The 64,867-nt window shown below is 38.0% G+C and overlaps 1 protein-coding gene across 2 annotated transcripts; it reads right to left on the minus strand.

The window, feature by feature from the left end:
• Window positions 1-5,484: 5,484 nt before the first annotated feature.
• FUT10 (fucosyltransferase 10) lies at window positions 5,485-60,599 on the minus strand. 2 transcript variants are annotated; one of them, XM_016131151.2, is made up of 6 exons: window positions 60,471-60,543; window positions 54,392-54,624; window positions 53,100-53,424; window positions 48,498-48,792; window positions 14,769-15,604; window positions 5,485-6,577 (listed from the first exon to the last, which is right to left on the minus strand). In XM_016131151.2, the coding sequence occupies exons 3-6, from the start codon at window positions 53,178-53,180 to the stop codon at window positions 6,353-6,355; spliced, it is 1,437 nt and encodes a 478-aa protein (XP_015986637.2). In that variant the 5' UTR covers window positions 53,181-53,424; window positions 54,392-54,624; window positions 60,471-60,543; the 3' UTR covers window positions 5,485-6,352. The 2 variants fall into 2 exon arrangements, with proteins under 2 accessions (XP_015986637.2, XP_015986636.2); XM_016131150.2 differs by lacking the exon at window positions 54,392-54,624 and having other exon boundaries at window positions 60,471-60,599.
• Window positions 60,600-64,867: the final 4,268 nt, after the last annotated feature.

Here is a 64,867-nt window from a genome sequence, read left to right on the forward strand (position 1 = left end):
CCTCTCCAGTAGATACTATCTTTTCTTTCCTTAGAATTGTAAAAACAAACTCAAAACATCCTTACATGTCATCATCTCTGTTTTCATTCAATGTCAAAAGCACCATTTCACCACCAATATCATCAAAAAAGTCTCTCTAAGTATCAGGAAGCTATCAAGCTCAATGTGGTGGAAATTTGTTACTCAAAATTTTAATTTTCACTTAAAAGCTGAAATTTTACCATTGGCAACAAATTCTATCAGTTCTCTTAACGTGGCAGGCTCACTTTGTTTTCATGAAGATGACTGACAAAAAACTCAGACTGAACCACCAGCTTGCCAGGTGTTGAGAAAAAAATGGCATTTCATGGAAAAACAGCTTTTTAGCTTACAACTTAAACAATCGCACGTGCCTTACCTTCAGATTCCCATGTGCTTTGGTTTACAACAGAAGTGCTTTATGTATACTCCCCGTTTTGTCACACAGAACATTAAAAAGGTTGCCGTGTACTCAAAGGTCATTTCAAAATTAGTCATTTTTATTGCTTCATTAAGGACATTCTTAAGTAAAACTGGCTTTATTTTTCTGTGAGTATGACTCATCATATGAGTCTTCATAGTTATGTTTACTCTGTATATATAAGAAACAACTTAGGCTCATTCTAAAGGCCCCTCGGATAATGCCCCCGCCTCAAAACCATTAATATCGCCCCCTGTCTCTACTGAAAATTTGTAAATTTCTTTAATTACCTCCTCAGTTAGATTTTTTTTTTTTTTTTAACTAAGGCATTCATGATAGTAAATTATTTATATTGGCCTATTTGGGTTGGGTGTATACTCTCCTCTGGTGAGTGATGTTGGATGATGTGGTCATGGTTTGAATAGGAAATAAAACAGGGAATAAAGTTTTGACCTAATGATCAAAATGCCCTTGGAGGCATTAATCAATGTCCAGTTCTGACTCATTTCAGAAGCTTCAGAGACAATAGTTACACTGCTCATGTCTCTGGTTCCAGGGGGATACAAGAGTAGACCTGAGGGAAGAAACCCCAGGAAGGTAAAAGGAAGTCTGTCAGTCATGACTAGTCTTACCTCCTTAGGTATACAGCCACGCCTCTGACTTACCACAGGCTTGCCTGTCAAGCCCAATCAGTTGAAAACACAAAAATCATGGAGGGTACTTCTGCTCTGCCCACACCTTTGCCTCTTGCCCATCTCCTTAATAATTCCCACCACCAGCACCAATGGAGTCACTAATTCAATGGGTTGAGTGCAGGATATTGATGGGGCCACATTTTATTAGTCAGAGAGATTACTATGACTTAAAAGTGAGCTCCTGTGCATTGTATCCAAATTCTTGCATCCATAACGTATGAAGAGCTAACAAGGCTGAAAGAAGACCTGATCAGGTTCCTCCCCTTTTTCTTCCTTTTTGGATCTTTGGTTAATGAGTAAGCAGAATCAGAACCTACAAACCTGGTCATCTTTTTCTCTTCTCTCCTGATATAGGCACACTGAACAGGCTGGTCCCAAGATTCAGGATTGGGAAATGAAAAAGCAGTAAAAGATCCTACTTAGGCTTCAAATCTAAATTATATGTTCAAATCCAGCTTTTACCAGAGGTCATTGCCCTGGGTTTATTAGGGTTTGCACAGCTTCTATAAAGAGGTTGTTTCTCATTATGCTGTTGGGAGCTTTGTATACAACTCCATCAGAAATCTCATGGATAAGCATTCCTCAGTTCCTGGTTTTAATACCAGCATAATAATATTACAATGTCTTACCCAGAATCTGTCACAACTCTCTCTCATGTCTTATTTATATCTGCTATAGAGCCTAGCACAATGCCTATCTAATAACAATAAATATGGATGAAATAACTAAATGAAGAACAAAAGGGTACCATCCCTGGTACTATCATTACTAATTCCTTTTTACTGAACAAATCTCAAACCAGGTCTTCACAAACAAGTGTTATGGCCACATATAGCTGAAACAACTACAGCTAGCATTTACTGAGTTAAGTATAAATATAAACATTAGCTTACTTAATCATCACAATAACTTCACGGGGAGTTTGGATATTATAATATCCATTTGACAGATGAGTAAACTGAAGCTTAGAAAAACCAAAACCTTGATCAAGATTGTAAAGATGGCATATTGGAGAGAGGGAACTAAAACCAGGGCTTTCTTAATGTAGAGTCATAGCTCATTATTTTATATTCCCTCTCAGTTTTCAAGCATTTATTTCTGTTATCAGAAGAAAATAAAGATATATATTGGTATTAAAGTTATGAAGTAAAGGTATTAGCGCTAATGACAACAACAAAAATGAAAACAAAGGAAAGAAACTTCCTAAAGAGGGGTGAAGAAATTTTTTATAAAATATTCAGGACTGCAAAAGTACTTGAAACATAAGCTGACTACCATTTTTCTTGGCCTGTGAACTTCTCTATTGTATACTTTTGAAGATTCCAAGAAAGATATATGTCACTTGTGCAGAGTTGTATTCATCTTGCTCTGGATAATCAACATCATTCATTGAAAATTAACTCTACACTGGATTCCCCTAATAAAATGTCATCTTTGGCAGGAATTATGTGATACTAATGATTTTTTTTCAATGTATAATATTGCACTGGTCTGTACTTAGATTCATACGGTGTTCTGTAGATACTGAGCTTGTTTTTCTATGTGGAAATACACAAGGTGTAACTCTGAAGGAACGATGCTCATTTTTGCTTATGTCTTTTATTTCTGAGTAGTACATAGAACACTGTATGCATTCGATCTGTAACTAATAATGATAATGACCTCAGCTGATATTCTAGTTATTAGAATCTGGTCCTTAGTAGCAACAAACAAGCTAGTGTTCAGGTTCTGAAATATTATATTTGCTACATGATCAATAGTCATAGTTGCCTCCATATTCAGGTGAAGAAGTAAAGACTATTAAGCAATGTTAGTAATTATTTTCTTCAACATTCCTGAAAAGGTTTCTGTCCGCCTTGTCATAATGCCTTGGAAATCAGTCTTTAAGAACAAGCTGAGTAGAAAATATCAACGATAAACAGAATGCTACATTGCACAAAGTGCTTCATAGCCATGAGTCATTCCTCACAGAGCCCTGTGAGGCAGGATACTTGCTTAGTCATATTTCAAAAATGGAGACGATAATTAAACAGAAACAGGTGGTATGATGAAATCAACAGATAAAATATACGGAGAGGCTTTACATGGATCCTCAAAAGCATAGCGCCCATTTTGTAGATACAAAACCTGCCACAGTGGGACACCTCTCACTCCATGACAGCAACTGTCAGAGTCAGTTTTAATAAAACCCCTACTGCATTGTCTCAAATCTATGGGTACTCAGAGTCCCACAGAACTCTTTGTGTATTTTCTTTTTTTGAAAAACACCTCATTTTCAAACTCATGAAATGCCCTCCCCTACAGCCTCTTCCCCCACAAAAATTTTAAGCCACATTAAATGATCCATGATTTTATTTCACTAAATTTGTTCAGGGCTACATACATTAAAAGTGTTAAAGGGAACTTTACGAATTCTTGATGAAGAACTCAGGTAGAACAAAATTACATGGAATTTTTTTTTTGTGGAGGGTCGAGGTTGGGTGAGGTTTAAGACACACACAGCAGCATATAAGCACTAGGTATATGTTTAAGACAATCATGGAGAGAACTGAAGCTACCTGATAACATCTTACCAGAGGCATAAATCATATGTCGGGCTTTCCCTTAAGAGTACAAAAACAACCCCCACCCCCCAAAAATGCCACCTTATTTAATACATTTTTAATATACAATTTAAAATCTGGTCTTAAACAAACAATCTCCCCTGCCAATCCTTTCTCCTTAGATTTTGTCAGAGAAAATGGCAGAGATCAATTCCTTTCCATCCCCAATACTACGCAATAAATATGCTTTTGCCTCCAAAGAATGCTTCCCTTGAAAAACATACAGCAGCTCTGAAATCATTTGTTGGTGACTTAATAAAAATGCTACAACTATGGGCATGCCACCCTGAACGTGCCTGATCTTGTCTGATCTTGGAAGCTAAGCAGGGTCAGGTCTTTTTAGTACTTGGACGGGAGACCACCTAGGAATACCAGGTGCTGTAGATGTTAAAAAAAAAAAAAAAAAAAAAAAAAAAGCCTATGAAATTAAATTTCTTAAATTTTGATAAATAATTAAAGAATGTTACATAGAGTAGACTTTCAAAAACCAGACCAATCACTTTTTATTAGGTACAAAAACTAAAGCCCAGGGAGGCTAAGAGATTTGGACAAAATCGTATTTAGTTAACAGCAGAGTGGGGATTGAGAAAGAGCCCAGTCTTAGAGCAAACGTAATATGATCCGTCTTGCTTCTAAATTAATATACTGGTTTTATTCCTCATTTCTCTGGCCCAGACAGAGATAGAACTACTTAAGAAAAAGATTGCCCATGGCAGGCACAGAAAGTCACTGGCCCGTGATAAAAAGGGAACTGGAACTGCAGGAGCTCACCTAAGTTTCCCCCTTATACCAATCAGGAACATGAGTATCAGGGACTCTTCCTGTCCTTTGGAGCTTACATCTTTCCATGATAAAGAACACCAAAGCCATGACACACCCGGCGGCACCGGGCTTTAGTAACATCTAGAAGCCTGCTTTCCCTTGAATGGAAAGAAAATGTGAGCCAGTATTTTCTCCTTGTCTTTCACAGAGATCCAGCAGCTGCTCCAGACAAAACAGCTAAACCTTGTCTGTGACATGATCAAAAAATACAGGGAGTGCTCGCAAACCTGTGGGGCTGCCCTCCACTGCAGGCTGTCCATCATCCTAAGAAAAGACGAATCAGCTTGAACACAATTGGAGTTCCTGGGGGCATTCACTTCCACCCTTACATTGATCAAAATATACAGGCTGTCCAGCCCAAATCATATGATTGTTATTCTGCTCAGCAGTACAAGGGACAATTGGGAACATCTCACTGATCAAAACACACAAGGAGGAGGCACTTCTTCACAAGACATTCCATTTTGGGGGTAGGAGGGGAATAATGAGGCAGTACGCAGGGCTAAATGAAAATAAGAAAGGTTAAAGAAGTGGCTAAGAGTATGGAAAAGGTAGAGTTGGGCCTATGTTCTTTTGACTTAAATAATAGCGAATGAACTTCACACAGCTTTTTTTACTCTTACATCCCTGGAAACCAACAGATGGAATCTCTCATTGCCAAGTTCTAACGCATTTCATATTCCTGCTCAGCATCAGGACACTGGGTTTGCCAAACACCAATAAATTGCAAATAGTGAGGTGAGCATCAAGAATCCACAGCTATATCCTCTGCCTCCCTTACAGAAGGGAAAGACCTCTATATTAGGTGAGTATAGGGTCCAGCAGGTACATGGGTCCAGACGTGTAAACTGAAGGTGACCAGTGTCCATGAGAAATACAATAGTCCATCGTGGTACATTCCAAAACCACCAGTGGATGCTTGAAACCACAGATAGCACTGAAATCTTTATTTATGCTTTTTCCTGTACATACACATCTATGCTAAAGTTTAATTTATAAATTAGGCACCATAAGAGATTAACAATAATTGATAAGAAAATAGGACAATTATAACACTACAACTGCAAAAAAAGTTACGTGAATGTAGTCTCTCTCTCGAAGTAGCTTATTGTACTATATACTCACTCACCTTCTTGAGATGCGATATGATGAAATGTCTCATGTCGAGAACTTTCACCTTTTCGCTTAAAGGAAGCACTTTATAGATTCTCTTTGGCATATCTGAATCGCCAGCATCACCACTCTTGCGCTTTGGGGCCATTAGTAAATAAAATAAGGGTGACTTGAGCATAAAACTGTGTTCAAAACTGCAAAACCGAGACAGTCGAACTGACAACTGAGATGGCTGCTAAGCGACTACCTTGCGGGAAGACAGCGAGCGCCTACAGCGTGGAGACGCTGGAAAAAGGGATGATTCAGTCCTGGGCGGGGCGGAGCTGGACTCGCGAGATTTCATCATGCTGCTCAGAACAGCGTGCAGTTTAAAACTTATGAATTGTTTATTTCTGGATTTTTTGTTTAATATTTTAGGACCGCGGTGGACCTCAGGTAACTTAAACCATGGAAAGTGAAACCACAGATAAGGGGGAATGACTACATTTGCTTTTTAGTATAAAAAAAATAGAGGTGACTCCTAAGGGTAATTCATATCTGTTATTTCATAGGGCTCATTATGAGTACTGCAGCAATTCTTAATCCTAATAACAAGTAGCTATTATATTCAAATATTAAGGCAACCTAGAAAATAAACCTCCGAAAGTCTCTAGTCTTTATCATTCTGATACTTTCTTAAGTTAGTCCTTGAATACTAAGGCCCAAAACTCTTGAGCTGAAAAGTTTTGATTCCTATCCACCAGCCACCTTAGTGCCTGGGCTTCTTTCTTGGATTGTTCAAAACTGGGTATCCACATCTCTCGCAAAGAGCTCCAACGTTGAGCTAGAGGTGAGAAAGCAAACGCAGTAGGCTCTGGGCAACTCAGGTGGGTAACTTCTGCCTTCCATCTTTTGGGTGGTAAGCCCTGCATTGAGAGAAGGAGAAACAAGAATTAAAAACATATGTTAAGGAAGCTCAATAATAGAACCTAGCACACGCTTTTTCCAAAGCAAGTATCTTTGCTCCATAAAGTCTCAAGAGTTATTCTGTTGAATAGTTGAAAGAGAGAAAATATCTAACATTTATTAAGAATGTTCTGTGCATTATACTTTGCTAGGCACTTACCACAGATTACCTCATTTAATTTTTACAGCAAACATATTTTACAAAGGTGGGAACTAAGGCTCCAAAGTGTTACATTAATTGCTTCAAACAATATACCTACGATCGAACCTAGTTCTCTCCAGATTCTAAAGCTTTCCTCTCCTTCTTGTTATTTGTTTGGTGATTTATTTATTTCCTTTTCCCTTATTCCCACTCTCCAAACATTTTAGTGCATTTAATATGATTCTTTGTATTTAATGTCTTTTTAGAAAATGTATTTTCATTTTCTGAAGACTTATTTTTCATTTACTTATATATTATTATATTATATATCTCATTCTGTTTGTTACTTTTTTGTCAAACATTGTTTTTACATGTATTCATTTTGCCCCATGTATAATTTAATCCCCTGTTTTTAATGCATTTCCACTGCACTCAGCTGTCCCCTGCACAAAGATGTTTGCACAAAACAATAATACCTGACATTTGCATGAGACCTTCCGGCTTTCAAATGCTTTAACATGGACCTATACCAAAATGAACTTGGTCCAAGCTCTATCTTGGTTTATTTCCATGGTCTCCTAACTAGTCTTCCTGATTCCACTCTTAATCTACTGCTGGCTACACTCATCAGCTATCTACATTGCAAGACAAAGGCAAAGTCCCTACCAGGATCTATAAGACCCATTCAGGATTTGGCCCTCTAATAATTTTCTACGAAATGGAGGAAGGAAGAGAGAAAGGAAAGAAATAAGAGAGAGAACCAAAAAAAAAAAAAAAAAAAAAAGAGGAAGACAGAAAGACAGAGAGACTAACTCTAGAATGGCAGATTGAACACATCATCTAATTTCATTCCCTCCTGAAATACCATTAAAATGAGATTCAAATAATTATTCTAAAAAGATACTAACATGTAAAAACTAAGAGAATGGAAGAGAGCAAAAGAATAACAAGATGTTCGAGCCTGGAAGGCAGATGGAAAAGTAGTAAATCACTTAACAGATTAAAAAAAAAAAAAAAGTATCACAAGGCAGCAGGGAGATGAGCTGGGCAGCAGTCTGTTTTACACTGCAGAGCCTTAAGGCTCAGGAGGCACCAGATATTCCTGGAAGTGGGAGAGAGGGCAATAAATTAAGAAGATTTCTTAGAAAGTTTGCTTATGAAGCAATCAAATACTCAGATTCCTTCCTCCTTTCCTTGTGACCAGGTATGTTCCTCTTCCTTACCTGACAAAAGACTAGAGGTCCATTCCCTGCAGAAAGAAAACACAAGATCTTTGACCTGCAGAACAAATATGAGGGCAGTGCTGTGGTACTATAAATAAAAGGATTCAGTGAGCATGTGAATATGCGATATTGAGACCCTCTTGTTCTCTTCCTATAATTCATTCCTATAATGCTGGTAGGCAGGCCTTACAGTCCAGACAGGAAAATCAACTATCCTTCTCAAGAGAATGTGATATGTCCAGAAGGATGTATGTCAGATATTCCCTAAGCAAAAACCTGGCAGATTCCCCTACAATGAAGCTCACAGACAATATGTCCCACTCGTACTCAGAACTGCCAATCAAACCACCCTAATATGAGCAGGTTATCAAGATTATAAATCATCTGAGAAAAATTACCAACATGGAAAACAGATAAGGCAAGAAAATTTTAGAAAATTTGACAGAGAATAAGAGAGAGAAAGACAGAAAAAGATTAATTAAAAAAAAAAAAATCAGATACCAGAAAAGGAAATACTAAGAGAACCAAAAGAACTGCAATCTTAGAAATTAGATATATAATAGCAGAAAAGAAACAATTAATAGAAGGGTTAAAGACAAAGTTGAGATACATTCCATAAATTAAAAGACAAAGAAATGAATAAAGCATTTGAATATTGGACCCCTTGGATTGGTTCTTTAACACTAGAGAATAAGTCTCAGAGGAACAATATACAAATATTAAGAGTTACAGAGGGAAAGAAATAAATATCCAAGGAAATAATTTTTAAAAAGTTATGAATTATCCCCAAATTGAAAGACCTCAGTTTCAGAGAGACGAGGCCCACCTGGCACAATACAAACAGCTTCTTGTCAAAGTACGTTTCTATGAAATTTCAGGACACAAGGAAAAAAGAAGAGATTTTACAACCAGAGGAAAAGTCCAGTTGTGAGGATCAGCTGTGAGGATGGTTTTGGATTTCTTGATAGTAATAGTGAAAGAGTCAAAAAGCAATGATAAGACGTATTGATGAAGGTTATAACATTAATGAGTAAGGCTTTAAGGAAAAAAAAAGATTTTGTATAACCTAAAAATATCTCCCCCTCCCCAAATTTATTAATTATTGTGGTGGTTTTAACATATATTCACAAATTATTTAGTATCCTTCCCTTTGAATGTGGGCTGGACTTAGTGACTTGCTTCATAGAAAGAAAAAATTAGTAACTTCATAGTGGAAAAAACTAGAAGATAACACTTTAACCAAGTGATCAGAGTTAAAACATCACCAGGAACATGTCATATTGATCTCATGCATCCCCAATATGATAGAAAGAGAAGGGTCCTTATGTCTCTGCATAGGGTCTTTATACCCCCAAATCCAAAACCCGAGTCATAACACGATGAAAACATCAGACAAACTGTATGGAGAGAAATTCTACAAAACACAAACCAGTACTCGTCACAAGGGTCAAAGTTATTAAAAATGAGGAAAGAATGAACATCCATCACAGACTGAAGGAGACCAAGGAGACATGATGACTAACTACAATCTGCTTTCCTGGATTTGCTCCTGGGATAGATGAAGGATATTAGTAGAAAAGTTGGTGAAATATGACTAAAGTCTGTAGTTCAGTTAATAGCAGTGTACCAATTGATTTCTTCACGTTGATAAATGTGCCGTGGTTCTGAAAATGTTAATATTAGAGGAAGCCAGGTGAAGAGGATACAGGCACTCTGTACTGTATGTGTAACTCTTCTGTCGATTTAAACTCATTTCAGAATCAAAAGCTTTTTTAAAAGGTAATGACAAAACACCTTCAAAATTCTGAGAGAAAGTGATGTCCACTTTAATATTTTACAGTCAGCTAAACTATTGCTTAAATGTTACAGTAGAATGGAGACATTTCAGATATCCCCCATACAGCCTTCTCAGAAAGTTATATGAGGGTATGATCAACTGAAACATGAAAGCAAACTAAGAAAAAGGGAGAAAAGCATACTGGAAATAAAGATGTCAAAACAAGAGGAAAAGACAAGAAAGGAAATTCCCGCGATGGTGGGGAAGGGAGATCTCAGGCAGAAGCTCTATACTAAACGTAGAGGGCAGCCAGTGCATGTACTGGAGGTCAGAATGCTCTGGGAGAGATTTCTTCAACAAGATGAATTTAATTGGATGCCTGGTATATTTGAATATGTTCAAAGGAGATTTAAACAATCAACAAGGATTGAATTAGTAACAACTACAAAAGAGAAATAAACGAAAAGACAATTACTAACTAGAGGGAAACAAAAAGCTGTAGAAGGGAAACAAATCATAGTATACTACATGATTCATGTCTAAATAAGAGTTACATAGTCATAATCACATAAACACTGAATATTTTAAAAATTAGTATAAGCATGTTATTTAGACACATTGAGTAAATACCAAAATAATTAGCTAACTGTGGAGGTAAGTGGTTGCTTCTGGGATGGGGGAAAAAGGAAAAGTAAAAGACTGTTCTCTTTTTATGTTTTTCATTATTATTTAAGTATAGTTGGTATAAAATATTATATTAGTTTCAGGAATACAATACAAAGATTAGACACATAGACACCTTACAATTTGATCACCACACTGACTCTACTAATCGCCCTGTCTTTTGAACAAAGAACAAATTTGGAAGATTGACACTACCTCATTTCAAGGCTTATTATAAAGTGACAGTACTCAAATATAGACATATTGATTAGATAATACATATATTGGTCAATTGATATTTGAAAAAGAAACCAAAGTAATTCAATCAGGAAAGAATAATCTTTCCAACAAATGGTGTGGATATAATTGGATATCCAAGTAAATAAGCCTCAACTCTTACATCATACTACACTATAAAAATTAACTCTAAGTGAATTATAGACCTAAAGGTAAAATTTTAAACTATAATATTTCTAGAAGAAAACCGAAGCAAATCTTAGGGACAAAGATTTTTAAACAGCACATGAAAAGCATGAACTATAGAAGAAAACATTGATGAATATTTCTAATCAAAATTAGAAACTTAACACTTCAAGACACTGTTAAGAAAATGAAAAGAAAACCTACAGACTAAAAGAGAACTTTTGTTAATTACACAATTGACAAGTGACTTGTATTGAAAATATATAAAGATTCTTATAACTCAAGGTTAAAAAAACCCAATTTTCAAAAAATGAGTAAAAGATTTGAAGAGACATTTCACCAAAGAAGAAATTGATGACCAATGATCCATTAATAGATACTTAAAATTATTAATTACTAGAGAAATGTACATTAAACCACTGTGAGAAAACACTGTACACCTATCACCAAATGTTAATGAATGGAACTCATGCCGTGCTGGTGGAAATGTAAGATAGAATAACTTTGGAAAACAGTTTGGTAGTTTCTCAAATAGTTAAATACACATCTATGATATGACTAAGCCATTCCACTCCTAGGTATTTACATAAAAGAAATGAAAGCATATATTTATACAGAGACGTGTACATAAATGTTTAAAGCAGCCTTATTTGTAACAGCCAAATAAGGAAACAACTCAAATGTCCATCAACAGGTGGATGGATAAGCAAATTTTGGTATGTCCAAACTTCAGCAGTAAAAAGAAATGGACTGATATGTGTATCGACCTTGTGGATGAACGTAAATATTATCACGCAGAGTAAAAGAGGACAGACACAAACGAGTACACAATATCTGATTCTCATGTATATAAAATTCTAAAAAACTGCTTAAGCTTCTTTGTCAAAAGTGACAGAAAGCAGACAGGTACCTGAGGAAAGGGGTGGAGAGGAGATGGATTACACAGATGAAGAAATTTCTGAGAGATGATAGAAATGATTGTTGTCTCAATTGTGATAATTTGACAGGTGTACGCATATGTCATAACTAATCAAATTGTATACTTTAAATATATGCAGTTTATTGTATATCAATTTTACCTCAATAAAGTTAATTTTTTAGAAAGATTGTCCCAATTCCATGAAATTATATTTCTGATGATTACGTTTTTTAGCCTCTTTGAGGTCAGGAGTATTTATCAATAAATGTGTTTTAACTGACTAAAATCTCATGTGTAGCTTCTTCAATACTGAAAGACTTTCTCCTACACAAATAAAGCAAACAACACCCAGAATAAGCCTACTCAGATTAACTAGGTGGGGAGGACAGACTCAGGGTGGCCTCCGTGATCCTATCTCCTCCCCTTGAGTGCAAGCATCACTTGTTACTTGCTTCTAGCCAACAAAATATGATAAAGATGTGAGGATGTATGTGATTATGTGCGATTATATATTTAAGATTGTAGCACTGGTCTTGCTAGAATCTCTCAGTACCTGGCTGGCTCTGAGGAAGCAGCCATGTTGGGGAAGCCCACATGACAAGAAACTGTGCATGGCCTCTAGAAGTTGAAGGCAGCCTCCAGCCTACGACTAGCCAAAAATATTAAAGCCCTGAGTCCTATAACCTCAAAAACTTGAATCTGTCAGCAAGTGTGTGAGTTGAGAAGCAGACCTGTCCCCATTTGAGCCTCCATATGAGAACCCAGCCCTGAGTGACACTTTGATTGCAGCCTTCCAGGGTACCAGACTAAGGCATGATCAGAACCCAGATCACAGAAACTGTTATATAATGAATCTATGTTGTTTTAAACCACTATGTTTGTGATAACATTGTTTACACAGCAATAGATAACACACTCGGTTTGTATGATTATAAGAGGGAGAGGAAGAGAGAGGTAGAATAGAGTAAAGGGCAATGCATTTGATATTCTAATCCTATTTTCTAAATTCGAGTGATTTAAACTATTTTCAATTGCAAGATAAAAACTAATCACAGAAGAAATCAAATGATTTCTTTCAGCTTTTTGGGAGGAAGGGGGAGCTGAAGAGAAAAAGTGAAAAAAACATACTTAAGTAGCTTACTTTAAGGCATGTCATATAAATGCTGTAACAAACCTTATAAAATAAATGCAAATGAAAATGGTCTAATACCCTTTAATTTACTTTCACGGTATATTTTGTTCTGCTTTTTCAGTGATGAGCACATTAGCATTAGAGATTTGTAATAAGTTCATTGAAATGCAAGTGAAGCCCTGTAATCATCTTCACTGACCACATTTCTGGGAAGAATGAGAGCACAGTGGAGGAAAGCCTGCTCTTTGTTTGTTTCCTCAGACTCCAAAGAGAAGGACATTCAATTATACCACCTTCAGGCATTCTGAAACACCACGATCAGTTAGCAGTTTCTGTTGGAAATGCAGGAATGTATATATTCTCCTAAATCTTTTAAATGATATACCCTGTTGCTATACCCTCTTTTCCAGTCCCCATTAATCATTCCAAAAGGGCTTCTGTGAGGTGCAGGAGCAGCTGGGGTTTATGTGGTTCTTTCAGTTTTCTGTGAATATAATGCCCAAGCTTTGAAAGGATTAGGATATACAGAGCGGGCAGACCATCACTCTTAGAAATTCTGTTGTATGCCTTCAGATATTCTGAAAATAAATAATTGGTATGGCATGGACAATTAATATGGTCTCTACTTTCTCATGTGTTTTTGCAGTTATATGTATACTTTGTTTTTTGCTGTAATGTGGCCCTATAAATTAGGTCATAAAGGAAGTCATTAGAAATCGGGAGAATTCACTGAGAAGTGATGTAATATTTAGTACTCCTGTTGCTGACCAAGACACTCAGCTTAAGATAGCTGATTCTATGAGCGAAAATTTGTTGTAGAAAACCAGATAAAAGAATTTAAATTTTCATAACAATTAAACATTAGAAAAATAGCATTTCAAATATTTTAAATTTGTCTAAATATGCATATTTAGTATATAAAAGCCTTATATAATATACATACAATACATAAAAATAATCCCACACAGTTTACATTTATTTTTGACCTGAAATTAATAAGCTAGCCAAAATATTTAACAAAAATTGTTTGCCTTGAGAGAATTTAGATAAATTATGTCCATATGGGAGTTGGGCAAAAGAATAATGAATGATAGCTGACTGATATGTAAGGGCTATCTTATTTTTAAATTTTTTCAAAGGGAGTTGAAACTAATCTTTCTTTTTCTTTTAACAAATTACCTCTTAAAAAATTCAGTTATGTATAAAGCGAGACCATTCCTGATATAAATGAATAAAGTAAACAAATAAATGTTAAAAGCATCTAGAAATTTGAAGACACTACTAAAAACTTTATTTATAACAATTTAAGAAAAAGAAGTCTTTTAAGGATTATCCCCATCATTATTTGAATATTCTCTATACATTAATAAACATGTGCGTGTGTGCCAGGAAGAGAAAGAGCAAGGATCAAAGAAAGAGAAAGGTTAATTGATAATGAATGTGAAATAAAAACAACTTTCCGAACAGCAGCCTGTGGGGTATAAGCATAAAGGGTCTGGCAGAAACCACAACATCGATGGGAAAGTTAAAGGTTTGGCCACGTGGATGAGATCGGGAGCTTTGAAATTTTTTTATTTTTCAGCCTCCTTCCTTCCCTCTGCAGACTCCTTGTATCACCACCTAGCACCTGAAGAATGGTGTCCTCCGGAAGAAACTGTAAAGGAGAATTTAAGGCCTTCCGGAAGAAGGACATGTCAGTACACTTCATGGCAGTCCTCAAAGGAGAGTAATGAAATAGTTAACCTTCCTTGCAGAGGCTAGCCTCTCAGATAGGAATGAGGAGCAGCAATGAGCTGCAACCGAAGGACCAGCAGAGACTGTCAAGATGGCCATCCTGGCACCTCTTTGCCAAACCTATATCCATCCACTTACCTGTTCCTGAAGCCTAATATTATCCCACACCTTGTTGCACACCATACACTCAAATGCATCGATGTAGTTGTCTTGGTTAATGTCTTGCACTCCCCATTTCCGTTCCCTGAGGGCCGTGAGAAGTCGCTGGTTAGAGATCTCACCCTTCAGCTTCCACTTTATGTAGGCCTCATACAGTCTGTCATCATAATCCAGTTGTTTGATGTAACTTGCCAGTTCTCTAGGGTGGGAAAATTCTGATACGATAATGGCACTTCTGTTACTTGGAAGCCAGTCTGTGATGGTAGGGGAACCATAGTATACAGGGACTACTCCCAATTTTAGAGGTCTCCAGAACTTCTCAGTGATGTAGTCGTCACAAACCGCATTCTCAAAAGCAAGGATAAACTTATACTGTGCAATGATGCTATAAAAGCCATCGGCATCCATGGAGGTCGGGTTTCTCAGCTGCTGAGGGAGGTCTTTGTTTCGTAAACACTCACCGTAGGAATCAACCTCTATGTAGGTCATCAGCTCTCGAACGTAGCTGTCCCTATCCGATGGTGGGTCGCAGTCTGACTGTACATACACCAGCGGAGCGAGTCTTTTTCGAAGGTTGTTTTTGGACTGCAAAGGGACCAGGTATCGGTGTGACCTGAGGACTTCTACGCCCTCCAAGTACTGGGTAGTTAGTGGCAGGTGGGAATGCCGGCTGAATGTGGCGGTGTAGTTGAACAAGGTGATGACTGGCTTGTGAAAGAGCTTATAATTGTTTTTTGGAGATTCTTCGTGAAAAAGGGCCCAGTCATGATGGGCTTTCCGAGGCAGAGGTAAGCTATCTATGTTAAAGTCAGTACCTGGGGGAAGAAAATAAAATATTAGTATGTCCAATATTAGTAAAATATTGGTATTTGGATTTGAGTTCACATGGTAAGATTAGAACACAGGGGATCCGGAGGCTTTCACCTTGGAAAATGCTCCCTGAGAGAATCACCAAGGAGAGGGGCCCTCTTTCTCATGTAATGGAAAGGGAAATGGGAGTAGTGTCTAGCTGGGTTCTAAAGGGAGAATTTCTTCCGCTGCCTCCTGCAACTGGCTGTTTTTCCTAGAGGTGTTGCCTAAGAGAGGACATGAGCAATAGATAGACAGTTCTTAAAAAATAAAAAAGCAAGAGAAAGGAAGCCAAAAAGGGAAAAGCAATCAGCTTGGCAGATTGATTAACTGAAAAAAGGTGAAATCATGCAAAAGTAGCCAGAACAAATATACAGGATAGATTTTTTTAATCCAAATGATCGATTTCAGCAAAGTGCAGTTAATCAATCTTAGTCAAAATGGTAGACAAGAAGCTTTTAAAGACGAAATAGCTGATAATAGCACTATGTTACAGACCACTGCAGGATAGACATGAATTAACAAGCGCATCAAGAAATAAGAAAGCATAACAGGATTACAATTATGAATGATTCTAGTTTCCACAGGATTAATTGGGAAACCTTTGAAAGATGATAATCTGCAGACAAAAGTGATGAATGTGGTAAGCAATTGTTTCCTGACCACATGGGTGGAGACCCAGTCAGGAAGAATTTATTTCTATAACTGAGAAAAAAAGAATTAGGATACTATCACAACATATAATACAGAATGTCTAAAGTGTTTCTGACACTGATGATTTTGTAGCCCCTGATTTGTGTTTTTTTAAATGTAAGAAAATGGCAAAAACAAAAATAAAAAAACAAACAAAAAAAATCTTTTAGCACCCAGTGAAGAAAAAGCACCAAATGCATGCTTCTAGCAGAATAAAATATATTCTCCAGTAGAATTCGTAAAAATAATTATTTAACGCCAATGCACACTCTCAAATAAATATATACTCTTTAGTGCCGACAGTACATCAATAAGAAATCAATTAACCAAGAAAGGCTTTTAAACAATTAAGGGCCAAATAAGATTATGTTGGAGGACATATACTAAGCACAGAGAAAATGCTGAAGAAAGTACTACTGTCTTGATAACACGCTTTTATTCTCAATGATCAGGAATAAAAGACTAACATCTAAAAATGGTTATATATTTGTTTACTTAGCATTTGCTATATTTGACCTTTACATCAAAAAGAATACACACTTGAAATTTAATGGCTTATAGAGTTGGATGGTCAGCAAAGGTTAAGAGAGAAACATGAGGACATGAAAGAAGAGAATTTTAGAAGAAAGGCAATGTATTGTATTGAAGCAGTTGTGGTTCAAAAGGCACTAGGCTGGTCAAGTGGCTAATGAAGAGAACTGGAACCCATACTTCAATTAAAACATAAAGTGTCCACTGAAGGCATAACAGAATCAAGGCCATTTGCCTAGGAGAGGAACTGCAGTCCAATCCCTAGGAGTCAGAGGCAAGGATCAGACTGTAAGATTAGAGACTAGAAGGGGATATGGTTAAAATAAAAATGGGTATAGAATAAACTGGGGGACCGGACACAGGTGCCCTGAGTGAGTGACTCGAACAAAAGTAGCTGTCTGCTAAGTGTTATGTGGCACCCCTGTGATTTATAATCTGGTTTACCCCCTGAGTGTCACAGCAAAGTTCCAATATGCAGAGGAGGGAAGCAGAAAGACACAAGGCCTGCCTCCAGTGCTTCAGGGAACAGAGAGGGCCTGAGTTTCCTCTCTGCCTGTCTATATAGAGTAAAGTACGACAGAAACTAAACATGGCTGTGTCTAGACCTTTAGCAGCCACTCTCTACAACCACTCAGGTTGCGTTGGTAATGAGAATGGGACTTGAAACAGGTACCAGTTATACTGAGCCTTACACTGATTATAACTAGGAGAAGCAGGCTTACAAGCTCTTTGTACCTTTAGTCAAGTTGCTATTAGAACTTTGATGTTGGAAGGACAAGAGAAAAACTTTGGGTCTCTCCCATATGCAATCTGCAATAGCAAAAACGCCTGCAGCACCTAAGCAAGTAACATTTACTTATATTCACGTACTAAAAAGCAACACAGCTTTTTAAAAATGAGAGCATGAAGTTCTCATACATCCATCTGAATTTTCTTTAATTTTTAGGAGTGGGCTTTATATCTTTAATAGTGGGAGAATGCCTCTTTCATAGAGCAGAAAGTTAAAGGGACCTAACTTTCCAGAAACATTTTCCATTATTTACCATCCTAAAAAGTACTTCCTTGAACTGATAGAATAAAGTAATCAAAACCATAGTTCCATCACCCTGGGATGACTATTGATAATGATTTGGGATAAATTTCTTCGGTGGTTTTCTCATCCATAACGGTGCACTGTAAACACTATGAGATTCATATTGCATGTGACTTCGATGCCTTTTATTAAGCTAAAATTTTTAGCATGGAAAAAAAAGTACTTCCTAGTTACTTTCCTAACATACACACATACAACACACAGACATACACATTAAAATAGGTTTTCTATATCTTCACAAACTAAAATTCTTTTTCTTAAAGTCATTGTTCCCAGTGAGTTCCTCCTCTGAACCTAGAGTTTCAGGTGGTAAACTCTCAAGAGTACCGAAAGTAAACCACAACAGACACAGAAGACTTCACTGAACATCTCATGGAATATGAGTATCAGTATTAAACGATTTCTAAAAGGTATGGGATGTGCCTCAGGAAACAACTGAGTTATTTAGCTCTCTCTGACTCCAGGGCAATGCCCGTTATAACAAGAATTAGAACCAGGGTTTTTAAAGAAATAAATGCCAATTGACCTACGGTAAATGAAAAAAAAAAAAAAAAGTGACGAACTTGCATGTGATTGGTTCGCTAGGCATCTTAACAACTTCAGATTTAAACTTTCATTTCTCTGGGTTATTTTGTGTTTACTGAATACTGACAGATTTATTTGTTCCTTTAAATAACAGCTGACGAATAGATCTTAAGCACTAAAGTTCATGGTAAAGGAAATTGCGACTTGGAATACAAATAGAATAAAATTAATGCTGGCAAATGAATTGTGGAGACTGGGTTTGAAATGGCTGACAGGCAGAAAACCGTCAATGCTTTACAACACTCCTTTTCTTCTCCAGGGGCAATTCCTACACAAACTTGTGAAAACAGAGGCAACACAAGTCATTAACCCTGCTTGACTAACAAACTTTGAGCCATTATCTGGAGCTAACAACCCCTGGTGGGCACCGGAATTGTCAGACTGGCCAATGAATGGTAAAGGACAAGAGAGATCCCTGGCCCTGCTACCACATTGATTCTGTTGAATAACTAACTTACTCTTGGCACCCCGAAGTGCATCCGCAAAAATATTACTCAGCTTAAACCCAGTCCACTTGGGAAGATGGCATGCCTTAATTTGGAAAAAAAAAAAATTAAAAAAAGTGCTCCCACGAAATGTCCTCCAAAGGTAATTTCTGTTTTTAGAAAGAACCTCTACCATAAAACTGTCTCATAAAACATGGTCCCGCAAAAAACACCCCATTAGAGGAAATTAAAACTTTTGAGGGAGTACACTTTAAGCCATCTAGCATTTGCATAGTTCATTGCTAATTTTAAAGACATTTCACATGAATTTTCTCAATTTACCCACATAACCCAATCAGGTCATTTATTTTCTCTAAGGTTTGACGGTTAACAAAACGTGAAAGAAAGGCTCCTATTACCTCAGGCTAAATTCTAACCAAAGGTACTAGAATTTTGTGCCACACGTGTGCCCCTGAGGCTGGCCTGCCTCTAGCCAATTCAGAGAGACTTTGGGAGGCCGCTTGACTCAAAATGCCTTCATACCAATTTCTAGACCCATGTTCTTCTTCCCTTTTTTCCCATCATCTCTCTTTATGAGTGTTTTTACCTGCCCTTTAATCAATTCTGTGCCACAGAGCTTTCTCTCAATTATGCATGCTATGGCCTTCCCTCAATTATACATGTTCAATTAGGCATTTGTCCATTCTATCCCAGGGCCTAGAAATTTCTCCTCTCCTTACTGAATCTGTGCAGTAGGCCAGCCAATAACTTTGCAGTCCCCATCCTAACAGGACAGGGCCTGAGGCAAGAGTACGAATAGAGTCCCATGTACCATATGCCTAAACATTTAAAAGCTATAAATCAATTTAATAAGCTGTTAAATGTTTTATCCTCCTACCTTAACATATACACATTCATGATTTGTTTAAAATGTGCAAAGCCACAGTTCACACTAAATAAGGATAGCATATATTAAAAATGAACATCATTTTCTGTCATGGTTCATAATTCTTTGGGGGGCTTGGCATGGGGTGAAAAGAGATGGGGGATAATTCCTCCTCGCTTGCTGACTCACCCTCACTTAACCCTTCAAACTTCCCCTTTTATTTACTCAGGATGACCACACATGAAACATGCATTTTCTCTTCCTCTTCAGGGTGAGGGTGAAGTTCACTCATGGTCCGCCTGCCCCCACTGTGCAGGTGCCTCATGAGGCACCTGAGTGTGTTGTCTCTCGGACTCCTCCTCAGCTGAAAGGGTCCTCACCAGACAATCTCTGCCCCCATCCCTGCCGGCACCAGCCCTTCATGTCCCTGAGAGGAACCTGTGGCTAGAAGGCCATGTTCAAATTTAAAACTCTGATTCCTCAAAGCTCCAAGCTAGAATGAAGTGGTGCCTGGCCCCCTTTTCCTTCCACCGTTAGCTCTGTCTCACACTGTGAGGGACCCTGTGTTTATGGTCCCTCAATCTTCAAAGCCAAGTTCCATCCTGAAAGACTCCCTCTTCGACCAAACTTTAGTCAGGCTTTTCTGATCTCTCTTCTTACTATACCTCAACCTTGGCGTGACGCTCTGGGCTTGGCCTGCAGAACCCAGTTTCAGCAAATAATTCTGCTATGCTGGTTGAGCAAGAGTTCCCCCACCCTTGATATCTGATCAAGTACCTCATCCTTGATGTTTAAGTCCTTGGCCTGCCTTTCGCAAGAATTCTCCTACCCTTGATATTCTCAGTAATTTTCTATCACTCTACTTGTCGGCTATAAATCCCCAGCTGTCTTTGCTGTATTCAGGGTTGAGGTCAGCGCTATATACTGGTCTCTCTCCTCTATTACAGTAGCTCATATAAAACCTATCTTGCCATTTTTAACAAGTTTCCAGTGCAACATTTTTTTTACAGTTCATACCTTTGCAGTCACCTGTCACCAAACTTCAAGTCCAGTTTGCCCTTGGGAAGATAAAACAGGGAAGCAGCCAGTGCAGGCTCTGGAAGTGGGTTCTACTTTGACCTTCATAGCCAGGAATTCTGGGGTCCTAGAACTTGGAGTGTGGGATGTTAGTTGGGAGTGGGGGGTGAGCATGGGCTTCATGGCCACAGGTGGGCATGTGACTGTGGACACGAATTCCTCACAGCTGGAAGAAGGCCAGAGTAGACAGACCCCCCCTCCCCTTGGACAAGTCTAAAGGTTCCATTGTTCAAATTTAAGCTGCCATTCATCCCCCCAAGCATGGTTACTTGATGACTGGAATTCATGTTCTACACTAAACAAGGCTCTAGTATACCTTTTATGATTCCCAAAACCAAGGGCACGAATCCAGACTTTTTGTATGTTATGCTCTGTTTTGTACGAGGCTGAGACCCTGTTGACATCATTTCTCGGGAATGGCCTACAATTAGGCCCCACCAATGGGAGTGCTTTAAGGAAACCGAAAGGTGGGAAGAAAAGAAAGAACAGCTTCCTAAAGCCCCCTCATCTAATAGAGGAAGCAGCAGCACAGGGGACTGTGACCACATCTGCTGTAGTGGAGACACCGGTCATGTGGACAGTGATGACAGCCACAGTGGCAATGGCAGTGACCTGGCAGTGCTGGCTCATGGGTTTCCGTTCACCTCCAATGGTAGAGCCTTGGAGACCAGCTAACCTGCACTTTGGGTGCAGTGGTTTCCAGCCTAGGGGTGGCGTTGGTTTCCTGTTATTCATTTTGCATAACCTTCCCCCTCCCTCGTTTGCTCCACTAACCCTTCAACACCTTTATAATCAAGTCCCATAATAAATTCCCATGGTTTGAAATATCTAGAATAATTTGTTTTCCTGTCATACTATGATTGATAGATAAGTCCATTTCAAAACTTGAGACTTCCATCTGATTGCAACTTATTATTCCAAATTGTGTTGCAAGTTTTTTCCTGCTCTCTTGCGCCTTGATTTTTCTAAAAATACTATGTTTCTTCATGATTCTTCTCCCTTGTGACCACCATCCCAGGTTCCTAGTTTCCCCTCAGAGAATCACCTTTCCATTTATTTCTCTTTTAGTCCATCTGGTAAAAATGTAGAAGCAGAAAAAATGCAAGTCTCCTGCTTAAGAAAGGAAAATATAAAATCAGAAAATAAGACTCCCATTAAGAAAGGAACCATCAAATTTCTTAAAACCAATAGGACATTCCTCATTCAGGTACTATGCTATAAATTCCTTCTTTGAACTGCTAATTAAAATACACAGAATACTGATGACCCAGATAGCTACAAAGAATAATGAGATGGAGGTGAATGTCTTCAGTAAAACCGTATTTGACCACATCCTAAATTTTATCACAAATTACAAATTCTCTCCACTGTGTTTCTTGACATTGTAAAAAGAGATAAAGACTTTTTTTGTTGCTAAAAGATTTTACTACAGAGCTTTTTACCCATCAGAAATGAAAACTTCTACAGCCAAAAGATGTTAAAGCTTATGAAACAATGGACAAAACACAATTGTAGGAGACATAATAGTTCATAAATCACACCTATTGTTAATCACCTCAGCCAAAGCTAAACTCACAGTGACCTCACCGAGTTAGTTCTCATTTCCTGCCTTGGATTAAATCATTTGTTTCATAAAGCTCAAACAACTTCCAGTGTTCAAGATAACTATTACAAGTGCTACCTTCCTGCTATAACTGTCTGCAATAAGCTGAACAGCATATTAAAGTACTTCTGACAGTATCTAAATCTAAACACACAAGAAAATTCAGTTGCTTCCGCAGTAATTATTAGAAAAAGTGAGAAGTAGATGTTGTGAAGACCAAGAAGAAACCAGAGCAGGAACAACAGCCTAAGGCACTGCCCTCCTGCAAGGAGACTAGAGCCGATGTCACCAAGGGCTTGTTGGCAAAGCCATTTCAGAGTCCTAGAACGTTCTGCTGAACTCTGACTTAAAACTTTCATGGCAAGGCTCCACAGCTTTGGATTAGGGTTTGTGGTAACTCTCAAAGCATGTGAAGAATGTGTTGTTTGTTATCAGAAGCCACATTAGGGTGTTTCTTTATCTCTCTCACATTCTCTCTGTTGCAGCCACCAGACCTAGAAGCTGGATACACCACCACTAACTTGGATAATTACGGCTACTGCTAAAAAGCAAGGTTTACTGAGTCCTACTACTTGAAAAAGCATTACACTGGGAACTCTACAGCTTTAAAGATGAATAAAATAAATCCCCAGGAAGCTTATGATTATGAATGTAAATGCTAAACCATTAGCTGAAATTCAAAGTAGAATAAAACAAATACAAATAGTCCTGGCAGGCAAAGAAAGGAATCATTATTTCTGACTAGTCAAAGAGTTTGGGGCTGAATTTCTGTTAAGCACATTTAAAAAAAAAAATCAAGCAAATAGATATGACCTAATAGAAAATAGATATGACCTAATTATTAACTCGGGGCAAACAAGGAAAGTAATCAGGAAATAACTGTCTGGTTCCTTTATGAGTATCATTTGCATAGTCATCATCATGGAGTGAATATTTGTCTATTAAATGTAATGATATAAGTGGAAGGTGGGGATGTAGGAAGGTTGAGTGTGTGTGTTGAACAGGATAGGGTATGCACATAAAATCCTCGTCTTCCAAGATTGAGTCAATAGATAATGCTCAGTATGGAAAAATCGTGAAGTAGTAATATCGCCATTTACTTAGAGATCTGCTGGTAACAACCAAAAGAGTCAGATAAAATTCCTGCAACTCAGGAGATAACTATTTGTCATTTAAACTTGGAGTATGTATATCTTTGATGAAAATAAAAATAAGTGAACAGAAGGTTATATAAGAAAAATGTCTCCCTTTCCCATGCACCAGAACCCCAGGTCCTTCTCCTCTGTTAACAGTTTATTACATTCTGCATTAAAAACAAACAAAAAAAATAGATGGACGGATGGAAAGAACAAGGGAAGAGAGGAATGAAAAAAGGGAGGGAGGAGGAAGGCAAGAAGGAAATCACATTTAATTGAATATAGGAAAGATAAATTGTAAAATACACCACTATTTTTTTGTGTCATTAAACAATTATTTCCAATTAAACTATTTCATAATGCTTTCTTAGAATTTTTATTTACACTTATCGAAAGAGCTCTTTTAGATTTGCAACACCAATTATCTGTACAATAGGATAAAGCTCAAATGCGAAAATACTGGTATTTCTTAAAAAGTCCTAAAATTAAGTCAAAGCATTGCAAGTCCTTTATACAAGTGTCATCTGCAAATTATATCAGTCCCATCAAAAGCAAACAGCATTTCAGTTCACATTCCTGGCCATTTGATTTCATGTCTTGCATCTCCATCCAATGAGGTCAATAGGTTTCTGTGTAAACATAACTGGATATATTAAGTCAGGGAGAAATGGTGAAATGAATTGATGAGAAAATCACTACTTCATCTTAAGCACTTCCTGCTGCCTCATTTATTCTGGAAGGTATAGTAGTTTTTTTTTTTTTAATTACTTATAATAATACTTCCTGGTAAAATAGTAATACAACCACCTCATAAAAAAAAATAATGAAGTCTTAGGAATACTGTGGCATTTATTAATCTAGTTATTAATTCTTTGTAAAAAAAGTTTTTTGACAGTTAACGATTTGAGAATTAGTGAGTTATAAAAATAGAAAATGGGCTATTAAGAAAATGCTAAAGAATTAGATTCTTAACTTGAGCTTTGGTATAGAAGATTTTTAGGTAGAGGAAGTTTCTTGACTATTCCATGCTGACCACATTTTCATTAGTGTTTATTATATGGAAACATCCTAGCAGTCAGTTATGGAAAAACTTTAAAATTCATTCTAATTCTGAGCTCATGTGAAGTCTATAAAATTATAACTAGTAAATAAATTAATAAGCCAAGTGTGTTAAATTTTTCTGAGAAATTTTACATAAATCAAATAAGTAAGCGATAAAAAAAGATTTCCTAAAAGCAGAGCAAATTCCTAATTTGTTGTTTGAGCTTGCAAAATTTAATTATCCATTTTTATTCTGTTTCAAATTTTTCACATGTTAAAAGAATTCAAACTTTGAGAAGTTGGTACAGCCTATTCAAGGCCAATTTGGCAGTATGTCCCAAAATTTTAATTTAATTTATTTATTGACACAGCAACACCATACTCAGACATCTAGAGAAATAATAACACATATGAGCAGAGACATACAAGTATGCTTATGGTAACAAAACAAAAAACAGCAATAACCTAAACAATCATTGACAGGGGAATAAATACAGGCACCTCCATACTGTTGAATCACCATTGTTTTATAAATAATGAAGTTTATATAGTCTAACCTAAAAAAAAAAATCTTTAAAACGTATTTTTTAATGGAAAAACCAATTTATATCTATGATGTGATTTAAGAAAAACAGACAAAAAAACAACAGGTTGAATTCAATTACACATAAAAATTCTGGAAAGACAGTCATTATTCTGATTGGGACAGGGATTGAGAAAGTAAAGATGAAATTTCCTTTTTTGCTAGCTAAACTTTTTTATTGTTTAAATTTGGCCTTGGTTATATATTTATGCATTTCTTTTATGCTTTTCAAAAATCAAAAAATCATTTGCGACATGGATGGACCTTGAGATAATCATGCGTAGCAAAATAAGCCAGATTGAAAAAGTTGAAAATCACATGATATCACTTATATGTGGGATATAAACCTAAAAGCAACAAATGAACAGGACCAACAAAGAGACTCAAAGACATGGACAATAGACTAGTGATTACCAGAGGGTAAGGAGGAGTGGGAAGGGAGGAGGTAGCTGCGGGGAAAAGAAGTTGAAATCATTTCTTCAATTAAAAACAAATAAATAAATACATAAAACAAAAAAAAAATCAAAAAAATAAAAAAAGAAACATCTCTCTAAAGAGAAGCATAATAAAATCTCACAAACTTTGTATAATAAGTAAGGGCTCACAGATATACTCCAAAATTGCTGTATCATCCCCAGTGCTACTTAGGAAATAATACTCTTAGAATCCTGCATAATATCATATTTATAACAATATCATATTTCAGAATTTATGTGGAAAATTACACGGCACAGTTAACTGCCAAAGATTTCATATGCTCCAAAAGGAACCTAGCAGATTATAGATTACTTGAACATCAACAGGTGAATATGTTCTGCTAACATGCAGCTAATGAATAATTTCAGATGTAAATGAGAGATTAGCAAGCATCTGCAAAGAAGCCAGGTTAGAACAAAGCCTTGTAATTTGGTTTAAAAAATTGGTTAGATTTTTAAAATTAAACACATCAAAATAATCAAGCTGGAGCCTATCAAGCCAAATGCCTTGAAATAATAATTATTACTTTAATTTGTTAATCTTAGTGCTTTCAAATATGTACTTCACGATCTTGATTACATTTGAAAGTATTAAATGTTCGCAATGAAGACCTCTTAAAAGAGTATTCTGGAAAGAAGAAAAGTAATAAAACACAATGTCCTTAATAAAATAGGAAACCAAACTATATATTTAAAAAATGTTTTAAAGAAACCTCAGTTGAAATCAGGGACATGATGCAAAGAAGCCCTGTTGGAGATGGCTTCCAGAAAGGTTCTCCCAGAGGAGGGTACCCCGTAGCTGATAGCCTCAAGGTAAAGAAACACAAATGTCCACTTTTCTTGCCCCTTCCTCTATTGTTTACAAGCTCATACCACTGGTGCCCTAATGTTCTTTATGCTACCTACTAGAGGGGGCTAGGGTGACCAACTTGTCTCAATTTGCCTGTAACCTGTCCAGTTTTACCAATGAATATCCCGTATCCGAGGAACTCCTTAAGTCCTGCGCAACTCAGGACAATCAGTCCCTCCCCAGACCACATGCCCATCAAAGAAAAAAATGTCCAAGCCCTCAATAACTTCAGTACGGGCACGAGAGGCATGAGTTATGCTCAGCCAATTTTTATTCCTGGTCACATAAGTTTACAATATCAGCTAAAAATCAGTTTCATCTCCTCTTGATCAGAAAATACAGGAATCTCAGAAACATGCTGTGCGACAGAGGCCAGACAAAAAAGTGCACATCTGTACAATTCAATTTATATGAACTCTCTAAACTAGCAAAACTAACCTATAGTGATAGAAATCAGATCAGTGGTTTTCTGGGGGTGGGTGGGGCAGAGAATGTGAAGTAAAGGGAGACTAACTTACGAAGGGGGACAACGAACTTTCTGGAGTGGGTAAATGCTCTATATCATGACTGATAAATTTTCACCAACTGCTGACTTAAAATGTGTGCATTTGTTATAGGTAAACGTCACTTCTTAAGAGTTTGTTTTAAAAAGAAAAGTGAGGGCTTCCATCACCAGAAATATTCAGGGGATGCTAGTGGAGAGATTCATGAGACTTGGGACAGATCAAAGAGCTATGGTTACTTCCAACTCTACACTCATAGGATTCTAAGGCAGCAGCACATTACCCCATGTCTTATGTGAAACAAATTCAAGATTCACTCACAATTTGTGCAGTCCATCAGAGGATATTGTACAGATTCCTTCTCTGGAACTATCAAAAGAAAAGCATAACTAATGTTCTTCCATTTTATGTTTTGCTCTTATTATAACTACGAATTCATCAAAAGATTAGAAAACCAGAGGCACAATAGAAAGGAAGGTGGTGTAGATTTCAGTGCTTCTAAATAATGCAATAGAGCAGCCCAACATAAACAGCTTCTAGTACAGAGATAATCCCAGCTGTGGGAACCTAATCTAATAAAAATGTATGAAGTAGCTTTGGTTCAGGAGGTGGTCTCCATTGTGACCTTGATGCCTTATTTACTTACTCAGAGTAAGTAATGTCTGAGAGTTGGCTAGATACTAGGGATAGAGGCATAAAATTCCAGGAAGGAAGATGTCCTTCAAGGCATCATCAAATTACCCTCGTACAGGAAAATAGAATATTTGATTTTGAGTGTTCTTTTGCCCTGATCCATGGAAACCATCCTCTTCCATGATTCTAACACTGCCCAGAGGGTTGGTATGCACTGCAAATAGTTGGCATCTGAGACTAAAATTGATGGAATCCGTTTTGTTGCAGAGCAGCCCTGAGGTAGGAGTGCAGCACCCACAGGAGGGGAGGTGTTGCCTACTGGTGGTGATTGTGGAAGAAGAAAGCCGTCCAACCTTTAAAAATCCTAGATAAAATAAATGTCATGCTGCCTGTGGAGTGGCCGTTGCTCTGCCTGCGGAGAAGCCCTTTTAATAGACTGCTCTCGTTTTGTTCTGGGGTTTTTTTTGGAAGGGGGAGAGGGGGTGCAGTGGGTGGGAGGCCTGTAAGGAAACATCCATGAACTTGCACTGGAAATATCTCACGTGAAAAGCCAGAGTCTCCCATATTTGGCAAGAGACAGGACTCATGAGCCTTTGGATGTGTGCATGTGTACACATTACCATGTGCCAAATGTCTGCTGGTTCCTGTTAGCCAGTAAAGTGGCTCACTGCACTGCACCAATAGAGCCAAACATCTTCCCAGAATTAGTTCCCTACTGGGAAATGGGAAGTTATTGGGTTGACACTCCCATCGATGGTATGTAATGAGGTCTAGTATACAACTGAGATCCTGGCCCAGTGAAACATCAGAGCCAATTCCATCCACAGCAACCTGAGAGCTGAGCTGGCATGTAGGGGTCCTGATGCAGCGCCGTCTGCCCGAGCCAGATCCTTCAGGAGAGCCTCCTCTTAATGATGACCACCTAACAGCCGTTTCTCTCGGGTTTCCTACCATATCGTCAAGTCCCTTCTGTCTAATAATGAGCAGTGGATAGCTGTTGGGTGTTATGGTCCAGGCCATTTAGATGTCAAGCCTTGAAAACAAATCCTCCCCCAGTAACTTGAAGTTAGTCTTCAGGAAAAATAACAGCACCACAGAGATCTTTGAGTTTGCATGAAAGGAATTAGAGGATTAGAATTGGTGAATGACGTTATGAGAAAAATAGCACATTCACTGATCCAAGGGTACATAAGAAAATTAAGACAGAATAACAAAGAATCTGGATGAAGGAGCAAGACAGGGAAATGCTGAAGTAGTTTTAATCTACAGCACTGCTGGAAGTAGGCCAACATGAACCAGAGAGTAGTATTTTTATTTTCTATTAATCTGTTCCTTAGCAGATATGCTGAAGAGGACGTTTCTGGTTTCAACTTTATTGAATGCCTCTGTCTCAAAATGAAAATTTACATAGTACCATCAGTTAATAAGAAAAAGAATCTTTTAAAAGTCTTCATTTTGGATTTAAAACAACAATATACCAAACTGAGTGGGAATAATCAGGAACATCATTTTAGGACCAGCTCTAAATAAAGTACATGTGAATTCTACTGGTCAACAACAGAACTCTGAAATGCAAAAGCTCTTCATTGTACATACCAAGGCATTCACCATCCACAGCTCAGAATAGGTATGTGAGAACTCCAAGTTCTCACTCGCTACCTGGACATTGGGAGTCACATCTCCTCATGAACATCACACAGGCAACACGAACCATTCCGATGCAGTTAACATTTAAGCATGGATTAAATAACAATGCACTATGTTTAAAACCCATCTTAATGAATATACATTTTCATCATCTTTAGTCTATAGAACTGGGACAGTGAAATCCTCAATAGTAAAGAAACTCACAGCCTTTGAAATCAACATTATTTACTGACTTACTTGGAATAAGGCCTCAAAATGTCTTCAAAGGCATTAAATACGCAGCCAAGGAAAACAAAAGTGAAGCCCTGGTAATAAATAGTAAGCCAGTGTGAAAACTAAAAGGCCTCAAAAACCGACACTCAGCAATGACTCTATAACCAGAACTGCAATTCAATCCACTCAATTCAATTACAGAGCCATGCAGGACAAATCTGAGAATCCAGGGCATGTCATTCACGGGCAGCAGCCCGGCTGCAGCAGCATGGCACAGTGAGCTTAGGCCTGGCCATTATTTTTGCTCCAGTCTGAGCTAGACCTACTGGCCCAAAGCCCATCAAGCTAATCACTGGGAAGTATTCTCCACTCACGTAAAAAATTTCTCTCATATCACTCATCATATCTCTTAGGGGGCCCTGGGCACCAAAGCATTGGAGTAAGGGATCCATGCAAGGGCATAGAAAAGCACAAACAAAAAACATTTCACTTCTTAGGTACATAAGACTATGACAGTTTTGTTTTCTTTGTTTGTTTGTTTACTCATTTATAGTTATTTTTTAAAAAATAAAGTATCAGCATTCATATCCTAGAAAACAATCAAACATCTCTCTTCTTCATCTCTGTCCTCTAGCCACTCAGGCAAAAGTACTAACTGCGTTAAATAAGTCAGGGAGAATTTAAGTGAACCGTGTCACAGCGATGCTGTACCAAAGCATTAGTATACTCTGCCAGGATAAGCAGGTTCTAAGGTTATAATCAACCATAGAAAACCTAAATAGAATAACTTGACATATTTAGTATCTTTCCTTCAAAAGGCATACTCTCTGTAGTAAATAACTAAAATCGAATAAACAAATCTTCCTTAATTTAGCTATATTCTCCCATCTCTTATTCTCAAGCCATGCATTACCTTATTTCCTTCTCTATTTTTTTAAATCCCCATAAGTTGACTTGGAAGTTGACAAAAATTCTCTCCTTGACCAAACTCAAAGCAAGTTGCTCTGAGCTCTTTTTAAACTAGGCCCTGACTTTTGAGTTTCCGTGTTTGTTTCTGCATTGTCCAATTGTAGCAAGAATCCTAAATCGGTTTAGCCAAAATCTGCCATCCTCCATATATCTATCACTCTTAATATCTGAATAGGTTCCTCATTCTCCATTCAATCCCTACCTCCACTCCCAGGTTATATTTGATCACCTTGGCCAGCCTTCAGCAAGAATCCTGTTAGGTAGGTTTAATCAGACCCCCCTCTCCCCACCCTTAATGCTTCCTCTTAGTAATTTTCCATCCATTAGCCTGCACTCTACTCCTCAGCTATAAATTCCCACTTGGCCATGCTGTTTCCCCAATCTCTCTCCCTCACTGCAAGACCCATTGCCATGGCCCTAGATCTATCTCCATGGTCCTCCCTTGAGTAAAGTCTTCCTTACAGTCTTGTCTTTAGCAAGTATCATGAATAACCTTTTCTTCAGCAACGGCTCCTCCCACAGACAGAGCAAGTGAAATTCCGAACTCAGTGCCCAGCTTATTGCGTTAAGAATGGGAAGACACAAAGAGTAATCATCTGATATAAAGATGAACCTAATTCCAGATACTAGCATTCTTTAGTTAATATTTATGAAACCTTCCCTTCAAAGACATAAAGCTGTACAGTCAGTAATTAAAATCAGCAATCTAATGTCCATTAAGTAAATGGGCCTGTGACTGATCACGAAGTTCACTTACAAAGGAAAACAAATCAGAATGATATCAAACTTCTAGAAGACAGAGGAGCAAACCCTTCAAAATTCTGAAGGAAGACGATGTCCAGCCTTGAAGTCCAAACTTCTCTTATAACTCTTCTTAGGAAACAATTAGGAAATGGGCTGCAGCCATGCAGGGGAGTAAATCAGAGGAGTGGAAAATAGACTTAAGAAATAGGAAACCCATCATAAAGGGGCAAAAAAGAATTCCTCGGGATATCTGTAATTCCAGGATGAGAGCATTCTGCAGGATTAGGGAGCGACAAGTCCAGTTTACAGCAGGAGGGAAGGCTGCAGAACACGTGTTTCCTGGGAAGAAATGAAATTGATAGATTATCTGATATAGCGGGCCACTTGTTTGAATTTTATTTATGTACCTAAAAGTTACTTATACACATAAAAATTCTACGTACATATATAGGTATTCGATATATCTGATGGAATACTATTAAAATAAAATTAATGATAAGTTTTTAAAGCTAAGCAATTTTTAAATGTCAACTATTAGCTCTCAGTAACTATCAAAAAAAAAAAAAGAAATGTAATCACTGGCTCTATGTTGAGCAATATTTCATAGTCATGCGATTGTTTAAAATAATTGAGAGGAAAAAGAAATGTGGAGATAATCAAACACAAATGAGAAGATTTGTAGTCGTTGAAGCTGGGTGAAAGTACCATAATGAAAACTTAAAATTATAACTGTTACATAGCAAATTATTATTTCTGATGTAGTAAAATTTGACTATATTAGATAGATTTGGGAGAAGCAGAAATATGAGTGTCTGGGGAAATTCTTTCATAAACCAAATAATTACTTGTCTCAAGAAACATGGTATAGAGGAGAAGAGAACTGGTTTTTATAATAAAAAAACTTTTAATACTATGTGATTTTTTTAAATTAAGCTTATTACTTGGCTAAAAAATAAAATTAACAAATTCTTTATACTTTTAAGATATTTTTTGTTATGTGTATAATTTCCACATCTTTTCCCCTTTATGTAATGAAATGAAAAGAATTAGGAGGTGATGTGTGAACATGAATAAACAGCATAACTAAATGGTAAGAATTTCAGTAGCCTGTTCCACGATGAGGTTTGACCGTACATACTGCCCTCTAGTGTCACTTCATGGAAAAGAATCTTAAATTTTCCCTAGAAATTACTTCTATATTGAAATGTCACATTCTCTCTTTGTCTTGGATCTATTCTCTTCGGCAGTCAGCCTCCTATTTCTAGGCCCCAAAATTCAGGATCAGTGTATTACTTTTATAGTATGACTTCATTATGAATTCAAAAGGTTTCGATGGGAGGGCCTTGGAACCTGGTCATGATTAATAGAGAAATATGTTCTGAGTTCTAAACAAGGGTTTATTCAACAGGGGCAAATAATTCATTTGTTTTCCATTTCCTTGATTCCTTGAGAGTATAAGCCTATGGAATCAAATATATAGCGCTAAATAGAAGTTTGACGGGTAGATGTTCAAAAACATTGAGTCTGGCAAATGATTGATTTCAGAATTGCTTTTGCTATTTGTGGGCAATCCGAAGTATCCTTTTAAGTCATGAACTATCATATAGAAAAATGATAATTGTTGTCATTAATAATTGCTTAAACCAAATATTTAACAAGTACGGACAAGGCAATACAGATGATACAATTTAAATCATCCCTGGAGGAGAAAATGGAGAGAGTAAATTGCTAAAAGCTTAAAGAGATGAAGTGATTACAGGTCCATCCTGATGCTTTCTCCCCTTCTGAAAACAAAACAAAACAAAACAAAACAAAAAACCTTCTTTCACCACACAACTTTCTTTGCAATGAGAAGAATGTATTTTCTTCCTAAGCGCTATTTACTATTTGATAAAATTTCACATTTCTCTCTGCCAAAATTTTCCAAGGTTTTTTCCTCTGCTATTAGATAACAGGGAAAGAGGCTTGTGCTTCCTCTGACTTTACAGGTTTCTGTTTCTCCACCACCCGGGGGCCTGAAGCCTCCTATCCCACACTGGCTTTGCTAATTACCAAGAGATGAGCTTGGACTTGGGTGTTCAAGTCAAGCTAGAGTCAATACCTACAATAGCATGGACTGTGTTCTCGTGAGGATTGCTCGTTTAAAGGGTTTCACAAGAATTCTCCTTCTCTGGTAGTTATATTCAAGGTCAGGAATTGTTTAACTCACTTTAAGGTCATTCTAATTTTGGCCCATGATCTATGAGCAGAGATCCTACTTCCTAAAATTAGTATTCACTTAATTAACACTTTGACTAAGAAAACCTCAAAATTAGTTTGCATCCTTTCATACAAAATCAGGATGACAATTCTTGGCAATTTTTGACCCTCACAAACATGCCATATAGAACTTGGACATTTCAAATTCTGAGTCTTTGTTAGCAATTAGAGATTATAAACTGTAGATTAAATTGCAAATATTTTATATTTATGGCATATTTCATTTCCCAAGAGCCAATAATTCCATAAACAAGGATAACAGTTGCTAGGATAAATTTTGAATCTACCAATATGCACATATTAAAATGGACATATTTCTCTCTAGCTACAACAAATAAGAAACATCCATTATTAAAATCTTTAAGAAGTCACCAGAGTATCTGAGTAAAATCATGGGTTTTTGAGCCCAGGGAGTTAGGGCTAAAAACTCAGTTTATCCATATGAATGTGACTTGGAGCATGTTATTGTAACTCTGAGCCACAGCATCATCCTTCAAATGAGGAAATTACTGACCTTACAGGGCCATTTTGCGCCTGTAACACAGAGGGTGTGTTAGTGTCCTCCTCTTCTTCCCAGTGTCCCAAGCTCTGCCTGTCAGTCTCGTATAGAACTACCACCACCTGACCGTGTTATACACTTCCAAAGCAAAGCTGCGGCCAGCAGGAAGAAACTGGCTTCTCCCCTTCCTTTACTATCCCATCTGCATCATCATGGCTTTCCGATATACCAGGGCAGGACTCCAACCCTAGAGAGGGCTGGTCAGAAACAATATGCCAGACCACGAGATGTTGTCCATCACATTGGAGATCCCTTTGCAGTCTCCTCTATTTAACTCCAGTTACTCACTCTGGCTCTATTTTCCTTCTGGATTACCCACTCTTTTGCTTCTCAGTTTCCACTTTGACATTTCTCCCTCCTTTTCCCTTCTCCAGATTAAACAGTCTGATAAATTGGATTCTCTAACCTAAAAGACCAGCCAGAGACTGCTCCTCTGGCAGCTCTCTGCTGCCCCCTCTTGTCGTAAAACGGAACAGGTCAATTGCTCCAAGCACAAAAATCTCATTTCAGGTTTCGGGAATGCTCAGCATTTATTGAGGGCCTACTATGTGCCAGGCATTGTGCTAGGTATTGGAGACACAATAGTGGACAAAATCAGAAAACGCCCCTGCTCTCATGGAGATTCCAGTACAGTGGAAAAGACAGATATTAATCAACTAACATAAGTAAACGTAATGCCAGAACTTAAACGTGTAATGAAATGCAATGAAAGCCTATAATAAGGGATTTGACCTTGTCAGAGAGGCTGAGGAAGGCTTCCTAGAGGTAGGATGCATGCTGAGAATAAAGGATGGATGGAATAAACAGAACAAAGAGGGAGGGGAACATTCCTGAGGAGAGGCAGCATGTGTTACAAAGTCTGTGCCAGGAGGGAGCATGGTGACTACAAGGGAACAGAGGAAAACCCGTGAAGCCAGAGGAAGGAGAGAGTGGAAGGGCAGCCACAGGAGAGGCTGAGCGGGAGCTGCGAGGTGAGCTACAGGCTGGTGTAGAGGCCGTGTGAGAGGTTAAGGTAGTTTAAAATGGTAAGGTAGAGTCTCCAGACATGCCACTGATCTCGTCTGATTTCAGAAGCGAAGCAGGGTTGGGCCCCATTGGTACTTGGATGACAGACCATCTAGGAAAACCACGTGCTGTAGGCGTAAAATAATAATAAATAATAATAAAGCGTTAAGATAAAGCCCCAGAGAATGAAGAGATTTGAAAAACATTTAGGAAATATTTTCGGTATTTAGGAAATGTAATCCAAAGAATTTTGCGATGGATTGGATATCTATAGAGGGTAAGAGGGAGGAGAGTTCCAAGAAGACACCTAGTTTCCTGACCTGCATAATAGATGGACACTGCAGCCATTATCTGAGTTTGGAGGTGACTATGTGATCCATAAATTGGATACCACGCAGACAATAGGGTATTCAGATACGGAGCTCAGAAGAGAGGTCTGGAATAAAGATATAAGCGTGTGTGTTATCTGCATATGGGCTGAAGCCTGTCAAGGAGGATACTGCCCAGAAGAGTTCTCACTACTGAGGTAGGACCCCCAGGGGGATTTCGGGATTTTTGTAGAAGCAGAGAAATGGCGACAGGTATCTTACAGTGATTAGGGATTGCACCTGCCATTCAGTGTGTGTGTGGGGGGGGGGGGGTGGGGTGCAGGATGCTAGACACCTTGCAAGACACAGCACAGTTCACAGAAAAGAAATATCTCATGGCCCACATGAAAGTTAAAAAGCTGTTTTAAATGATCTGAGCCTGGAATCAAACTTTATCTTCCACAGGAAAATCAAGGCTTTTATTTCTTGCTCAGTTTCAATTTATATTAAAATTTCCAGGAATATAATTTAAGGGAAAAGTGGACTGTTGTTTACTATTTACTCAGAGCTACTTACCATTAAAATTGCATCACTAGTTAAAATTAATTTAAAAAAAGAAAAAAGAAAAAAAAGAAAATTGTGTCACTGTGGTAGCTGAGCACCAGGACAACATTCTTCTGTCGGTCTGCAGTGTAGATTCTAAAGAATATCCACATTCACAGTCAATGATTCTAAATACAGGCACAGCATTTGGTTATTTCATTATGCCTTCTGAATGGTCAAGCACACATATATGGAAATGTCTAAGTATAAATTATTTTCCTTTGTATTATACATAGGACACTATATGCTTTTTAATTACATTTTGTTATAAGAAGGGGGCATTTGGGCTAATGGGCTGCTGAACCACCAGCCCAGGGAGAGAGTCTAGAGAGAGAAGGAAACAGAGGAGGCTTTGGAAGGAGCCTTGGTGGATTCCAACACTTAATGGGCAGCTGGAAATGGCCTTACAAGGGTAGACAAAGAAGGCGAAAAACCAGCTCACTCACATTTGCTGGAGAAGCAAAGAAAAGGGACCATTTAGGGGAAGAATACACAGTTAACAATGGCAGATGTCACCGAGAAGTCAAAGAGGATGTGAACTAGAAAATGTCTTCATCTTATTTAGCAATCTGGAGGATGTCACTTAGCAGGAGCTATTTCAGTGGAGTGATAGGGCCAGAGCAGAGAGTTGAGGAGTAAGGGGTAGGGTGAGAAGATGGAGATGATCACAATATGGTTCTTAGAGAATTTAGGTTATAAAGGGAGACTAATAGAAGGTGATGAGGAGATGAGTAGGAGGAGGTTGTGGTTTTGTTTTGTTTTTGTTTATATTTGTTTAAGGGAAAGACTCATATACATATATTTGCTAATATGACCTTTGTTTCTTCAGTGGAAACTAATTAGGTGGGCCCCCTCCACTCAGGGGAACTTAAGATGGTTGAAATTTGCAAGAGAGAAAGAGGAAGAAGGTGGGACCGTGGGCAGCATCTGGAGTTGGAGCTGAGTTCAAGACCGGTCTCCCTCTCACTGTATGCAACATTCTAGAGAGCCCATGAAATTCGCCTTATTGAATTTTATGAAATTAAGTTCAACTTGGTGGGTTCTGAATTAATCCCTCACATTCTACCTTCCTGTAAGCAGGCAAACAGGTAAGGGAGTAGAAGCAACTGCTCTAACTCACCTGTTGTCTCAGACAGAAAGAAGGCCATTAAAAAATACTATATAGAAATTGACTCATAAAGCTAATCAATGGTCTGAAGCCTATGGCTTTAGTCATTTTCTCTAGATAAAAATGTCTGTCAGATTTCTCAGATTCTTCCTCCTTCTCTACCTCTTCTTCGTGACCATGTCTATCAGTGGAAAAGGTGCCCTAGAACCTGTGCAGCATTCTCTGATTTCTCTGACCTCAGAGTGGACATCTTGCTGCTTTTGCAGCTAAAATCAGTAGCTGGTGTAACTTGTGACCTGGTCGCTAGGGGCTCTGTCAGGGCCTGGGCATGCTCCATTGACGACTCAGTCTCCCTCCCTGCTCACTGGGAGAACACCTCTTTGAGGATAACCACATCGCTTAATTGGGATACTTTAAAGAGTGACAGAGGGCATTAAACGGAGAGGATGCTGGGAGTGCAGGTGAAACCAGCTGTCCTGGACAAACTAAAGGGTACAATCACCCTGTATCTAGGTCTCCGCACGTATCCTACTGGACCTTGCCCAGGCATCCACACTCGGCCTTTGCTGGTGGACGCTTTGCACTTTCACATCAAGCACACACATCCAACAAGAGAACACAGAACCTTGGGGAACAGACCAGAAGCCCCTGCCTAGCCATGCCTGTCTGACCAATTAACTACACCAGACCCCACACTTTAGCTCAGGACCTGCCTGTCCTCGTGGTTTCCCCAAACATCAAGATATTTCTGTTTCCTTTTTCAAAATTTTGGGTTGGCAAGAGAAAATGCAAAACACCTGCCTCTACCTGCTTCCTCTTCTCTCTTTTGGCTCTTTTCCCACCAACACCTAGGATAAGAGAGCAAGAGGCTCACTCCTCTTCTTTCTATCGTGGAGCAGCAAAGCTTGTGACCAAGATGTCACAGCTAGAAGGAGTATCTTCTTCTCAACAGGAGAAATCCATGCGTTGAGTACTGAATTCAAATTATGTTAAAGCAGGAGCTGGAGAAATTTAGAAAATCCTTTCAAGAGAGCAGCTGGACTTTTGAAAGCTGTTATTGTCTTACAGGAAATATCCCATGTGAATGTCAAAGTGGAATAAGAATGTCAAAATTTTCTTCTGTAACAGTCCTATTCTCCCCAGAACAGATGCATGCCCCGGACCAGCAAGGGAGACAGTAACCTACTCAAAAGGAAAGAAATCTTTTTTACCCCCCAAAAATTTCTGTTAGTTAAGTTTTTTAATCTCTTATAATCCTATTACCATTGCTTTTTAACTATATTACCTCATCTGAATATAAACACGATAACAACCCGAACATATATAAACCTATCAAAAGTCTGTCAAACTACATGAAGCAAAAATTGATACACTGCAAGAAAAAATAGATGAATCCACAATTATAGTTGGAGACTTCAACAGCCCTCTATAGGAAACGGACATATCCATCAAGCAGAAAATCAGTAAAGATATAGTTGAACTCAACAACACCATCAATTACCTGGATGTAATTGACATCTATACATTGCTTCATCCCACAATGATAAAATACACATTTTTCTCAAGCTCCCATGAAATATTCACCAAAATAGACCACAGTCTGGCCATAAAACACTCCTAAACAAATTTAAAAGAAAAAAAATCATATGATGTTAGCTCTTAACCACAATGGAATTGAACTAGAAATGAAGAACAGAAAGGCAACCAGAAAATTCCAAAATGTGTGGAGATTAAACATCACAGATCTAACACATGGTAGAGAGGAAGTCAACCCTGCTCTTACTGACTCTCACCCTGTTATATCACCGAGTTTTTCAAGTATTCGGGGCATATAGCTTTGTTGTGGTAATTTCACCTGAATCTCTCTCTACCAAAAAATGCCATCATTCTCTCAGTAAAGTATATGTGGAAGAGTATAAAATTAGACCTGCCTTTGTTCATCAAAAGAAAAGTCCTTTGCATCAGTCTGAGTATTTAACAATAATTTGGCTAATATAAAACAGCTTTCAGCTTCGTTCTTCCAACGAATAATGTGATATAAAATAGGGGAGGACAGGGAAGCTTGAAAAAGGGCACAGATTTCCAGACCCCATTTCCAGAGATGTCGATTATGTATGGGATGGGAAACAAAATGCTGTATTTTTCTTTTACTATTTCCAGGAGATTCAGATTTAGATTGGCGCATGGCTACTAGACTGGTTTCATGAATTGCTCGAGGTTACATAACTAGTGTCAAAGTTGGACCTCAAACCTGGATCTTCTGATTTCCAGATCAACATTCTTTCCACATGAAAGCACCTACTCTACAGAAATCCTACATATGTTGCTTATACAAGAGCCTGAATATACTAAAAACTATAGTACTGGAATACATGGAAAAGTGCCACCTGTTACAAAGTTGCCCAAATAACAATATTTAGCTATCACAAACCTAAATTATTTAACTAATTCTACTTGCATTTTTAAAAGTATAAAAGGATGTTCAGAACTATAACTAGGATAACCAAGGTCTCTGAATTAGCCTTCCAGAGGAAATTTGCACTAATACTTTAAATTCTGATAAATCTCCTAGCCCGGCAGCAGGTCCATGTTATGTACTTTACTTGTAGGAGCTTCTTGAATCTGATCCTCTCATTCATCTTCTTTTCTTTGCTCTTCCTAGCTATTTTTTCTCTCCATCCCTAATTAAGTCACCCCCGCTACCCTCACCATCCCAAAACCATTGAGAGTAGCCCTAGAGGAGAAAGGAAGCCACGGAGGGCAGCATGTGGGGTGAGTGAGGACAGAAAGGCTAGTGAGAAAGACCACTTCTGAGTCTCCTTTGATGATCCTGCTAATTAACGGTCCTTTAAAAAACAAAACAAACCAACTAAACATAAAAGCTATTTAACTATCTCTCCTTTCCTTCCCAGCATCACTTGTGCCTACTTGTAGAAGTTGCATAGAGCCCCAGAGAAGTACACCAGATCTCCTTTGGGCTCCTCCACATATTCCCTTCTCCACGATTTTGTGAGCAACATTATTCATGTCTCCAGGAGATCGCCTGGTATCAGCACATTCTCACAGGCCAAGAGAGGAGGTTCTGGCATTCCTTAGATCAGTGGAGGCTCACTGATCTCCATCACCACCTTCCGCTCCTCCTGCTAGGCCAACAAGACCACTGCACAACTGCTTCTGGCTCCCCCTAGGGCTCATGCATAACTGGACAGGGCCTTCGCCTCCTCCCTGAGGCTCTCCTGTCATTGTTCAAGTGCCAGACGCCAAGGCTCGCTCAGCATACTCACTAAAGCATTAGCCTGTGGCTAGTCCTGTGGATGCTATCACTCGAGCTAGTTTTTCCAAGGGCTTCCTAAGGGACAAAATAAGTAATCCAAAGTGCCAGGGGCAAACTCTGATCAATGAAAGACAGAAGGAGATGAGCAGGAACTGATAAATAAATTCTTCTTTCTGCTTCCTTCCAGTTCCATGTCATAAGTTTCCACTTGGCCTCTCCAAAGACTTCTCGCAGCTGTGTTTCCCAGTGAAATGGTACCATCCTGTTTTTCTTTACTTCTTTTCCAGCATCACTTCCCTTTTCCCTTCACTCTTGCTTCCCTGGGACGGTATTCCCAATAAAGCTCTAGCCCTAGGGAATCCCAGCTAAATCAAAGAGTGAACTCAGTTATCAGTGACAATTACACCACAAAGTAAGGAGATTCAATTTAAAAAGAAAAACACAGGGCTGTCTGCTTTCAAAAGACTCTTTGGAGAGGGGGCAGTGGGGACTCATATAAATGACAATGGCTATTCTTCTCCTAGATTTACTGATTAAATGCCAATGGTTTCATCAGAAAAGGAAAGTGTCTGATGAATTTCTGTTTACATTTTTAGCCGTTAACATTTTTGGCAGTGAATTAATTATATGACTACCAGCTGCATGCTTACATTTCAATCACTGCTCCTCACATGCAACTGAAATATAGAGTTACTAATGATTCGTATATCAGATTTAGATGTCTGTACTCAGGAAGGTAAAATGTGCAGATGTCAATAACCTGAAGGATTAAATATTTATATGCCTGTGGAAGCAAAATATTTAGTGATCAATAATTTACTGACATATTTTCTTCACCCGTCAGGAAGGAAATGAATAGCTGCATTTATGTTTTTTACGCATCACAGTTGTGTTAAGTTGATAACGTGAGCTTGAATAAAGTGTCTGAGAGGCCAAGAAGTTAAATGAATACGCGCAGTTAATTTTTCTCTTTGGACACCAGCATCTATGAAAATGAATACCACTAAGACATCAAGACATCAATTCTATCTTCGAATCGTACCTCGAATCTACCCATTTCTTTCTTCCTCCATAGATTCTCACCCTAATCCAGGATACATCTTTCCACTTATTTAGTAGAAACTGTGTCTTGCTTCCATTTTCACATTCCAATTTATTCTCCATGGATGACCCAGAGGGATCTTTTTAAAACATAAATCAGGACAGAATAAAACATAAATCAGATGCTAACATCCCTGCTTAAGACCTTCTGATATTTTCCCACTGCACTTAGGATACGTCAAAACCTCTTATCCTGTCTTATGGAGCCTTTTATTAACTGGCCCCTGTCTCCCATTCAGATCCCAACTCATCCTGTCTTCCTCTGCATCCAAGGTATTCCTGCCACAGTGACCTTCTTTCTAAACCTCCAACACATCAAACTCCTTTCCACTCTTATTTGCATCAGCTGTTCCTTATACCTGGAATTAATTCCTTCTATCGTCACAGGACTGTATCCTCCATCTCAGGAGTCTCAGCCTTAAATGTTACATCTTCAGAGAGGCCTCCCTGGTCACTCTATTGAAAGCCAAAATGTTTATCCCTATTGACATATTTCATAACCTCCATGGGGACAGAGACTGTTGTGTTGACCACTATAGCCCAGCACCAAGTTCATGGCTACACATACACTAAATGTTTCTCGGATGCCAATTATATAAATGAATCCTGAGACATTCTCAGATTCTTTCAAATCACAAATATTGCAGCACATAATTTTCTAAAAACATGAAGCTATGTGGACTATTTCACACAGATCCAAACCATTAGTTAGTCCAATGTTCTACTCTTTAATCTATTTAAATAGCTATCTTCTCCCTAATAAACATTTTCTTAAACTGCTTCATTTTGTCTTCATTTCCAGTATAAGCACGAGTAGTTTACTTTCTACAGAGAGTTTACTTTTTCACTAATAAACAAAATTTTTAATATTTCAAGAGCTTTCCAGAATACAAAACAAGTCTACAACGCTAAACCAGTTGAGGGAGGGGTGCTGGCTGTTCTCGATCAGCAGGCAGGTTACTCTCCCTAGCAGCCTCATCTCTCAAGGTCATGAGACTCCAGTCTGTGCCCCAGAACTATCTAGATGGGGTGAATATAAAATCTGTGAAAACAAAGGACCTGTTGTACTTACTCCTCATTTTTTTTAAATTTTGTTTTGTCTTTTAATTTTGAAGAGCAAAAAAAAAAACACATCAATTAAAGCTGCATAGTTTCATTTTGTGTGCCTATGAGAGATGAGGTTGTCTGTTCTAAAGAATAGAGCTGCCAGTTTGTCTCAGAGGATTTCTGGGTGTCAGAGAATCTGCTGAGAACTGAATCGGTGCCAGCATGTCCATTGGCCCAAATTGCTGAAACTACAATAATGAAATATTTCCGCTGCCTCCTGATGCCAACCAGAAGGAAAGTGCTTGACTTTTAGCACTAGTAACTTCTACGCTTCCTTTCATATTTTTAAGGTTAACCTGAGAAATGCTTTCCGATTTTCAGCCACTTTTGCACTTTCTTATCTTTTGCATTATCATATGCTATTGAAGAACAGAAAAGGTTAGAAAGGACAGGAGAGGCTGAGTCAAAAACAAAACTCAGGGAATTCCTAGCCCTGACTGAACAACCCTTAAAACTAAACATTATATTAAAAAAGACGACAAAAAAAGAAAAAAATAATTTCAAAAACCCAGAAAAAAAAGAGAAAAGAAAAAGAGAACAAACAAGAGAAAAAAAAATGTAAAAAAAAGAAAAACCGGAAAGAAAAAACAAAAGAATAAAACTAAACATTATGAGGTTTACTAAAGTCTTTGTTGTTATATCAAACTAAATCTAGCAAAATTCAGTTGACTTATTTTTTAGCTGGACAGATTTAAAATTAAATAATATTAATATGTAATTTTCTCATAGAAGGAAATGAGTACCTTAGCTAAAATAAATATTAATATTTTTGCATAATTAACACTCTTCCCAAAAGGGATCTCAGTAAAGCAAAAAAGTCTAGGAATTGGATAATTTATTAATAACTGTTCTTACTGTCTTTGTACTTAACTATCTCTTAAGACAAAATGTCCTTGTTAATTAAATTTTTATTTATATCAAATTAATACTACCTATAGCTTAAAAAGTGAAATAGTTTTATCTGGCCAATAACACACAAGATAACAGTGTCCTACCCCCACCCGAGTCCCTATTTCCACATGCCAGAAGTCACTACTCCAATTCTTTCAGGCGTTTTTCCTGTATATGCACTTCATACATATATATATATATAATACATAATATATATATATGTAAAACACTCTTAATATGCTATTTCTTGATTTTTTAGTTTTAGATAATACCTCTCATCTTGCTGCTATGGAAAATGTAGATTTAATTCTCTTCCATCTCCCTTTCCCCCATATGTTCATCTTCTCACTTCATCTATTTTTAAGTGTATATCTAGTGCTTTCATTATTATAAGTACAAATATTATTGACTGCGACACCAAGCTAATGTGTTATGGTTATATTTTCTTTCTTGAAAATTCGTTTTGTTTTGTTTTCAAATCTGTGTGTTTATCTCATTCCGTACATCATGTTTGCTCATCATACAAGTCATGAATGAATGAATGAATGAATGAATGAAATGACTGAATAAACAAACAAATAAAATATCTTAAAGAGAATGAGTAAATAAAAGAATAAATGCTTGCATGAAACCTGGAAGGAGAGATGAATGGAAACAGGATTCACTGTTTATCTAGCATTTCCAAAGAAGGAAGATGCTGGATCTAGCAAGCATGCTTATAGCCTCTAGTACAGACAGTGTGGTAAATATTAATAAACAGACCATGAGCTGTAGAATCAGATATTCAAGTTTGGGTACATGCTCAGGCGCTTAGTGTCAATATGACCTTAGGCAAATCGCTTACCTTCCCTGGGTCTGTTTTCTTATCTCTAAAATGACAATAATCCCTAGGGTAATACACAGTGTTATGATGAGTTTAAATAAGAATACATGGCGAGTGAGTGTCTCTTTGGTGCCTGACACAGAGTAGGTACCGATAATGACCGTGATTATTACCACACTCTATTAGGGGCAGAGAAAGCTACTCAGGCTATCTTCTCTGTCCCTCAAGACCATCAAAATGCCTACTGCAATTCTAAGCTCACTAAGCAACCTTATGATTCCTTTGGTAGGAAGTATCCTGAGTAATGAGCAGCAGCACTCGTGTTACTGAGAGGATACACTAATAAATCGGCTTTTTGGTATTAGCATAAATCTCCTATTTAGATCAATACCATTTAGTTCATTAGTCTAACTAATGCTCAGTGAGCTGAAAATCTGACTAGATATTGAGGGATCAAGATTTACCAGAGGACTGACCCTTGAGAGGCCCTGTCCAAACACCTAGCTCCCACTAGTACATCCCTCTCTTCTTAATTACACATGATCACACTAAGACACTGAGAAATCTCAAAGTGTCCTCTGAAACAAAGAAAGTGTCTACAGTGTTTGCTATCATTTGTTCTAAATGTATTTCATTTCAGATCTCTGAACACTGGTAATCCATAGATGGCGTGCATCTTTATCGCTCAGGAGGCCTTTTTAAAACCAGAACACATTGTTCATTGACATGCCAGGCCACAAAGTTTACTATAATGCTAATTTCTGTTGTTTTGCTCATAATACTTCCTGTACCTCATATATTGCCCATAATTTTCTACCTCTAGGGCCCCATTCATGCTGTTCTTCATACTGAAATGTTCTCCAACCCCAACTTAACCCAACTGCATTCTTCCTCAAGGCCCACTTTCAATTTCTCCCTTTTATGAAGGAGGTCTTTTGAAGCCTTTCCACATTCCTCCAATCATGTGTGTTCTCTCCCTTCTTTGAAATCCCACAAGATTTGTTGACATTTCTCTTATGGTATCTATGTCAGTTAGCCCTGCATTACGGCTGGGTAATATCTTTGTCTCAAGATAATAATCTGTGACATAAAATGCTATATCATTCATCCACATTGCCAAACATGGTAGGTATTCAGTAGATTATTTTGACAGGACAAATTTTAAAAAATAGAAGACTATGACATAGAAACTGAATAAACAATGGTGCCAAATTAGGAACCTTTGTGGCTTATGCCTAAAATGACGACTGTTCCAGTCTGACATAGGGTTTAGTTGATAGAATCATGGGAGTTAAGTTTAGGAGGTAAGTTGAGTCAGGCTACACAGAGCTTTGGTTGCCAGGGCAATAAAATGTAGTTCTGACGAGTGTCATTGGTGGTAAGAAGCTGGAGAATAACAAAATGTGAGCTATGAAAATCAAACCAGAAACATTCTGGTTGACACATCAGTCTTCTGGGGATTTCGTTTGAGGCAAGTCCATTGCTGAGAGAAAAATCGAGTCTTATTGTGCTAATAAAATTATGTGTGTGAACCTGTAGAACTGTGGTTCCTGGAAAAGTCATTAAGCTAAATACTGCTTTGTAGACATCCTGGCAACCAGATATTTAAGTATTCACCTTAATAAGAAATAGACACACACCAAAGCAATCATTACTGAATTTCCAAACCAGTGAAAAAGAGAAGAGTCTATATTTTTTCCATAAAAGGAGGGGAGAACCAAAGAAGCACACTACACACAAAAGATCAGGAATTAGAATAGCTTTGGATTCCTCAGTAGTGACACTGGGAGCTAGAAGACAGTGGGGAAATATCTTTAAATCCAGAAAGAAAAGAATTTCCAAACTAGAAGTCTATTTTGAGCCAAATCATCAATGAGAGTAATGCTAAAATGAACACATTTTCACAAATAAAATGTCTCTAAAAACTGACCTTCCCTGAACCTTTCTAAGAACACACAGAAATAGAGACATAACCCAAGAAAGAGGAAGACAAGGCATAAAGGAATCAGAAAATCCAACACGAGAGGGTGGCACAAGGAAACCGCAGGATGGGGAGCCAGAGCAGCGGCTGAGGACCAGACAAAGAGGATGACTGTTCTAGAATGGAACAAGTCAGAGATCTCTGGGATGCTTTTCGTTAAGAATATCTGATACTACTCCAGGGCAAACAACAAATTGTGCAGGAAAAAGAATCTTAGTGTACTGCGAGTAATCTTGGTTCACTATGACTATATAATGTTGTTAAACATTGAATATTAATCTAAAATTATATGATTTTTTGGAAAGGATACGGAGATGAGAAACTGAGCATGTGGGAAGGGGGCAGGGGTGAGAAAGGGCAGTTAAATACTCATCTTCCATAGTAAGAATCAATATATAATGTCTAAAACTGAAAAATCAAAAAGTAACTACCTTATTTGTACTTACAGGAGCTATATGTGCACATATAACACATTAAAATGTTTTTAATGTTTAAAAGACAGTGATGGTGATACAATTACTTTAAATATTGGTTTGGCATTAGCTAGTAAACATAAATTTATACCAAATAATTCCACTGTTGGATATGAAACCACACAAAATTTCACATATGTACACGAATTGTTTCTTGTAGCACCGTTCGTCATAAGTAAGGTTTTTAAAATAATCTAAGTGTCCAATGTCAGGAAAATGTTTAAATGAAGTGTGATATATAAATGTAGTGGAATACTATACAACAGTGAAAATGGATGAATTAGAGCTATAAGCAACCAACATTAATAAACCTCAAAAACCATTTAAGAGAAAAAACAGGTAACATATCATACTACACCAAAATATTTCTAGGGGCTTTAGTTAAAGTTTTGGCAACTAAACTCATTATATTTCATTTCGTTTCATCTCAAAACACAATCAGAGAATTACAATCTCTTATACAAACTCTCAGAGTTTTATGTTTCAGAATTCAGAATTCTTTGGGTTTTATAATGTATCATGATATAATTCCATATATTATGCCTTCAGTGGGATCTGTAATCAAATGATGCTCAAAATAAACAGTTGACACTACTCAGATAGTTGTTCTCCCCACAGGAGCCTGGCCCTATATAATCAGCCCTCCAACCTGTGTTGATTCCCTTTTAAAAGTAGGGATGGAAAACAAGTGGATGGTGCGGACCTGGACCCTGTTATATCTAGATTTTTAAGTACCTGAAATGTCCCTGGCTCTTTACCTGTACCAGGCACTGGGGCCCATGCTCTGTAACCCTGACCGGCTTGCAGGGCATACACACCACCAGACTCCCGATTCCTGCTGAACCTATTTTCTGCTTTGTTTAAGTTGTTGTTAGACAGAACACTAAGAATGACTCAGCTCTGCATCTCAGCTTAAGTTCTGCCTCTCCAAAGCCAACAGTACACACACACACACACACACACACATTCATATCACTCTAAAGCAGATTTCCTTTCATTGACTTCCTAACTTACGTGATTAACCTTGCCTACATTTGGTCAAGTTTACTAATGTGTACTCCCTTCTCTTCTCCCTACCACTCATCACCCAGAAACACTGTATTTCTAATGGCTGCTGGCATCTTACTAACTCTACCTAGCTGAGTCTGGCTGCCCTTCAGTCCCAGTGTGACATGTAATCAGAACCAAAAAGCGATGAATATCAACTTGCTCTTCGAAGCTGATGCTGAACAATCTTTTTATTTTAATCTCTGATTAATCTGACTAATGATATAAAGATCATCATGTTTAGCTTATGCCCAGTTAAATATCTGTTACGGTATGCAAAACCTCCTGGCGGTTATCATGTGATATTCTGAATTGGTATCAGCAATATAATGAATACACAATTCCCTCAATACCAAATTCGGTAAGTACAGGACCCAACTCTGAAAAAATGAGAAGAAATACATCTTCTCCTCCATAAATACCAGTAACCCACTTCTATCTCGGTCAAGCTTATTTATTTATCATATTTGCTAAATGCTTAGGCCTTCCACAGACCAAATGCAAAGGAAATCAGGCATGCCAAAGTGTTTTCAAGGAGAGCTCCACCATCTTTTCCTTAGGAGGTAAGCAGTAACTCAGCTTTAGAGAAGGATGTCAGCAAACAGAGGGAGAAAGGCAAATACCCTACTTACCATAGAAGAGGAAAGCTTTGGTCATGTGATGATGTAGGTAGGTCCGGTTGATGGTGAAGAAACAGGCATCTACTCCACACTGGCCCAGCCTTCCAGTTTCTCCAGTCAGTGGGGACCACCAGAGCATAATGGGGTAGCTATCGGTTTCCAATTTTTTTTTCCTATTCAGGGTCAATGCTTCTTTCTTAGGGAATGGATAGAGATGTGTAGGCTCTTCCTCAATTTTTGGATGTCCATCTTGCGAATTAGAATTTTTAAGTTTCTTCCTTTCAAATTTTCCCAGCTCAACCACTACCTAAAAAAAAGGACAATTACTCCCAAAGTCAGACTGTTTAATTTCCTTTTTCACACCTCCCATTCTTCATCTTAATGATTTAGCCTCTTATTAGGTTTCTATTGCTGCTGTAACAAATTACCACAAACTTGGAGATTTAAAACAATACACATTTATTATCAAATAGTTTTAGAGGTCAGAAATCTGAAACGGGTCTCACTGGGCTAAAATCAAGATGTCAGCATTACTACATTTCTTTCTGGGAACTCTGGGAGCAGGGATAATGGGGGAATCATTTTCTTGCTTTTCTATCTTCTACAGCCAACCACAATTGTTGACTCATGGCCCCCTTCCTCCATCTTCAAAGCCAGCAACGTTGCATCTCTCTGATCCTTCTGTCGTCACATCTTTCTCTGACCACAGGCAGGCAAGGTTCTCAGTGGGACCACACAGATAATTCAAGACAATTTCATTTCGAAATGTGTTACCTTCGTCCCATCTAAAAAAGTCCCTTTAGCAATGTAAGGTAACATATTTAGGTACTAGTGATTAAGGCATGAATACAGCCCCTAAAATATGTACCAACAAGGATGCTTAATTGTACTAAACACATAACAGATACAGTTCTCCTTCATTTCATAGGCCCATAGGCCCAGAAATAGTTTTGTCTTCTAGTGAAACCTGTGAGAGTCAGGCCTATTACCTGGCTATCATTAGAGATTACGTTCTAGGGAAGATGAGCTATAAATTATCAAGTGGTTTCTTTTTATTAGAATTAAAGAAGTCATAACATGGGTCTTAAATTTCTAATAATATCCTCTGTGGCATCAAGATGGTGAAGTAGTGAGTACTGGGCTCCCTCCTATATTTTTATTTATTTCAAGATAGTTGGCCACTGGACAGTTAAGCCAGCAGTAACAGTAATCTGAGGGGCAGGGTGGGCAGAGTGGAATAAGAGGGGCATTTGTTCTCCAAAACTGCTGCCTTTTCATCAGACTTTAAGGTTTGATATTGATAAGGCATTATAAAAATGTTAGTGAAAATAGTGTAAAAGTAGAGGCTGCTCTGTTTTATATACAACTTAAACGTAGTAGTCAAGACTATGCAACAATTAAAGCAGTTAAAGGCACATTTTTATGTATTAACTCCTCTACCAGTCAACAGAGGACATGACCTGTGTTGCCTCCTGTCAGCAGTCAAAGGCCTGCTTTTTTTATGTGCTTGCTACTCCTGGTGTGAGATGTGAGAATAGGACCACTGCCTACTGATACGGTATAGAGCCCGTAACTCCCTGGGAAGGTCCACAACTCGCTGGATTCTCTCTCTCTCTCTCTCTCTCTCTCTCTCTCTCTCTCTCTCTCTCTCTCTCTCTCTCTCTCTCTCTCTATATATATATATATATATATATATATATATATATACACACACACATATATATATACACACATATATATGTGTATATATATATATATAAACCAAGTAGTATTCCTATAGGAATAAAGAATGATACTAGCTTTAAAAAACATGGATCACCTGTGACACCAAAGTCAGCATTAGAACAGTAAAACAATCACTGAAAACACAAGGCTAACTAACCCTTGCCAATAGCTTTCTCAGCATTTTTGTGACAACATAATAATGTGGCTCTTCCCCAGGAGCTTGATGCAATGGAGTCGACTTGTAGCCAAACACCCTCTACCTTTTCACCCAACCTCTCCTGCAAATGTACGACCGACAACTTCAAAGAAAAGCTCTTAGAAAGCCATGGATATAACTTCGAAGACAAATTTTGCTCATCAATGGCTATTACATGCGGTTCAAGTCTCTTTCCAAATAATAGAGATTGACGTAGGACAGATTTTCAGCCAAACAGTTTTTTTTAAAAAAAAAATATTTAGCCTCAGATATCACTACCAGGTAGTAGGAAATATGGGCAATAGAGGAACATATGACAGAAAACCATAAGGATAAAATCAGCCAAATCTAAACTCTGGGAAATTCAAAAGGACGAATAACCCAATTTCTTCAACAAATCCATGACACTGAATAAAAGTTAAGGCAGAAGAAACTTTTATAGTGAAAAAAAAACAAAAGCAAAAAACCTACAAAACTTGAGACATGCCAACTAAATGCAATATGTAAAATTTCTTTTTTCTAGATTCGAACCAACCCATTTTAAAAGACTTTTTAAAAGATAATCAGAGATTATTTAACAAGGCCTGGGATACAGATGGTACAAGTAATTATTGTTAATTTTGTCGGGTGTGACAATAATATGGCTACACTAAATTTTTTTAAGTTCCTACTGTTAGAGAATCATACCAAAGTAAATCCAGGTGAAATGTATGATGTCCTAGATTTGTTTTAAAATACTCCAAATGTATTCATGAATTACTTGTGCAATAAAAAATAAGTAAACTTCAAAAGATAAAGATATATATATCCATCTGAAGAATGTTCATAGTATATACAAAATATAGTTAAATGTGAGTGAAAAATAATGATTTCCTCCAGAGAACCACAATGTTTAGCTTAACTGTAGGTCAGCATAACATTTTCAGGCTTAGATTATTTATTAATTATGTTTTAAGGTCTGTTATGAGCTGAATTGTGTTCCCTCCAAATTCATATGTTGAAGCCCTAACCCTTCATGACTTAGAATGTGACTGAGTTAGCACATAGGTTCTTCAAAGAGGCAATTAAGTTAAAATGAAGTCTTTAGGGTATGCCCTAATCCAATATGACTGGTATCCTTATAAAAAGAGGAGATCAGCACACAGACAAGAACAGAAAAAAGACCATGTGAACATACAGAGGGAAGATGGCCATCCACAAGCCGAGGAGAAAGCCCTCAGAAGAAACAACCCTGCTTGCTGACATCTTGATCTTGGACTTCTAGCCTCCACAATTGTGAGAAAATAAATTTCTGTTGTTTAAGCCACAGAGTGGTACTTTATTATGGCATCCCTAGCAAACTAATACAGGATCCATGACATGATTTTTAAAAAATATATCCTTCCTTTACCCTACTTATATGGCAAATTATTTCATCTGCCTAACCTACAAACCAGTAAAATCAGAAATGGTCCTTATGTGGTATATATTGACACTATAAATTTTCACTTATAGTGTTTAGAAAAAAAATACTATTGCCCCAATTCTGAACATTGAAGCATTCAATGTGTCAGTTAGGACTGGGGAAAAGCCCAAATCATACCACTGGTGGCAAAATGAAGCCAAGATCCAGACAAAGGTTCAGCTCCAGTAATCATACCTCCTGTCATACTCTGGCAGATTAGAAATGGCATGCACACCAAAAACATGTCGATCTACTCTGACATCAAAAGGAAAGCTCTTAGCTTGGACATGGGCATTCCTCATAACTATGGAAAGTGCTGAAGTAAATATCTAATAAGATCAAAGCTCTCTCATAACTTCCCATAGAAAGAAGAACTCTCCAGCTCCTCCTGCTCAAGCAGGTCCCAGTACCTCCAAGACAGACGAGAAGGGAGTCAAGTGTTTCTTTTGACCAGAATTCTCATCTGGCAGCAGCAGGTGGCAGAAGAAGAGCGCCAGACTGTCTGCCAAAGCGCTCTTATAAGCATTATCTCATTCAATCCTAATTAAGAAAGGAGATTGTCTAAGTGAAAAAGGTCAGAAAACATCTTCGTTTCTATCAGCCCCACACCTGAACTACTCACGTCCACAGATTATCTTTGAAAGTCCTCTGGATTTTGAAACGGACAGCTGGTACTTGAATAGGTGCTAAATATATATTAATTCATATCTATACTTTTACTCTCACTGTGTAATTTTACCTTAAATTGAAATCAGCAAATGAAGTTCAGAATAACCTACTAAAAATAAATGGACAACTAAAGAAATGCTTTAGTTCATTCACCCTGAAACAGTCCTTGGTCTGGACTTATAAATGCAGATGTTTGTGCTCTGCAGAACAACTATTGTGTTTTCAGAATAGGCACTGCTTCTTCAAGAATGTCCCCTTTCAGGAGTGATCACAATAGGGGACTTTGAGGACGCCATCAAATTTTGATCCAGTAAGAAAGTGCTCTACTTTCCTCTAAAACCGGGACCCTAAGAATGTCACACACTGATCCCCCAGCTCATTGATTTTGTTTCTACTTGACAGACCTACTCACTAAATCTGTTTCATTTGTTAAAAAATAAAGTATTTATACTGCCTTAGGTAGAAAACCCCTGATCCTGAGAGATAAAGCAAAAAGTAAAGTATTTGGAGAGAATAGGGTGGGGCAGGAGTGGTGGCAAAGACCCAGGAATCAACACTGCAAAGCCCAAATTCTTGGTACCTGGAGTGTGACAAGCAAAAAGATGGTAGCTGTGATGCACAGGCAAGATGCCAAAAACTTCCTCTTGTGAATCCGAACCATGCTGCCCAGCCGTGAGTGACTGACGGAGGGCTGGCCTGGTTACCGGGTATTCTCCAGTCAGCCCACAGCCTAAGACAATCTCATGTGGAGGAACCATCTGGGTGCCAATTTCCTCTGCCGCCATTCCTGCTGGGACCTGGTCTCCATGAAGGACTGAGATCCGAGGTTCTGAGTGGGCCTGGCTTGGCATCGAGAGGGAACAGCATGCAGTCTTCTTAAGCTATCATCAGAGCAGCTGGAGATTCTTCAGACCAGAAGACATAAAAAATTAAAATAAAGTAAAGTAAAATAATAAAATTAATTAAATTAAAATAAAATAAAACTGTAACAAACGAATAATCTTTTAGCCATAGTGCAGATTTTAAACAATGTAGTCTTTCAGGGTTATCATGTAGAAACCCAAAACTCTAAACCAAAAGGAACCTTTGAGATCATGTAGTCCAAATACTTCAGCCATAAATAAGAAAACCAAACCCAGAGAGGTGAAGTGACTTGCTTAAGGTCATACAGCCTATGGGAGGGGAATGACAGGTCTATAATCAGGTCTTGAGTCTAAAATTCTATTTCCACTTAATTTTCTCTGCAGCCAGATTGAATTCCAGAAGTCATTTACACTTTCTTCTCTCTAGGTTTCAAAGGAGTAGAGAAGTAGAGCAGAAATTACCAGGACTATCCACCCACTCTTGTAAAAATTAAGAAATAAATAAATAAAAGGTTCAGGCTTTGATCAAAAATAGATAATGATCAGCTGGCCCCACCCCGTCCGAAGGAATACAACTTCAGCCACAACATAAGGAATTCTAATTACTAATTTGTTTCGTCTTTTATGACAAGTGTAATAAGGCAGTGGATTATGTGGGTAATATGAGTCTCTGGAAGTTTTGAAATAAGATTTTCATCTATCTGAAATAGATAATCTTTTCAAAATGTTTTAAAAATGAACTCAGTCCCATAGAATGCCTTTTGTTCTCAGGGTTCTATGATGTCAAGGGTCTTGGGCAAATGACACTGTGGAATTCAGAACAGAGCAAAGATCAACCTTCTTCTAGAATGTAGAGTATTGCTTTAAAACACTCCAGAGATCTGATTCTAAAATCTGATTCCATATCTCTCAGATACAGAATTAAGGATACAATTATAATCATAAAGATGATGTAGAATTCTAGTTAAAATCTTGGTCTAAAAGGTATGTTCCCCTCTCATGTATGTACCTTGATTTACTTTTAGGTCCAGAATATTTTTTTCCTTCATCCACAATATGACTCTTGGTCTCAGAAATTGCCAAAAGCGCATTTTTCTTCTTTCACCCATGGAATTCTTGTAATCCAGTGACTAAGAGAATGAACTCTAGCATCGGTCTGCCGGAATTTAAATCTCAACTCTCCAGCTGGTTTAACCCCTCCTGTGCATTACTGAATCTCCAAAATGCAGATAATAATGGTACCTAATTAGAGAGTTACTGTGAGAATTATATGAGATAAGACTGATAAAACACTTATTTTAGAGTCTGGCACATATATGTCCAATAACTATTTGCTATCTAATTTTTAAATGTTATAATTTTTATTATACCTTTAAGTGGAAAATGAAGTTGAATTCATCAAAAGTATGCCCTAGTAACTGGAATGTAAAAAGGAGAAATACTCTGCCAAAGAAAAGGAGATCACTAACGTTTGCTGAGTGACCTATTATGAGGTTCATTCTAAATATCCAGCAGGCATCTCATTCAGTCCTCCCAATGACTCCATGAAGCAGCAATTAATATCCCCACTGCTAAGGATAAGAAAACTGAATTTGAAGGAAGTGAATAACTTGCCTAAGACAATAATTTTGATAAGTATTAGAACCAGAAACTAGTCAAGCTTTGAGGTTCATGCATTCTTTTATATTTAACATGAAGCCTATAAAATTCCCACTAGATTATGTTAACACTCAGGTTATCTGTCCGAATCACAGAAAGAAAGAAAAAAAAACTGTGTAGAATAGCTCTGTCAGCTGGTAAAGCAGAGGAAAAAGTAAGAAAAATCTGTAAGAACCTGAAAAGCACCTTTCCTTCTACTCAGCAGATCCTAGTAGCTATTAACTACATAGCATGGGGCTAGCACTTAGGGTTCCAACCCTGGCTTTGTCATTTATACATAACAGAAATTTGGACATAGTAAACAATAAATGTTAACCATCAGTATTTCCCTTGCATAATAGAAAGATTATTGCATTATCATTTTATATGCAAAAGGTGTTATAGCTATGATTAATGTAAACTAGATTAGGTAATGAAATCCTATTACCGTAAACCTTATATCATCTACACCGCATATATCTTTTGTTTTAAACTATATCATTTAAAAAATATTTTTAGAGCTATCAATCTTATCGATAGCTGTTTTATAAAGTGGGGAAGGTAGGTATTAATATTCTCAGTTCCTATAAATAAGGAAACTTAGCCTCAGCAAGTTTAAGTGATTTGTCCAAGTTCATAGTTTTTAAAGGTTGAAGTGGGTCTAGAAATCAGGTCACCTGACTCCAAGATCAGTGGAAAGAAAAGACATGGGGAAAATAGTGACAGATTGTTAAAAGTACAAAAGAGTCAGGAACACAGGAAAATAAAAGAGAATGTGAGTAGTCTTTGGGATATTTTATAGCTATGACATAGCTCAGGCCTGTCCTAGAGCCTTTTTTAGTCTTTACGTGGCCGTATAAACTATGACAGAAGAATTTAATTTACAAATTCCCTTCCATCCAAAGAATCTCAATTCAGGTTATACTCCCAAAGCCAGAAGTATGGTGGGGTCTCAGGGACCAAGCTGTGGTTAAATTCTCACCACTAAATAGAGCAGCTAGTGTGGATGGTATTATGATTGATAGCACAGAGCCATAAACCAGGCCTCTGGGCACATTAATCTAATATATAGTCATAATTACCCGGGAGCTTATTCTCAAGTCAGCAGTTGCCCGACTAGTGGGACAGATGGACTTTGCAGAGAGCACTGTGAAGGGCAACAAGCTCTAACGCAATGGACTCCAGGAGGAAAACTCCCATCTGCTTCATCACTGCTTGCAGGGTCAATCTTAGTCCTCCAAGAGGGTGCCCGCAAGAAGACTACTTTCTGGGATGGAGCAATGGAGCAATGTGTGTTTCTTCAGACAACTATGGTAGATACCCATGTCTCAATACCCAACTCTTTTGACCCTGGAGCTGAGCTCCTAAAACACATTGTGCCTCTGGCATGCACTGCTTGAGGCTGGCCATCTGCTGCCCTCAGAGGGGTTTGAAGCTGAGCGTGAGTGACTATCTCATACTCCTGCAAGTGCGATTCCATCAAAACCACCATTTCACCCTAAAATAATTTCATATTTTTCCACTTTATTTTGAATTAAAATGGACAGACGAGAGACTGAATATCTTAAAGTGAATCAGCAGCCTGAATATGCCAGCTTCAAATTTCAGCCATGCAGAGCCACTCCAAGGAGTAGGTTAAGGGCCTCAGAAATGAAACCAAGAGATAATTTCTGCTGTGCACCTGAGCGAAAAATGAGAAAACGACCTTAGGTGGCGCACAGGGTTTTCTGACCCTGACAGTTTGTTTGTCTCTACCTTTCCCTCCCTCTCCCCACTGGCTGGGAAAGAGACAAGGCAGGGAATAGGAAGCCAGGGAGCTCCGGGAAGACTCCTGGATCTCTCTCCTCTAGTCACTGGTGAATCAGTTGGGTTAATAAGCCACTATCTTAACTGAACATAAGATTCTAGGAGAGTCTTTAGAAGAAATGTACCTAATGGTCAAACTTAAATTATTCACACTAAAGCATAATTTCTCAAATAGGTTTAACACTCCCACAATATATTTTCATTATAATATATAAATCCTCAGAACACCCCTCAAATGATGGCTGTACTGGGAAAGACAGATGATGTGACAGGCTTGATGGGAAGGCCTACGGGCCTTTGGGACAACTCTCAAGGCACTTTTTAACTACTACTGCCCCTCAACCCTACTTGTCCTCATCGATATTTCTCCTCTATTCCTATTTGGTTACTCTCAAAACCTGATAACACGTTCCTACCACTCTGACCCTTGGCATTCTGCACTTAGCGTGTAGAGTTGTTTCTGAAACACAGATTAGATCTCTCTCCTCTGATTAAAATCCATTAATGGCTTCCCAAAGATTCCAAGATACAGATTAAACTCATCAGCTTAAAAAACAGCTCCACTTGGACCCCACCCTACTTCTCCAGCTTTCTTCCCTCTCTCTCCACCACACATACCTTTTGTTTCTGCTGTTCTTGGAATGTAGTTTCCCATTCTGTGCTCCGGTCTATAGCATCCATACCTCTCTGCTGTCCTGGTCATTCTCCAAGACTTTCAAGACTACCTGCTTTGGGAAGCCTTTCTCCTCCCCAATGCTAAGTCCAGAGATCTAGATCCATATCACTGTGTACTTGTTTCTATTACAGTAATGGACAGAATGCAGAAAGCTGGGGGGTTTCAGAAAACTTTCTAAAGCTGCTTTATTGGGTGTATACACAATAGTTGAACATTAAAAAGTTAACCTATTTTGTTAATTTGCAGAAGACTTCCTTCATGTCATGACTGTCCCTTGGGCACCTGACAAACGTGTGTGATGGTTCCACCATTTCCACTTTCACCCAGTTTTTCTTTATTAACGATTGTGTGTGTTAATGTGTCCCTCACTCTTTTTGAAATGGACTTCATATTTATGTAAAGAGTGCTTTGGGTTGCAGATTTCTACCTGGGAAGGTCATCCTCTTTAGCCAAGCACACATTTCAGGCAAGATAAATAAAGAGTAGTGAGAGAGAAGAGATAATGGCAGTCATGTGAATCAAGACGGGTGGTTAAGGGGGGAATAGAAGCTGTAGCCCAAACACCTTCACGTTTCTGTGGCAGAACTGAAGGTGATGCCATTCTTAAATTCTAGACACACAGCGAAGCACTCAAACTATGCAGTATTAACATACTCTCCCTTAGTGGATCTACTTAATGCATAAACTAAATAAAAATATATACCCAGACCAAAAAATATATATATACGATATAAAGCCCCCAAAAGAAGTATTCATAAGGGATAGGTGATTTAAATGAGGTGAGGGCCTAAGACTGAAGATTATGTATCACACTAAGAACTGAGCCAGCTCAAGAGCAGGACTCTTTCTCATCTTTTTCCCTGTAAGGTCTTTTTAGTTACTCTAAGAAGGGCTAATTGATTACTCTGTAACAATTTTCCTACTTTGCAGATCAGAATTAAAATCCTTCATTTGCTTTCATCATTTATGTAGTCAGAAATGAGGAACTGGTTAACTAACACTGACAAAATGTGGCTAATACTTCACATACCTAAAGACAAAAGGCTAGCTCAGATGATCATCTGAGGTTTCATTCCCAAAATTAAGTTCTCTGATCCCATAAATGGTTTCTAGGAGCAAAACTCTCCATAGAATAAAGATTAACCAAGAGACAGTAATAAAGATGATTTGTGTCAATATAAAGATTTCTGGAAATATAAAACAAGAAATATTTCTGTATAACATGTTTAGGATTACTTGATCTTCATTCTCCTTTTTAGTAATTCAACATTAACTTTTAAAAACTCGAATTTTATCCTCAAATAAATATCTGAAAAATATTGTAGAGAAAGATAAAGTTTTTTTTAATTTTTAAAAACCCATATTCAGAATGCCGATGATTGAATTAGATAATATTTTACTTACTGAAATCAACTCATATTCTAAAATTTAGAAAGCATTTAAATATGGGTTGGAGATGTCTGTATAGTGAACAATATACAAATAATATTATTGTTTGTCCAAACTATGTTTTTATTTCCTAAATTTAACCCTAGTTTGAATATTGTTTTCAAAAATGTTTTTAAGACAGAACTTGAAAACTTACTTTTTTTTTAATTTAACAATAAAAGATGAGCCATAAAAACAGTGCCAGTTGGGATTGTGTATTTAATTCACCGTTACACAGTGCCATCTAGCAGGAAGGCAGCAAATGAAGTTATTACAGCAATTTCGAAAATGGAAGAGACCTTAAAGATCCTCTGATGCTACAACAACATTGCCTCTGGCTTGCAGGCAGAAGAAGGAGAAAGTTCAAAAACTAAGGTTTAGGGTGCTGTCTAGACTGGCAGCTCTGCCATTAGTGTGCAAATACCTGGGCTGCTTATTCAGTGCAGATGGCCTGGCCCCACCTGAAAATCCTCCATTCGAGAGACCATCGTGGACTTTGGGGGGGGGGGGGGTGCGGGGAAGGCCCTAGTTGTAGTGTGACATCACTAGCAAGCCCAAGATTGGTCAGGAGCTTCAGAGGTATCTCATCTCAAGAGGAGGAAGGAAGTATAAGGGGAATGAGATCCTGAAGACCAAGTTGCTATATTCAAAACTGTGCGCAGCCAGAGTGTATTTAATGAATTCCACAGAAATTAACAATTCAAGTCACAACTTGCATAGCACTCTGCTCAACTATTTCTGGGAGCTATGGCAGTGAGCAGTCTGCTGGAGCTGTGGTGTTAAGAAAAAGACATTTTGCATGGTATTCGTTATACATTGAAAAATCATTTAAAGATCCCCAGAAAATGTCTTAAAATCACACCAATGTTATTTCTGTTTCTTACACAAAATGAGTTCCATGCTGAGGGCGCTAGTGGCATACAAAATCACCTAGGAAATGGCTTGCGTATATAGATAAGCAAAGCCTGAGGTTCTGGGGGCTCTCCCTGGGCAGGCTCTCCCTTAAATGCGCAATGCTCTTTACCGCGAGTCAGAATCGCTACTTCAACACACAATTCTAGCAACAAGTGATTCTCGGTAAAGACGTGGGGAAGAAGGAAGCCATTCACAGTACACAATGCAGAGTTAGGTTCTCCAGTCGGTGGGGATGGCAAGATCGTGGCATACTGGGAAGTACAAGAAAACCTTCATTCTCAGACGCAGGGAACTGCGCACCTCCCGGGCTCCAACGGGGGCTCCTGCGCGTCACCTGCCTCTCACTGGGGCTTTTTCAGCAGCCAGATAGGTTTAAATCTCAGGCAGTGTATCTGGAAGCACTGCCCAAGGTTTCCCCAAACAGACATGGTTTCTTTTTCAGCACTCAACTCCGTCTTTCTCTTACATACACTCCCTCTGGGCACAAAGAGGTTTCCTTCTGCTGTGAGTCCCGTGGGCAGCGTCCCAGCTTCCAGAGGCACCAGAAAAGTCTTTTTGTTTCTTAGCACCAACAGCTTGCCCCCACCAGAGTAACACTCAATCAGACCCAGTGATGCACACTCACCTCTTCTCAGGGAAGGAGGCTCGCTCTGCCCATTGCAGCCCGGGTTTTTCACTTTCAGTTTGCACCCCGGGAGCTCAGGCAAAGACTCGGACAGGAGATTTGGGAAAGGCAGGATAACAGCGCATCCAGGCCCAGAGATCCTGGATCCAGGTTTTCATTGATGCCTCCCATTTGAAAGCAAGTGGGACCTTGGTTCCGCTCAGCACAACCCTTTTTGCAAATTCTTGGAAGGCTCCTGAGACCCTTTTCTAAAGCAAGTCACTGGACACTTTCTGCTTTGCAAACTCACCTAAGACTAGAGCACATTCAAAGTCACCTATTCAAGAAAATTGAGAACCTTCTAAGCAAAGCAGAGGCCTGGATACCTTTAGTCAGATACCAGTGTTTGGTAGACCTAGTAGAATGATTTAGGGTTTGTTTTTGTTGTTGTTGCTGTTAACTTTTTTTTTTTTTTTACTGGCAAAGTTGTTTAACTTACTTCAAAGTACTGAATTCCAAATTCAGATACCCCAATTAAAATTATTTTGCCCTAGACAGAAGGTGATAAACCTAGGGAAATAATTCAAGACCTTGGTAGGGCTAGGACTAGAATAAGGGCAAGTGAGATGTCTAGCGCTCAAAGTTTGAGGAGACAGAAGCTCCAGGAGTCATGCGAGCACTAGGCACACTTGCAGGAACCTGAGGGTGACCATTGCCCTTGGCCTGCCTCACTCTAGCCTGGTCCTACAAAGCTCCAGTGCCAAGCATCTCAACTGGCCTCTTTAAAAAGTGGGTTGATAATAGTGGTAGCAAGTTCTAGAAAACCCCAAACACACACAAAAAAAAACATTGGTAAATTGGATATCATTAAAGAAAGAAATGCTATTCATCAAAAACACTAGAGGGAATGAAAACAATCCACTGAGCAGAAGATATTTGCAATAGGTTTCTCTAACAAAGAATTCATATCTGGAATATATTAAGAAGTCCTACAATGCAATAAAAAAAAAAAATCCATAATAAGAGTAAGGGAAGGGGCCAAAGACTTACATAGCACTTCACCAAGGAATCTAAATAGCCAATAAGTATGTGAAAAGATGCTTAACTTCTTTAGTCATCAGAGAAATGCAAATTAATAAGATAATGATATACTACTACACACACACCAAAATGGCTATAGATTTTTAAACTGACAATACAAAATGCAAAATGTACACCTCTGAAGACACTTTAACAGTTTCTGGATTTCCCTCAGAGAGAACTGCTCCATGTATAGCTGTATAGTCAGCTGAATTAACGTGTGAAGATAGAAGACGAGAATAATAGTTTCCCCGACACTAGAATTTTCTTATCAGAAGCTGGACTGCTACTTATGGTGGATGTTGTGAAATTTATTGATATACAAGATGAGATAGAACCTGATAATTCCTAAGTGTTCTCTGATAATCTTTGATTCAACAAAGGGACTTCGTTATAAACAAAGACTCAAACTATATAATAAGTGGTTCCTCTAATTATATATATAAAGAAATGGTCCTAATTCTCCATCCCTTCTGTATCCACTGCCTTTGCAATGTGACTCTGAAGCTCTCAATCAGGAAGTGGAGTTTATTTCCCTACTCCTGAATACTGGCTGCCATTGTAACCTGCTTCGGCCAAAGAGTGTGGCCGAAGTGACAGATAGGGTACCAGTTCTGGGCCCAGGCCTCAAAAGACTATGCATACTTCCATTCCTTTCATTGCCCGGGTCCCAACAGAATAATCCCATGATGGCCTTCCAGGCAAGGAGGGACAATGACTCAGTCAACCCTGTTGTCCCAGCCAGACAGCTGTAAGATATGTGAGTGAGGCCATCCTAGATAAGTCAGTCACAAGCCAATTGCAGCTAACTGCAAGCACATGGGCAAGCCCAAGTCAGCTCAACCAAGTCTGTTCTGGCCCAGCAGAACTATCCATCTGACTTGAAGAAACAAAAGCAATGATAAGTACTTACCCTTTTAAGCTACTGAGTTTCAGCCATAGCTAACTGATACAAAAATTAATATCTAGAAGTGGGCTGCTGCTGTAAAAAAAAAAAAAAAAATCTAAAATATATGGCATTGGCCTTGGGACCAGATGGTAGGCAAAGACTGAAAAAGCAGTAAGAAAGCTGCTATAGCAAACTGGAAAAATGATGACACATTTTCTGTAGTAACAATGTTTGGTAAAAGTATTACTTACAGTAATTTGGAAAAGTTGAAATGTAATTAATTTGCATATCTGGATAAAAAGATTTCTACGAAAAATGCTAAAAGTGTCAGTTTCTACCTTTTAGCTGCATATTATATGGTACTGCAGGAAAGAAATAAATTAAAGGGGGGGGGAGACCACTTTACAGTCAGAAATTAGAGGGAATATAGAAGAATCAAAATTTAGGAGACTGGAAACTAAAACTGGTTCTCACCTCCAGACTCCTCAACAAGTAAAAGATCTTTAAGATCAGGCTGGCAGATCTTTAGTTAAGACCTCTGAAAGAACTAAGGTATCCTATAGTCTTGCCACTTTGAATGTGCCAGATCTCATCTGATCCTGGAAGTTAAGCAGGGCTAGACCTGATTAGGGATTGGAAGGGAGACCACCTGGGAATACCAGATGCTGTAGGTGTTTAAAAAAAAAAATTAAAATAGTTAAGACGGCACCTAGTAAATCTTTTCACCTAAATAAAAGAGCCAGTAGGAATCATAAAAAAGCATGACAACCCAAAGTACCTGTGATTATAGTTATAAAAAGAAGTTTGCCTCAAAAAAAATTATGCGAATGGCTTTTGTCCAATGGAGTGAACTTAAATCAGATTCCACATAGAAAGCTCACAAAGGTTTTAAAATTGTGTGTGGTGAAAGTGCTCCCAACTTGGACTAGAAAGGATTGAAATTGTTCTAATTGCAAAAACACTTCTGGGCTCCCAAGCTTCTCTGGATGACTGGATAAAGAAAGTGTAGTATATCTGTAGCTATACATTTCTGTGAATGTATGTGTGTGTATATACACACTCATACACACACAATGGAATATTAGTCATTAAAAAAGAATGAATTCTTGCCATTTGTGACAACATGGGTGGACCTTGAGGGCATGTAGAATAATGAAATTCTACATGAAATAAGTCAGAGAAAGACAAATACCATACAATTTCACTTATATATGAAATCTAAAAAAGAAACGAACTACAACAAAAACCAATGAGCTCAAAATATAGAAAACAGCGTGATAGGGAAGCATGCACAAAATAGGTAAAAGTGGGTCAAAAGGTACAAATTTCATTATAGAATAAATAAATCATGAAAATGTAATGTGCAGCATGGTGACTATAGTTAATACTGTATTGCTCATTGGAAAATTGCTGAGTTAATCTTCAAAGCTCACATCACAAGAAAAAAATTTATAGATAACTATGTATGATGATGGTTGTTACACTTACTGTGGTGAATCTTTTACAATATATCAAACTATAATAGTATCATTATGTTGTATACCCAAAGCTAATGTAAAGTTAGTTATACCCCAATTGGGAAAAAAAAAAAAAAAAAAAGATCATTCACAGGATTCATCTCTTGGTGATGGGCAGGGAAGGAGTATTATACCAAAAACAATTTGGGGAGTATAGTGTAGTGCAGATGGTTAAGAGATGGTTAAGTGTTGTCCCCTTTTTATTTCTTCCACATTGTTTTAAACGTGATTTACTAACAGAGAAGGGCTTGCATATGTAGGACCTTAGGTCTCTAAACTAGCCTTTTCTAGGGCAGTAGACTAGTGAGAACAATCACAATATTTTATTAATCGATGTAAACTATGCATTTAACATACTTCTAGTGTTCCCGTATCACCATAATTCAAATTGAGAACAGTTTGATAAAGGTTAAGTGACTTGTCCAAAGATATTTAGTAAATGGCAGTTGGTTTTCAGAACATAAGTTTCGGTCCAAAAACCAGTGCTAAATCAATGCTTTCCAAAAGGGTGGTTCTAATTCATTTTCATCTGCATGCAGCAAAATTACATTATTTATGATGCACGGAATTACTTTATAATATTATATACAAATTAAGGGCTCATTCTTCTGAGGTTATGCCTTTCTTTCTTTTGGTATTAAAATGACCTTCCTTTCGAAAAACGATATGAGCTAGTAAAAGTCTCCCCCCCACACACATCCGACAAAATAAAAAGTAGAAGAGTTGTTATTCCTTCGAAAGAAGGAAGGAAGGAAGGAAGGAAGGAAGGAAGGAAGGAAGGAAGGAAGGAAGGAAGGAAGGAAGGAAGGAAGGAAGGAAGGAAGGAAGGAAGGAAGGAAGGAGAGAGAGAGAGAGAGAGAGAAAGAAAGAAAGAAAGAAAGAAAGAAAGAAGAAGAAAGAAAGAAAGAAAGAAAGAAAGAAAGAAAGAAAGA

This window comes from Rousettus aegyptiacus, unplaced genomic scaffold (assembly GCF_014176215.1).
Source record: "Rousettus aegyptiacus isolate mRouAeg1 unplaced genomic scaffold, mRouAeg1.p scaffold_m13_p_11, whole genome shotgun sequence".
Classification (NCBI taxonomy): Eukaryota; Metazoa; Chordata; class Mammalia; order Chiroptera; family Pteropodidae; genus Rousettus; species Rousettus aegyptiacus.

Coding starts and splice junctions, on each gene's coding strand:
- FUT10 (XM_016131150.2), bottom strand. CDS start 53,180: ATGGTTCGGATTCACAAGAGGAAGTTTTTGGCATCTTGCCTGTGCATC. Junction 15,605..48,497: donor CAAAGCTTTCCTCTTCTATG/GTAAGTAGGGTA, acceptor TTCTTCCCCCAG/GTACTGACTTTAACATAGAT. Junction 6,578..14,768: donor ATATTAGGCTTCAGGAACAG/GTAAGTGGATGG, acceptor CTCTCAATGCAG/GGCTTACCACCCAAAAGATG.